Below are 72,089 nucleotides of genomic sequence, written 5' to 3' on the forward strand. Positions count from 1 at the left end.
AACTGAATTAGTTCTCGGCTCTCCCCGAAATGGAGTCTTAAACCAGTCAATGGGGAACTGCCTAGCCTGCCCTAGTGAGGTCCCCCGCCTGCCAGACCCCTGCCATCTGCTAAAGGAAAATAACTTTGCAATACCCAACCCTCTGTTTTGCTATAACTTCCTTGTCCCCACTCCCTTCTGCTTATAAGTCTTGGATTTTTGAAGAGCTCCTCAGAGCTCCTTTCTACCTGCTAGACTGGGTGCCGCCCCACTCGAATTCCCCTGTGCTCCGATGAACTGAATTTTTAAACATGCCTCCGTTTATCTTCTAACATACTCCTAGGTCATGGATGCTTGGGGCGGCCGTGACCCACTGGAAATTTATATGAGGAGCCAGATGGAATGAGGAAGGTGATACATTCGATTTGAGACGTGCAGACTCGGTACCCGCCCTGGATCCCTGCAACAAAGACAGCTGAGGGATGTTTGTAAATCCAGGCAGGTTACTGAGTCGGGCACAAGTCCCAGAGCATGAGACTGGGGGCCGTGAGCACCCAGGTTGCGGGAGATCCTAGGCAAATGGGATGAAATTACAACGTACAGAGAGGCATAAGAGGAGAAACTCACCTACTTTTTTAAGAATTTCTGGTATTTGCAGATAGGAAGAGGAAGAGACAAGGGCTGATGCCCAGGGCAGCCCCACGGCTGGAGGAGGACAGACAGGTGGCAGGGTCCGAAAGAGGCTCGCCAAGCACCAAGGGCAGGAGCTGGGGAGAATCCAGGAAGTGGGGAGTCCATTCAATTACCTACTGTGGCTGCGGGCCAGGTGGAAACAGCAAGGGAGCATATTCTCAAACTGGGGGAAAGCAGCCAATAAAGAGCAGGTGAAAGAAAGAAAAAAAGAAAAAAGAATATGGAAGAAAAACAGGATAAAGGAAGGAAGGGGAAGCCTGGAGGGAGGGAGGGAGGAGGCAGAGGGAGGGGCCTACCCTCGCGGGAGGTGGCGCTGACCCAGCACCTCCCCGGAACTTGCCCAAGGCGTCCTGGAAATTCCAGGCAAGGCAGCACCCGGCGCCCCGGTCTCCCTGCTGCGCCCTGCGGCTGCTCCCACGCACCCTCCCAAAAGCTTCCGCCCAGCGGTTTCCCGCACCAGCACCCCGGGCTTGGGCGACCCGCCTCTCCCTCCTGCGGGCAGATCGCAGCGCGGCGGCGTAAGTCGGCCGCGGCGTCACTCCCCCTCGGGAGACCCCCCACCCTCCCCCCCCCCCCACCCCTCCCCCCACCCCCACGCCCCCCCCCACCCCCCATCCCTCCCCCCACCCCCGCCCAGGGCGTGTCTGCGCTCCGGCCCTCGCTGCCACGGCCGGCCGCGCGCTCAGTCACCTGAGAGCCCCGCGCACAGCTGCCCCGCCGCCGTCCGGTCGGATCACCCCACCACCACCACCCTGCCCACAGCGCCTCGTCCTCTCCTTCTGCTCCGCACTCTGCATCCGCCTCCAGCCCGCCTCCCTCCCGCCCCGCGTCCCGCCGCGCTCCCGGCGGGGGACCTCCGCACGGGGAACCTGGGGACCCGCGCGCTTCCCGGCCCGGTACCTGGGAGATTCCGGCTGCGGCGGCGGCGGCTGCTCCTCCAGCTTGCTGCGAGCTTCCCGGCGGCTTTGATCCTGGGCGAGGCTTCCGGCGGTGACTCAGAGCCAACCGGATTGCCTGGCACCCAGCGCGTCCGCGGGAGGCGCCCGAGCGTCCCCCGCGGTGCTCTCGCCCGGCTCGCGTGCACGCGGCCTGGTGGGGGAGACTGGGCCGCGACCTCCGAGGGTGTCTGCCGAGTCCCTCCCCAAAGGGGACTGGTTGGTTTTCTCGGGTTAGTCCGCGCAGTGTTCGTGTTTGGTGCGTGTACGCAAGAGCAGTTTCAACATTGGGACTTCACTTTGGAAATTAACTAAAAGCGGGAGCAGAGTGTAAAGGTTCTTAAAGCCAGTGGCTTCCAAACTGTTTTGGTAGGACACCCATCAAGACAGGTTTTGAGCACGATCTCCGGTTTCAGTATTCATGTTTAGATGGGCTAATACGCTTAATACTACTATATGACAAACGCTATAAAGACATAAAAATTTCAAAGAATAAAAAAAATTATTAGAAATACATTTTTTTGCCCTCAAAAAATTATTTCAATATTTGATGAGGTCGCAGTGATTGAATAAGTGTTTATTTTAACCTTAATTTAACGCTTTGAAATACAATAATTTAAAGACCTGCTTTTAAACTCAATTTATTTCTAAACGTGAGTTGATAGCTGTCACAATGCTTCCCAGGAAATGGGTTGATTAAAGTAGAATAAAGTCGTCATTGGTTCTACTGACTAAACCTTGACACTTGATTTTCATTCATATACTAACTGTACAAAGATATCTGGTTGAGATCTAAATATTAAAAATCTATTTATCCTCTTGAAAATCATTGGCTTTTGCAAACCCAGATTTTTCAGCGTGTACTTTCAGTATTTGAACAGTTAGAAGCCCACTAAATCTTTTCTTTTTGGAAGGTTTTTGTGAAGTTTAGAAAATTATATTTGCAAGTTTTTAAGTGCCCATATTTGAGAGTTTTAACATCTTTTTCTAATAATGAGATCATACAAGGACGGAAAAACATGCCAGTGGATGTTCTCAAATGATCCCTTTACAATCCTTCAAAAGCGGTTCATTTCACATTCATAGATAAAACACACCTTTACCTGAAGGCAATCAGTCAACAGCATTTTTTTTTTTTTTTAATACTTGCTAGGGGTGCTACTGGTAACAGCCTTACCACTTAGCAGCACAGAAAAGGTCAGCACATTTGGAACACTAGACTTTTTAAAAAGAAAATAATAATTAACTAATAATAATTAACTACTGTTAATTGATTAACTAATATTAATTAACTGATACCTAACCTCCCACCAATGCCCTGTTTTGTGACCACCCCCCAGGAGCCCTTTCTAGTCCCCCAGGCTGCTCTGCTATGAGCAACAGACAGGAGATTGGAAACCGTCTGTGTGACTCTGGAGTTCACTGTTTTAAGCACTGTGCTACACTATGACCTCCCAAAAAGATAGTAGTGGTGGAGAGCACATTAAAGTTATCATTTTAAAGCATAAAATTCACAAGTATAAAAACTAACGGTTTCCAATGCTGGTAAGATCAGACAGGCATGACTTCTTATTCTCCATAAGCAATGCTGTAAATTGGGTGCCAATTACTTCCAGAATTGTGTTTAAAGAAAAAAAAAAGAAGAAGAAGAAATGAAATGAAAAGAAAAAAGAGAAGAAGCATGGGTGGAATAAGAAAGAAAAAGAAGAAATTGCTGTGAAAATATTTATACTTTCTGAATCAAAATTGCATTTCAAGGAATTTCACTGAAAGTAAAACGCACAAACATGGATTAAAATATTATGTGGAATGATGACCCCTTCATCCTTTTTTCGTGGGCACAGAAAATCAGCAAATGCCCAACAACAGAACAGATTGGATTCTATCACATCCGTGATAGGATATTAATGTAAAGATTAGGAGAACAAAACAATGTTGTCACAGGGAGCATGAGTTATTAAGTGTAAATTAGGAATAAAGCTACATATGAGCATAATCTGGATAGATTAGAAGGAAATAAATTCCATACGTGACGAGTTTTTGAGTGACAGGTAATTTTTATGTTATTTGTTTTTTCTGAGGTTTTGAAAACTTTTCCTTTCATGAGATTAATGTGCATACATTTAGCTGAAAAATCAAATAATGCTCAAGGAAATATTTGAAAAGACAAGAGGTTCCGGGGCGCCTGGGTGGCTCAGTGGGTTAAAGCCTCTGCCTTCAGCTCAGGTCATGATCCTAGGGTCCTGGGATCGAGCCCCACATAGGGCTCTCTGCTCAGCAGAGAACCTGCTTCCTCCTCTCTCTCTGCCTGCCTCTCTGCCTACTTGAGATCTCTGTCTGTCAAATAAATAAATAAAGTCTTAAAAAAAAAAGATAATTAAAAAAAAAAAAGAGAGAGAGAGAGACAAGAGGTTCCTATCCACTCCTCCCACCTCCCCCAGAAGCAGTCACTCTTTCTCCTCATACCTGCCTCCAGATTTGCAAATAATATGGCTATATTGCCATTTTTGACCTAACAATTTGAGACATTATCTATTGCCTTCCTAACTTAGGGGCTGAGTATTGGGTCTTCTTACACCACTCACACTATCTCACTTGCCCTAAGTGTTAACTTGATTACAACAAAATAGTACTTATTGTTGAGTTAAGGCGTATACTACAAATGCATTAGTCTTTTCTGATAATACCATTTTTCCTTATGTTCCTACTGCCTCCTTCCCCATTTCTTCAGTTTGCTGTGTACTGATGGCAAATGTGTCCCCAAATATTGTACAGATCAAGCAAACCTGGTCAATATTCTGCGTGCACTCTTCCATATGAGAAACTCATCAATCCCGTTTTTCTTCTCCTAGTCTGCCACCCTGCTGGTAAAGGCAAGGTTCTTTAAAGCTGTGGGATTTTCCCTCCCACAGGGTAATCTCACAGATAGGGTAAGACTTCCCCTACTGTTAAACCTTAGTTAGCAGGCAATTTATTGCTTGTCAGTTGAGTAAAAATAATTTTTTCTAGACCATTAAAGCACACTGCTTAAATAGTAAATAAATTATTTTTTTCTTAAATGTTTAGGCATTGATTACACAACATGTCAGATTTTTTAAAAGCTTTAAACACCTTAAAGCAAACTTACAAAGATCAGAAAACACTTTTGCAAACATTTGAACTTCCGTAAATCCAATAAATCAAGACTTACAAGTCTAGTGAACTAGACTCTCCTAAGACTCAAGCATGTAAAAAAAAAGAAAAAAAAAACACAAAATAGCACAATGATTGCAAGACTTACCCTACTAATCTCATTCCTACTCATCTGACGTTTCTAGTATCATCCTTCTTCCTTTCTTGTTTGTTTGAAAAATATGGTGTTTAATGCTGTCAGACTCTGAGAGTGTTACAACGATTTTCCTTTATAATATTTAAGGACTTATAATTTACCAGAACACAGACACAAAAGGATTTGTTTCACTGCTACTTAGTGTGAGATATTATGGATGGAGGCAAATGTTTCATAGAGATATGATAAAATGTTACATATAATTTCTTTCTTTGGAGCTAAAGCATAGCTATGACGAAAATTTCATATATATTACAATTCCCTATCTTCGCAGCTAAGGCATTGTTTTATCCTACAATACTGAGCCAAGATTTAATACAGAATACACATTTTCTGATATGAATTTATACACTGTTAATGTCAGATCTTGCCTTTCCTTTTGTTAGATGAATATCAAAAAAATAATCTAGAGTATATAATCAGTTTCTGAAATCAAAATAACAGGGGAACTTGGGTGGCTCAGGCAATTAAGCATCTACCTTTGGCTCAGGTCATAATCTCAGGGTTTTGTGATGGAGCCCAGTGTCCATAGTCTTGGAGCTCCCTGCTCAGTGGGGAATCTGCTTCTTTTGCCCCCTCCCACACTCGTGCTCACCCTCTTAAATAAATAAAAAAAATCTCTATTTAAAAAAGAAACTTGTTCTTTTACCTCATAAGATTTTTTTTTAAGATTTTTATTTATTTATTTGACAGAGATCACAAGCAGGCAGAAAGGCAGGCAGAGAGAGAGGGTGAAGCAGGCTCCCTGTTGAACAGAGAGCCAGATGCTGCCTCAATCCCAGGATGCTGAGATCATGACCTGAGCCGAAGGCAAAGGCTTAACCAACTGAGCCACCCAGGCGCCCCTACCTCATAAGATTTTTAAAGGCAGGGATGTTAATATGACTACACTTTTACACAATAATTATTTTTAATAAAATGTTTATTTTTGAATTTAGATTCACAAAAAAGTTGCAAAGATAATCCAGGGAATTCTGTATACTCCTAACACCTTTTCCCTGGTGCTAACATCTAACATAATCTTTCTACATTTGTTTAAACTAAAAATCCATATATCACCTTTATATAAAGATTTTTCTTCTCTCAATGAGGCATGTGAAATATAAGTAACAATGATAATACAATGACCAAGTAGTTCAAAAACTGTAAGGCATTCGATTGAATAACAGTACTCCTGAAATGTAAATAATAGTCACATTAAGACAAAATGTTAAGTGGTAAAAATAAAATTTGCCATTCTCTCTAGATTTATAAGTATGATAAAACCACTAGAATGCATTACTTCAAGGTTTATTTGCTAATATTCGAATGTGAAAAAGATACAAGCTGCAAACTGGTTTTTATTATAACTGTGTTTCTCCATCTTTATGTACACTTTTCACACCAAAAGTTGTTCTCGTTTAATGAGAGAGATACATTGTCTAGGGGGAGCAGAATCTCCCGTAAAAGAGAATGTTATCGGTTTTGTTGTGCCTGATAAAGAAGAGGAACGGGTGGTTTGCATTAAATTCAATGGAAGGGAGCCTAATTCGAGCGCTCACCACACTCCCAGTGCCAGCTGTAGCCTCTGTACCTTGTTCATTTATTTCTACAAAAGACTTGTGGAAAACATTGGACAGAAATAAGTTTCTCTCCATAGACATTCCTGAGAAATCAGCTCTGTTCTGGTTAAAGGCATCACTCATCCCCATACTGCTCAGGGTTGACTTGAGATTGTAAGTCTCTTCCAGCTTGAACTTGGGGAGCTGCAGCTGAACCTCGTACAACTCCATCATGTCTGCACTGGTCCATTCACTCAGCTTCTCATAGGTGGTGGCCTTTTCCAGCTGCAGGTGTGGAACAAGGAGGAGAGAGTCAGTAATTCCATAAAGAGTGGTTGAGTGAGACCTGGATACTACATAGATGAATTACCGTCCCTCCCATTAACCAGGATAATAAAGCACACACGTTTGGAAATTCTTTGTGTAATGAGATTCTTCACCCTGTTGACCTACAGAATCTTTGTTTTGTAACTGACTAGTTGCCGGGATACAGGAGAATTAGACCTTATTTCAAAATGGTATACTTCTATGCCAGCATGCAAGACATCAACTACACGCAGAAATGGGTCAACATAAATATGCCTTATGTGCTGTCTACACAAAAGTATAAATTTTAGAACAAGTTATGTGCCAGGGTACAAAAGGATATCTGTTATATTAACATGAGAGGCAGTTCTTTGAAAACAATATCTGAGATAAAATAAAATGTCTATATAAACACAACAATATGAAATTAATAACAATAAGCTATGCCCCAAAAAAGAGAAGGAAGAGTAAAGAAAGGAAAATCTCCAAATCTTAAAAATAATGCCTGTTTTTTAGTATAGTTTTTTAGAGTGTTTTTCTCCTCTTTATATTTTAAATTTTAAAATAATAAGTATATATGGATATACATACCCATATGTATATAGGAGAAAAAAGTGTTTTTTTTTTTTCAGATAACATGTTTGTTTCAAGATGCATGTTTTTGCTACTTTGAGAGTTTTCTAGACTCAAGCTGTCAGTGACATACTTGTAGATGGTACACATTAGTAATCTGACAACATATTCAGCTCAGGAGCCTGCACTTTTAGGAAGAAAGGGTTATCTTATAAAGGTGTGATGCTAATAGTTTACTGTACACCCTTGGTCTTACTTTTACCATTCTTTCCAGTTTCACAAATTGTATGATACCATTTGGAAATCTCTTCAAAATTCTAGCAGGGCTATGAAAACTTACAAGTATACAGAATCTGGAACACACAAAAAGTTATGCACAGTGCAAAGAAAGCCAGGCCACTCACTGCATGGGAAACTAGTGTTCAATTTAAACATACAAATTGCTCAGAAACATGGTCTGACCAAAGTTATATCAGGCTTCATAGAAATTTAGCTGATAAACAAATAATACTTGAAGGTAGTACTGATACTTAGTACAGATACAGCCTTTTCCTCCTGAAGACTTTATTTAATTAAAATGGTTTTTTTTTTTCAAGTTTTGGAAGTCAGAGTCTTGTTGAAAAATGTATATCTCAAGCTAGTTTAATGCAAATGATTAAAAAATTAACCTTTCATTAAGTAGGCCCTACCAGAGGGAGAAGAAAGACCTAGACTGAGGTCAGCTCTGTGACTGACAAAGAATATACGTATCTGTTGCTCCTGTGACTGTTCTTTTAGCTACCCGGTGCTAGCGCCTACAGATTACTTAAGCTTTCTGAGGAATAGTGTGACAACTTATAGAATTTTATAAAACTTAAATGATACTGTGAAGGTAAAGTCGTCAAGGCTCAAGGTATGTTGGTTGTCTTCCTCTACAGGAATCAAAGAAACAAACAGGGAGACCATGTCTTGTTTCTCCCCAGAGGGGTAAATGCCAGAACCACCTTCACAGCGGACGGACCGTACCTGATCCAGGCCATCGATATCTTCTGGCAGCAGTATGAGCAGGCTGAGGTCACGGTTTTCATAGTAGAGTTGTAGGCCCATAGCTTGTGGCTTTTCAATGTGAAAAACTTGGAGTTTTTCTTTCATGGACATCATTTGCACTGGTTTGCTTGTACTCTATGGAAAGGAAGTAGCAAAGTCATTGAGAAGGTGTTCCACCAAATCGTTAATTTTGTTTTATCATAATTGGTTTCCAGTAGTCTGAGACACTGGCAAAACTGGTGATTCTCTGCAAAATGCTGAATAAAGTTACACAGACCTTGTTTTCCGAAATAGGTGTTCTACTGGATAACATTATCGATAAGTGATGTGGAAATTGCCTTTTATAACACTATTGTGGCAACCTCTATAAGTCACAGCAAGCTGGATCCTACTGAACACTTAAAAAAGTATCTTATCTCATGCAAACTATGCCAATGTCAATGATTCAGAAATGGCATAAGGTGGATTTCACATGCAAACATTTGAGAAAGTATTTTAGTATCATAAACACTGACATTTACTAGGAGAATAAAAAGACAATAGGCTAGGATATCTGATAAAGAATCAGTATCAAAATTAAAGAACCTTTAAAAACTCAATGGTAATAAAAGAACCCAATTTTTAAAATAGGCAAAAGATATGAACAGATACCTCACTGAAGGAAGACTTACAGCGTATGAAAAGAGGCTCAAGCATACGCCATTAGGGAATTGCAAATTAGAACAATGAGATAGCACTACAGACCTTTTAGCATGGCTGAAAATCCAAAACACTGACGATATCAACTGCTGACAAGGATGTGGAGCAACGGGAACTATGATTCCCTGCCAGCGGGAATACAAAGTGGAAGCCACTTCCAGAGACAGTTTGGCAGGTTCTTACAAAGCTAAACATGGTATTACCGCATGACCCAGCAAGTGTGCTCCTGAGTATTTACCAGAAGAAGTTAAAAACTATGTCCACACAAAATCTTGCACACAGATTATGTATAGCAGCTTTATTCATAATTGCCCAAAATTGGAAACAACCAAGACGTCCTTCAATAGGTGAATTGCAAAACAAACTACAATATGTCCAGATAATGGAAAATTATTCAATAGTAAAGTGAAATGATCTATCAAGCCAGGGAGAGACAGGGAGAAAGCTTAAATCTATTGCCTATTGCTTAGTGGAAGAGGCCAGTCTAAAAAGTCTACATACTATACCATTCCAACTACATGGCCCTCCAGAAAAAGCAAAACTATAGAGACAGTAAAAAGATCAGTGGTTGCTGGGTATTTAGGAGGAGGGATGAATGGGTGGAGTACAGAGCATTTTTAGGACAGTTAAACTATTCCATATGAAAACAGAATGGCAGATACGTGACATTATGCATTAGTCAAAGCCCATAGAACTATACAAGACCAAAAGTGAACCCTAATGTTAACCACAGACTTGAATTAATGAAAATGTATGAATATTGGCTCATTAACTATAACAAAGGCACCACACTAATGCAAAATGTTAATAATAAGGGAAATTATGTGGCTGGTGATATATGGGAATTCTACTTTCCTCTCAATTTTGCTACAAACCTAAAAATGCTCTTTAAAAAAGTGTATTTATAGTAAGGCCAATAGTAATACAAAAACAAAACCCTGCAATTCAGATGTTGTAGACACTTTACTTATCCATTCTATAGGGAGCTGTTAATCACAAAGTCCCACCCGTCTGCTAATGTAGTGGTCATATGATTAGGGTTGTTCATTCAGGATACTTCATGATACAGTGATTTTTCAGGGATGAACACATGAATGGCATAAAACAGAGCCCTCCTTAAGGAAGGAGCATTCTGTTAGAGCTAGCAGAAGGACTATCTACCAGAGTTGTGAAGCTCAAAGTCTGACGATGGGGCAACCAAATTGTCTGGTCATATAGAGAAATTGTATCTTTAGTATTAGAGAATGAAGGTGATAACCAGAGGGAGTAAAGGTGATGGGAGTGAGGGAAGAGAGGGACAGAGAAGTGAGATTATGTCTTGAGACTCCCCGGACCTCTCAGTTCCCCTTAGTTATGTAAATAATGCTAATACAATTCCCATTTTCCTGAAGCTATTTTGGAATGTTATCTTATCACTTGCAACTGAAAATTCCTTGTGGATATACTAAGGCAGGTAACTATCCAGCTCATTTCTGCTTAGCCCATTCAATTACATGTTTGGTCCCTTCCCCATTTTATCCCACTGATTGTCTGAAAGCCACCTACTGCACATACCCGCATGCTTACTGTATTAGGTCCCTGGGAGCACTGGTTATGTGAGAAGACCCACCCCAGGACTAATCAGCTTTAACAAATGTTGGCTAATCAATTCCTTTCCTAGGAATTTAAAATGAGATCTATTAGACTGGTCTCTAAAATGGAGGCAATGTTGTGAGTAGCATGTTATGCCATCGTGGACTGGGAAGAAGAGAAAGTTAGACTTCAGCCTGAGGGAAGAATGATGGGAGAAAAACAGAGTTGCAAAGATAGAGACTGAATCTTGACTACATTTGAATCCTTGTTTCCACTCAAGTTCCAAGGCCCAGACGTATTCTAGCCCTTGGATTCTAGGGGATCTGTCGCCTTATATTAGTCTCCCTTCTTGAGGTAGTGAGTTCCTATCTATCACAAAAATGAGTGTGTTGTATACTAACACAAAGAGAAAACAATGGAAAGCATGAGATTTTAGATGTGTCTTTCTTTTTTTTTTTTAAGATTTTATTTATTTATTTGAGAGACAGATCACAACTAGGCAGAGAAGCAGGCAGAGAGAGAGGGAGAAGCAGGCTCCCTGCTGAGCAGAGACCCCGATGCGGGGCTCGATCCCAGGACTCTGGGATCATGACCTGAGCCAAAGGCAGAGGCTTTAACCCACTGACCCACCCAGGCGCCCCTAAATGTGTCTTTCTTTTACTTATGGCAAGATAAGGGTTTGGTAGAAGAGAGTATTGGTCTAATAGAACAAGAACAGAACTAATAGTGAAGAGTTGGGGGTTACGGTTCTGGTAGATTTTTAACTTAGGCATGGCTCCAGTCACTTTGACAGCTGGGAAATAAATATAATAACTATCTTACCTACTCCACCATAGTCAAAGCAAGAACTAAGTGATAAAATATGTGAATTGTCTCTCTTCAGAGAAGAAACAATGAAAAGAGGAATCCCCAGGCGGGATGGACCTGGCTTTTAGCTCAGGTATCCCTGCCCTGGTAATAGCCAGACTTTCCAGAAACATTTATTCAAAAAGAAGAGTGAATTTCAAATAGAATCTCCTTTAAAATATCATGTAAAAACCATGCTGATTATTAAAAGTTTTCTACCTTGTTTATTCTGAAAGGCTTTTCTGTGGTGTTTTGGACTAAGAACTGATGTTCCCAGATTCCTTTAAAGTAAAGGGCATTCACCAGAACCATTCTGGTTGCAGAATCCACTGCATCATCAGGTAGGAGATTCTGGATTTTTCCTATAAGAACAAAAGGATAGATTACAAATGGTATAGTTACATCCTGGCAATATGCCACACTTATAAAAATGATAATTATGAAATACTACTGACTGATATCTTATATCCACCAATGATCCAAACCAGGAAGTTAGCATTAACAGAATATTACTAACAGGTCCTATTTAAATTTCATCTGCTGTTCCAATAAAACTCTTCTTTTGGATCAGAAATCAATCCAAGATCTCAAGTTGTAGTTATGTCATTTTGTCTTAGCGTCTTTGAATCTGGAATAGTTCCTCATTCCTTCTTTGTCTTTCATGAATTTGACACTTTTGAAAAACTTTGGTAGTGTGTCCCTCAATTCTCAGTTCAGATTTGTCTGATGTTTCCTCAATTGTATCCCACCAGAAAGATATGTTAGGTCCTAAATACCAGTCCCTGTGAATGTGCTCTTATATGGAAATAGGGTCTCTGCAGACCTAATCAAGTTAAGATGGAGGTCATCCTGGATTAGAGTAGCTTTAACCTAATAATGATATCCTTACAAGAGGAGGAAAATTTGGACATAGACACACAGAGAGGACAAGACGATGTGAAAACACAGACACAGGACAGACTTAAAGAAGAAGATTTGTGCCAACAGAGGCAGAGATTGAAGAGTCCACAAGCCAAGGAATGTCAAGGATTGCCCCCAACCACCTGAAGTTGAGGGGAGGCATGGAACAGTGCCTTCCCTAGAGCATTTAAAGGAAGCGTGGCCCTGCTCACATCTTGATTTCAGATTTGAAGCCTCCAGAACTGTGGGAGAATACATTTCTGTTGTTTGAAACCATCCAGTTTGTGGTAATTGGTCATGGCAGCCCTAGGTCACAAACACAACCACAGAAACAATGTTATGTGCTTCTCAATGAATCATACCAGGAAACAGATTGTGTTCTTATTTCCCACTATGGGTGATGTTAACTTTGATGATTTGATTCCCACAGGTTTCTCACTGTAAAATTACGGCTTTTTCCCTTTCTAATTCATAAGTGTCATGTGGGGAGCTACTAGATGACCACATAAATTTCCTCTTTCTCATCAAACTTTTGCCCACCAATTTTAGCATTTGTTGATGATCTTGCCTGAAACAATGATGACTGTGGTGTTTTGCCAAATGGTGATTTTCGATTTCCACTATTCCTTCTACATTTATCAACTGGAATTCTACTATGAGGAAGAACTATCCCATCTCCTCCTTTTATTTAGGTATTCAATAATTTATATCAGTATAGACTCATGGATGTTTGTTTTACCCTATGGGTTATAATTTATTACTATCATTATCTATTTTGTTGCCCAAATTGTCCCACATTTGGCTGTTAGAAACCTCCTCAAGTTGGCTCCTATGTCCATTTGACATGTTCTCAGATATTTTGAGCATTTACCTATATTCTGGTACCACAGTATGTCCTGAAGTTTATCTGGTGCTTTCCATGTCCCAGCCCTAGAATTGGCATTTCTTCTAGGAGCCTTGGTTATGTTGTTTTTTGTTTCTTGTTTTTGTTTTTGTATTTGAAGGATGGGTTTTAGAAATCAAGATGTGGATGTGTGCTATGTTCATTATTCCTGGGGTATCATTGCTCAGCAGAGAAAGCTAGAAAATACATGTATTATACACACATCTGTAAATATTTCCATATCTATCTAATTCTCTGCTTATGTATTATAGTTGAGGAATTCATATTGATATCTCCTATTTCAATCCAGCACCATGGGGTTCACACTCATCTTTGCTTTTCCTTATTTACAATTCCTTTCCCTGTCAGTGAAACACCTGAGCCTTATTATTTCCAATATATTTATTCATTTGCTCAGTCCTAGAATATACATAAAATAGTTTCAGAATGGCTAACCCATTCTCCTATGAAAAGCAAATTTGATAACTAAGGTACAAGATCTGTGTACAGTTCTCTTTTTAAAGCCTTAGAGTACATAGCCAAACTATATTTTTCTAGAACAAATATTTGTTGAAAAGAATAATTCTGAAACAGGAATGCAAACTCAGAAAAGATGCTATTGAAAGACATTTTGAAGAGAAAATACAGATGGAGTAGGTGAAACCACAGCGAGTGCACGCGCGCGCACGCACACACACACACACACACACACCAGAGGACTGCTGAGCAAGGCCAAATGTTATCCAGGAAACTGGAACCTCCAAGGCCATGAGCAGTGGAGCTCAATGGGAAAGGGGGAGTGTTAATAGAATTGAGGGCATTATCCTATTCACAATAATTATTCTTAGCCTTGATTGTCAATTAGAATCACCTGAGGATTTAGACAATACTGATGCCTGAGCCTCCCTCCTAGAGATCTCAATTAATTCATCTGGGGTTGGACTTAGGAATTAGTAAACTTAGTTTCATGTGTCATGAGAACTGAGAGCCACTGGTTTGGAGCCATTTGGTCTAATGGTCTTTAATACCTCCCTGTGTGCCAGTAATGGGTAGCAAATATGTCCGCCTGCAGCTTATTACAATGAGCAAGGACATCCATACCACAGTGAAGTCAGGACTAGTGGGGTTGCTGACCTGCCTTTTTTTGTTTGTTTTTTTTTAATAAGGACTATATATAACCCATGTGCTAAAACTTTCAAAAATAATTAAGAACAACTAAAATTAGGTCTATTTAACTTCTCGATTTCCCTTTATTGTTACAAACAAAAAGTAGGAGGTGCCTGGGTGGCTCAGTGGATTAAAGCCTCCGCCTTCCGCTTAGGTCATGATCCCAGGGTCTTGGGATAGAGCCCCTAATCGGGCTCTCTGCTCAGCAGCTCTCTGCCTGCCTGTCTGCCTACTCGTGATCTCTGTCAAATAAATAAAATCTTAAAAAAAAAAAAGTAGGTATGGAAAACAAGAGGTCAGTGAAATATAATAAAATATAAAATAAAATATAATATAATATAATATAATGAAATCCAGAGCTTGTCTTTCCATTTCCAGTGGTTTGCTGGTAAACTGTCTCTAGGTAGGGGTGGGGGAGAAGGAAACTCTTGATTTGTAGCCCATTTCTGGGGTGTAAATATTCTCGCCATATTGATTTTGAGCTACCAACATGGAAGTCTGGGAAAGCAGGGTTGGGAAGACATGTGCACACGCAACAAATGGGCTCCAAGAGCCTGACTGCGCGTGCGCACACCCCGCCTGCAGAAGTCCTCATCCGACACACATGAGAAGCCCCTGTGCAGCTTTTGAAAAAAGTTTTGGGGTCAGTAACACTTCTAGAGATTCCAGTTGATCTGAGGTATGACTTGGATGTGTCTATTCAGGACAGCCGTCCCTCACCAATGAAACAGACATTTTGGTTTAACAATGAACAATTAAATGATGTCAGAACATTCTAAGTCATTTTAGTATCACCTATCTTATTAAAGACAGTGTATTAAACTTAATTTACAGTTTCTTTGATGATTCACCATGGGGAGGCCGTGTACATCATTTCTTTAATCTTTATTTTTGCACAGAAGTTTTATTTTTTAAAAGCTGTGTTATTTTTAATCAAGTATTCTATCACTCGATAGAGTTGTAGGTGCAAATAGAAAACATATCGAGGACTGAGTTTTGCACAGACTTATCTCAGGTTGGTTGAGATCGAGATGATTTAAGTTGTGCCGCATTATTCTATGGACTCATATGCTTTCAGAGAAACTAACCTCTTGAACCCGCAGCTGTTTTAGGGTATGTAAAATATAATTATTGAAAAAAGGATGTATAAAGTGTAGTCAAATACAACTTAAAAGTAACTGAGCCAAATTTGACCATGATTTTGCAGTACTCTTTAGAGCTAAAGTGCCACCTACTGGCTGGTTCATTGCACACACCCCTGGTAGTTCGAGGTAATGAATGGGAAGGACAATCTTCCAAGATATTCAGGGTAAGTCCTGCTGAGCACAGTTATTAATGTGACACTAGAGTGCCCAGTGTGCCAAGCACATGAGAGATTTTGAGATGACAAACATGTAGACAATAACCTTCTCCAACACCCACTTTCAAGTAGTTTATAGACTATAAAGGAGACAAACCAGAAAAAAAAAATTGCAACATGTAACTGACACTATCAAGACTTTGACTCTGAATGCCGTGTGTGTCCCAGTGGTCCATATGGCTACTTGAAAGAAGCTCTATTTGAAAGCTTAAGGAAAGAAGTGTCTTTCAAGTGTTTCAGATGGAACGTAGTCATGCTGAAGAGTTTCTAGCAACTTTTTCTTAAAGGGTGTGCAGAATTCTGCCTTGATGAAGTCAAAATTCCTTATTTGGTTTTGAATAGCCCTCAAATAACCAATTTGTATTCAGTACATAAAGAGAAAATACAGAAAGATTACAGCTCTCTGTCTCTTTGGAAGATACCACTCTACGAAGTAGAGCCAGCCTTGCCAGCTGGAACAATGAGGTCATAGGATGCAGGAAACAGGGGCTCAATAAAAGATTCTGACCATGCCCTTGGTTAGCTTATTTTGGAGGTCTCTCGTTTTAGAAGTCGTGTGACAACAGAGGATTTTTCAAAGCGTGTCTATCCTATATCTCGACCCTATAATAACTATAATCTGAAGTCTACTTGTTCCTCCATAATTTAAGAAGAGTTATTCAGTTCTTCCTCAAAATCAAAACTTCTGCACTGTCAAATATGGTATCCATGGCTGCTTAAACTTAAATTACTTAAACTGAATTGAAGTAAAAAATTCAGTTCATCAGTAACAGTAGCCACATTTGAACTCATCTATAGTTACGTGTGGATAGAACACGTGACCCTAGCACACTGGGTAGGGCAGACTTATGGCACATTTCTGTCAACACAGGACGATCTCCCAGGAGGCTGTGTGACCTAGACAGTTGGGTCTGGTCATGTTCCTTAAGGGAGGCAGTCTATGCTGGGGAAGCAGGGCAAGGATGGGAAGAAGCCAGCTTCCGCAACACGAGACCATGGTTCTCCTCTCGGCTCTGAAAAGCTTTGCTCTTGTGTAAAGATGGCAGATTAACTGCTCTTAGCCTTCCTATCTGTAGAGCTCCCCTTCTTTTCCAGAAAACATGACAGACACTGGGTTAAGAATCTGAGACCTCAGGGTTAGTTCAGCCCCAGATTATTCTTACAGTCACATCTGCCATGTTGAATTTGTGTTGGATGTTACAGGCTTTTGCCTGTGCAGTCCCATTTGGTCGGCCTGTCGACTGAATCCATACAAGTGCTCAGTAAATGCGAGCTGGTCTATCATTCTAAAAACAGGCTTGCTTTTGAATGAACCCAAGTGAGGTATAAGTTAAGTACAATGGTCACTCTTGCCTCACCATGGCTTTTGAGTCACTATTCAATGAAAAAGAAACTGAGAATTAAGGGCTGCCAACTTCCTCAGGGCATTTCAGTAAATGTTAATGTTCTGAACAATGACAGTTAGCAGGCCTGCTGTGTGTTAGTGATTCGAAGCTGAAACTCACATCAAGCAGCATCATTGTACTTGGGCCCTTGAGTCTAGCAGGGGAGGCTTCAGTGGTTAACTTCAATAATAGTGCGGTACCTGTCAAAGTGAGCTTTCACACCGAGTGCTGTGTAAGCAAAGAGGGAGACATAAACGAACTATTGGGACTTCATCAAGATAAGAAGCTTCTGCACCATGAAGGAAACAATCAACAACTAAAAGGCAGCCTATGGAATGGGAGAAGATATTTGCAAATAACATATCTGATAAAGTGACATATCTGATAAAGGGTCAGTATCCAAAATAAATAAAACCTTATAAAGCTCAACATCCCAAAAATGAATAATCCAGTTAAGAAATGGGCAGAAGCCATGAATAGACATTTTTCCAAAGAAGGCATCCAGAAGGCCAACAGACACATGAGAAGATGCTCCACATCACAGATCATCAGGGAAATAGAAATCAAAACTACCATGAGGTATGGCCTCACAGCTATCTGAATGGCTAAAATCAACAACACAAGAAACAACAGATGTTGTTGAGGATGTGGAGAAAGGAGAATGTGTGAGAAAGGGGAATCCTCTTGTATTGTTGGTGGGAATGCAAGCTGGTGCAGCCACTCTGGAAAATAGTTTGGAGTTTCCTCAAAAATTTAAAAGTAGAGCTACCCTACCACCCACCAATTTGTGCCACTAGATATTTACCCAAAGGTACAAAAATACAAATTCAAAGGGAGACATGCACCCCCATGTTTATAGCGGCATGATCAACAATAGCCAAGCTATGGAAACAGCCTAAGTGTCCATTGACTGATAAAGGGATAAAAAGGATAGACACATAGACACACACAATGGACTATTACTCCATCATAAAAAAATAATGAAATCTTGCCATTTGCAATGATGTGATGGAACTAGAGAGTATAATGCTAAGTGAAGTAAGTCAGTCAGAAAAAGACAAATAGCATATAATTTCACTCATGTGGAATTTAAGAACAAAACAAATGATCATAGGGAGAAAAGAGAGAAGAGAGAGGCAAGCCAAGAAACAGACTCTTAACTACAGAGAACGAAGTCAGGGTTACCAGAGGGGAGGTGGATGGGGACTGGGATTAAAGGGGTCATTTGTGATGATCACTAAATTTTAGTGTTGAATCACTAAATTTTCACCGGAAACTAATATTACATTATATGTTACCTGGAATTTAAATAAAAAATTTGAAAATTAAAATTAAAATATTAAAAAAGAAATAGAACACCCAACTTTTAAGTGCATGTGTAGCTACCCAGCTACAAACTACATCTTAAAGATGGTTACTACAGCAAGTCTAGGTGACCAACTATCCTGGTTTGCCCGGGACTGAGAGGTCTTCAGGTGTTAAATCCAGGAAAGTCCCAAGAAAATCAGGACAGGTGGGTCCCCAGAGCCTAAACGGGGGACCATGTAAAACTCAGCCATGTAGCTGAGTTTAAGATACAGGTGCAACTGATGTATGAAACCTTTGGGTTTGTATTCAAATAATCCTCCTTAAAAGCAAAGAGGATTTCTTTTCACCATTTCCTGGTGACTTTACCATGACAAATGCAAGAATCATCTTAGACTGAAATACGAAAGCCATGTTTTGAGGATGGTGGAGCTAACCCACCAGTCTGGGTCTCTGCATTGCCTCTGCAAAGAGAATGCTTATCTGCCTTTTGACTATTATATAAAAGAAAAATAAATGTCTGCCTTATCATGAAGCCACTGTATTCCAGGTCTCTCCGCTACAGCAGCTTAGCCCCCTACAGTAATACATGACCTCATTTTGAAAATTACTTAAGATTATATAACACATTTAATGCCACAATTTCATTATTAATTGCTAGCTATTTTTCCTCAGAAATCACAAATGTTGCAGTATTTTGACTTTCCTCTTTGCACTTTTCTGCTTTTTTGCCCCTGGGCTCCTGTTTGGAATTATTGGGATACAAGAATTTTCTTGTCCTCTTAGTAAAGTGGGTATCTTGACTTAGATGTTTTAGATAAGACTTGCTGGGAAAGCTAGGAATCTGAAAATCATGGGCATGGATAGAAAGAAATGTTCTGCATATTTAGAATGTATCCACTGTTCTCGTCCAGAAATACACATACTTACAAAGCAAATCCAAAAAAATACAAAAATGCTTGGAGAAGATACTCTGCCAAACATCTTGGTGAAAACTTACCTTCAGTCTGACTTTCAACCCAAGAGTTGATCTCCTTTCGAATTTGTCCAGAAGCTCCCACAAAATTAACAGACTGTGGTTCTGCACCAAAGTATGTTTTCATGTCTTTTAGATATCTCTGGAAGATAGAAGTAAAATCTTCTTTTGCAGAGTTTGTCTAAAACCGAGACATCAAGGCTATCAATGGATCATTGCAAACCCCCACCCCATTGCCCCCTCTGTCTTTCCATACTTCCATTTTGGTCGAAAACTAAACACTCCCCTCTTTAAAGTTAGCTGGGCACAGACTAGCCATGCAGAAGTCCAGGTGTGGAGGAAGGTCTGCCTCCCAGTTCTGGGGCTCCCACAACCTCCTTATTTTTTTTTTTTAAAGTAGGCTCTACACCCAGCGTGGAGCCCACCATGGGACTTGAACTCACAACCCTCAGACCAAGACTCGGATGCTTAACGGACTGAGTGACCCAAGCACCTCTACCCTCTCCTGTGTTTATCCATGCCTGTGAAATGAGGCTGGTATGAAAAGGGAGAGAACTCCAGGAACCCCAGGATTGTCTCCAGTGATGAAGACCCGTTGCAGTTGCACTTTGCTTTCTCTAGCAGAGCCAGAACCAAAGTGAAGCATGTGGGTCCGGCAGCCCCCTGCTATGAACACTAAGCACCAGAAACCTGTGGAGGGCCCCCGAGGAGAGCTATACGCTGCTCTGAAAATGGATTGCAAAGTGTGGCCAAAGGTTCAGCAGGCTGTCTGAGAGAAGAAAGCTGGCTTAGTCCTCTGGACCTTTGATGTCCCCCCTGGTGGCAGTCATCGGAAGTGGGCTTATGAGGGCACCTGCCATCCTCAGGAGCCCTGTCATACTCCTTCAGTGTATTACTTGGTAGAGGAATTGTGTTCAGCAAAAAATGCTGAGGTAATTCAGCCTCCAGGCAGTGGTTTGAAGATTAGGAAGTCTAAACTATGTAGAAATTATGATCCAGTAAAAAAGGAAGGCTTAAAGTGTCACAAGGCACCATTCTCTGGGTTGACTCATAGGTTCTACTCAACCTCTCTGAGCACATCCAGGGCTTGTGGACATTATAAAAGATGTCTCATTTTGTATATCTGTGTCCTTCTCATCTCTAAGTGCCCACCCCATTCAGATACCTCCTACTTCCGGACCAAAGCAGAATGCACAGGACTACCAATACCAGAAGTGTCTCTAAGGCCTAGTTTGGATGCTTTTCTGCCTTTAGTCATAACCAAGCCCAAGTGCTGACCTCCCTGAATTCACTGGCTATGCGCAGGGACAGCCCTGCTTGATATCACAAGATAGCTTTAATTTTCTATTGCTGTCCCTCTACCCTACCCAAGTTCCTTGCCCTTTGCCCACTGGGCACCTGGGTCCTCCTACTCTCTTATGTGTTGAGATGTGATGCTCTAATGGGAAATTCATTGCTTGGCTTGGTTCAGGGTGGCTCACTGTGGGAAGCCCTTGAATCTGAATTGAGGACGAAAGCATGGTCTGCACTGTGGGGTCTCAACCACCTGAGAAGGGGAGAAAGTGATATTATTCCATGTCGAGAGTCTTTCCTAAAGTCTCTAAAGTCATGCTGTGAAATGACCCATCTGATCCCCGAGTCAGCTTTGCTCAACTACAAGCTCCTAGTCCAGCCATGCTCCCAGGACCAGCTCTGCCCTCTGCTCCTGCACATCGGCCCTACTGGGTTACCCTGCATCTCCTGCCCCATTCTCCATGAAACAAATGCTAACCCGGAGATGACACAAACCACATCTCTTACCCATTCACCGGCTGAGGTGGACCCCTTTATTCTGAGCATATAGTCTGGCTTGAGACCCACTGTTGATTTCCTTTACACCTAGACACTTATTGGTGCTCTAAATGATTGTTTCACAGAAGTGCTGACCCCATACATGAACATCGTCCCTGGGATCTCTAAAGAAATGTACGAAAAGTTTCCTGATTGGTCTCACATACCTCTTTCTTTCCCATCAGCTTTAAAAGACACATTTGCACTTACAGTTTGAAATGGGTAGGTTTTCTCTCCATATAGCCTGTTGGCTGTTTTAAGTATGTAAGCCTTGCTGGGATTGCTGATTTCTGAGATAAGGGTCTGGAAGTGAGAGTGTATATCTTCAACCTTGCCCAAACCGAATTCCTTTAAAAGAAAAGGGATTAGTCAAACAGTCAAATAAAAACACTGAACAAGAATTAGGTCTATATGAACAACCTCTATCTCAATGAAATGAGTTGGTGTCCTGCAAACAAAAACTCAGATCAGTTGCATGGTAGACAAAAAACATTTTCTTTAATGTTAGCAGTGCAAGAATTTACAAGTTGTTAGGGTATTGTTTTCTTCACATTTAGTTTATAAAGGCAAGAACAAGTTTGAAGGCGGGGCAGCTTTGAAGTGGAAGGAAAAGATGGAAAGAGAGAGAGGGAAAGAATACGACCCTTCCAAAAAGTGTACACGTTTCTGTATTTTTCTATAGTTTGATGATATTTTTCTAAAAGAAGTTCCTTTTAATTATCAAATGCATGTTAAAAATAAGACATACCATTTTTCTTTTCTTCTCACTTTCAGGACAAGTTTTGATGTCCTGATTTCTGCTAAACTGAAGAACCTGTCATTTCAATAAAAAGGAAATAGGTGAACACAATTTGTGAAGATGTAATCATCTGAAATTCTCCTCAGCAAATACAAGTCAGTCATTCCCATCACCACAGAACATATAATTAATTACCGGGGGGGGGCTCTGATTTCACTTAAATAATGTGTTACTAGATGGATGGGGAAGTCAACAGCAGCTTTTAAATAAATTTTTAAGCTGCTGTTAAGTAGCTACTCTCTTTATTCTTATACTCTTTATAGGACATTTGAGATGATGTTGGGAAATCGTTAGAGGTAAAAATCTCTTGTATTCCATGTTTTGTTTTGTTTTTATATACGGTTGTTTTGAAAACTAGGTGTTCATTTGAAAGCATCATTTAGACGATTTAAGCATAAGCCACTATTGCTTCAATTATCTAGAAAATTCAGGGATTTTAGTTGCTTATTCTAGTTAAGTGTTTCAGGTCTCATTGTCTGCCTCACCTGACAGTTATAGACACATTCTTTGTGCTCAGCCCAGCATTTCATTTGGAAGTTAACAAAAAGGAAGTGGACATGCTTGCTTCCCCCTGAACTGTGCAACAGTAGAAAACAAGGTGATAATTCCATCTCCCATAGCCTGAACCCAGCTCACAATGAGGAATAAAATCTAGTTTACCAAAGCTTGTGCTGATTGACACCCAGTGACAAACAGGGATACACGAGCCACTCAGTCTCAGTCGCAAACCATTGCCATTGATACGTCAGTAGCATTTAAATAAAGCAAGGACAAGAAACACACAGAAATATATTCACATGAAATGGACCCCAGTTGGAATCCATCTAAGATTGTCGATCACATTAACTGTTAAGCCTTTTAATATTTAACCAGTTATTATCCAGGGTTAAGCCAGGATTTTGTTTTCATTTTTGAAACACACAATATCTTGTGAACTAAAAGAATAAGGGGGATATCCTAGGCCCAAGCTGACAGAAGATAAATTCTGCCTATTTCATCTAGAATTACTGTCTGTGCTGTTTTCTGTATTTGACTCAAAGGGCACCACCTGGAGTGGAAATTCTGTCACTTAACCTTTTGATTATTGCAAGATTTAGGGCTGGATTTCCTCTTTTCTATTTCTATCTTAAAACACACACACATATATTTGTACATTTGCACACAAGCACACATATACACATGACTTTTTAAACTATAATTTTGCTATCTATGGCTCTATTTGTGAAATGCATGCGTGTGTCTATACATGCAGACACAATGCTTTGAAGATGTTTACAGCAAATCAATAATTGCTTAAACAATACTATTGCTTTGTTATTTTAATGCTCTCAGTGGGTTCTTTACATTCATGCAGCCAACCAGGGATTGGACATGGAAACAACCAAACAAAGCACAAAGAACTGGATTCATTTGATTTTTCTATCTGCGTCTTCAAGAAAATCCTTCTGAGATTGGAAAGACAATGACTATGATACCACTCATATGTGGAATTTAAGAAGCAAAACAAGTGAACAAAGACAAAAGAGACAAAGGAAAAGCCAGACTTGACTAGAGAGAACAAAGAGAGGGTTTCCAGAGGGGAAGTGGTATGGGGATGAGGGAAATAGATGAAGGGGATTAAGAGCTCGCTTGTCCTGATGAGCACTGAGTAAAGTACAGAACTGGTGAATCACTATAGTGTACACCTGAAACTAACATAATATCGTATGTTAACCTCACTGAAATTAAAATTTAAAAAGAAAATAAAGTATGGGCCATTACTTCCTGAAATATATCGATAATCAAAATAAAATTGGTTTTGGTGCTGAACCAAACTTGATAACCTTATTGTCTCTCCGCTTGATCTTGCTAGGGAACATGGGCTCTTACGTGGTTTTTTAAGCAGCAATTTTCTTTCTCTTTTTTTTTTTAAGATTTTATTTATTTATTTGACAGACAGAGATCACAAGCAGGCAGAGAGGCAGGCAGAGAGAGAAAGGGGGAAGCAGGCTCCCTGCTGAGCAGAGAGCCCAATGCAGGGCTCCATCCCAGGATGCTAAGATCATGAACTGAGCCAAAGGCAGAGGCTTAACCCACTAAGCCACCCAGGTGCCCCTTAAGCAGCAATTTTCTAGTTGGTTCTCTTCCCCAGAATTCTTTTTATGGCCTAAAACAATGTTGAAGTGTATCTTTTGTCTTGTAGGATATGGCTGTAAAATGTAAGCTATGTGGACTTTAGAAAGCAAATGATGGTAACAGTTAAAAAGAAGGCTCTGTTTTAAGGCTGCAGAGGATGCTTGACCTCTCCTGCTTACCTGAGCCATCTGTGCTGCCGTGGTACCTCCAGTGCCCAAATACACCATGGCCAACGAGGTCGAGATGCCCCAGGGAGAAAAGAAAATATTTTTGCCCTCAGCCAATTCAGCCAGCTTTTTGCTGAAGTCTAGGGCGAATTGGTTGATTGATTTGGTTAGAGAGTCCATTGGGAAAACCTAAGAAAAATAAAGCAGAGATGGAAAACCTGTTAATAATCCTTTCCACTTATTTCACTTTTGGCTGACACAACTATCTTCTTTAATCACCCCTTCTTGAAGTGACAAAAATATATATTATCTAATCCAAATTTATATCATATATGTAGTGTATACATTTCCATCCATTTTATATGCATCTATTTCCATTCATCCTTATATGTGTACCTATTCATAACAGCCGAAAGGACTGTGGAAAATCCCTTACGAATATTAGTAGTTTACATATTAGAAAACTGAAGTCTAGAGAGTTTGAGGGAATGCTCAAGTTGTAGTGCTAAGGTGCAGCAGAGGACAATTGGGTGCTGGTCAGTTGGCAGCTCCCTGTCGAGAAAACCATAATAAAAACGGTGCCATCAGCCCTGTGCTGCTTCTCAATGCACCACATGACTGCTGAATTTACACAGTAAATAAGAAATTGCTAGTCATTTTTTTCAAGAAACTTTATGGTTTTTCTCACTTATCACCAATATTTTTATACTTTTTAACCTTATCTGTTCATTCTTTTTTAAGATTTTATTTATTTATTTATTTGACAGAGAGCGAGACAGAGAGAGAGAGGGTACACAAGCAGGGGGAGTGGGAGAGGGAGAAGCAGGCTTCCCGCTGAGCAGGGAGTCTGATGTGGACCTCGACCCCAGGACCCCAGGATCTTGACCTGAGCCGAAGGCAGCCACTTAACGACTGAGCCACCAGGCGCCCTTATCTGTTCATTCTTGCCTTTATCTATGATATTCTTCATTCCTAGAATTTTTTTTTTCCTAGAATATTTTGATCCTTCTTTACTTTATTGAAATCCAGTTCTGTTCCAGTTTCTTTCTTTCTTAAGAAACTTTTCCTGATCTCTCGTGTGCAGAGGAGTTAAGTCCCACAACATCACTTTTGCCCCTTATTGATATTTATCCCACTGATAGCTCTGTCTTCATACGCTTGTAGCTTTCCAACTCCAGGGTAAGTTCCTTAAGAGTAAAATTTTCTGTATCTCCAACAACACCTCGCTCAGGACTTTACACAAAATGGATGTTTATAAATATTTATTACTTCTTTACAATGTTCATTATTTGGGCTCCAGCCACCATTGTCTATTCACTTAAACCTGAAACCATACACAGTTTAGCGGGAAATGCTCATAGAGAAGTAGGGAAGTCATGGCTCTTTGCCCTTATTCTCCCTCACTTGGGACCCTCTGAAAATGATCTTCATGAACAAAAAGAACTCAGTTTTACTCATTAAAAAAAATTATATTCAACCTCTAAATTTCACCCCTAATTACCCAACATTTCCAGTCTTTTAAGACTTGGGTTCTATCAAAGAAACAACTACTTCAATCTGATGTCATTTTCTAGCCAAATAATCTCTCAAACTGGTTAAGTGATTAAAAATAAGTCAACTTCCTAGACCTAGAATTTCCCATTAGTGCCAATGTTGTGTAGAACTTCAACTTATACTGGCATCACCTGGCCCTCAGGACCTTAGAAGGGTCAAGAGTCTCTGAATCAAGGGAGAGGCATAGGTAGGCCAAGTTTTGGTTTCATCATAAACTGGATTAACAGTGATCCTGCTGAAATCCCTCCTAACCATAAGCTTACACTTAGTCAAAGAAATTCCCCCTATAAGTCCTGCTTCAGTTCTAGCCCATGTCTATTGCTGAAGGTGATGAAAATTCTAGGCTAATATCACTTGACTAAAGAAAAACAACTCTAGTTTTGTAATAAGTCTACACCTCACAAAATGTTCAAAACTTACCATTATGTAGTTTTTCTTGATAGATCCAGGGCCATCTTGGAAATAACCTCCTTAATCTCTTTACAGCTGTATTCATTCAAATGATGCTTTGTTTACCACATATATATTAAGCTAATCTCTTTAGAATTCATGAAATACATTCATATGGAAAACGTTTGTCTCCTTAAAACTATACTAACCATGAAGGGAGGAGAAAATAATATCTTAGGGCCTGAGATTTTTATCTTTCTACCTAAAGTTTATGGTTATTCTAGAGTTTGACTACTTGTAACAAATTCCTGAAAACAATAATTTTATTTAATGAAAGAGTTAATTATTTGTGGAAGTTAATATCCAGTTATCTTCAGCTTCATTAATTCTCTTGTTAATATCATAATTAATACATGAGGTATTGCCCAAAACATAAAAAAACAATTCCTGCCTTTTTTTTTTTTTTTTACAAAAAATTTATAGAAGTGTTAAGCCATTGGTAAAATTTAACCCAAGAGTGAAAAGTGCTCTCTGAAGGATGCAGAATTTTAGGATGATGTTTTACAGGAAATAATTTATCCATACAAAGGTTAGACAATGATTTTTTTCAGAGAAGATTAAAAATGTCTAGATCGGAAGACTACTATGCCATTTTCAGAATAAATTATTCTTTGCAGTTTACAGAAGTTTTAGATGTGTCAGTTTAGATCTTTATCTATATATATAAAAATATATACATGGTTTAATATATACAAATATATACACGTAAAATATGTACAAAGCCCTCTCAAGGGCTTAGGGGAAAAACTGAAGAACTATGAAAGTAATAAAAGGATAGTGTCATTCATCAAAATGTTGAATCATAGATACCCATAGTCCCAAGGAAACTTGGAGTCCCCTCTAGTACAATTGTCTTGTTTTATCTACTAGGAAACTAAGGTCCAGAGAATTTAAATGTGCTGTCCAATGTGCACAGACAGCTAAGAGTGAAGTTATCACTGTAATCCCATTCTCTGGACTCTGAATACAATCTCCTTTGTCATTGTATCTCATTGCCTTCAAGATTTTAATAGAAAAAAGGAGGGATTGGGGGAGGAAGAAAGGTGAACAGGAGGAGGAAGAAAGGAGGGAAGATGGTACAGAGGATGAGGAAGCAGGAAAGATCCTCACTTCATTTTATACAAAAGGATACCCAAAGCTCCTTGACTTTTGATGATACTAATGATAGTGCCTACTTCTTGGAGCTATGCTTACCAGAGGATGACATCTCCCCTCAGCACTTCTATCTCTACCCAAAGCCATATTCTGAGGGAAGCAATAGTTTGGGATGTTTTACAATGAGCATATAGTAGAAGGTTGAGGCTTAGGCTATTCCATGGAAGAGAAGAAAGCTAACAGCCCATGGAGTGGTGGCCTGGATGGGATGTTAGGTGGAGATAGGGAAAGAGAGCCAAACCATTAATTCCATGCATAAATGATGTGGATCAAATTCATATCACCAAGCTCGCTCTTCCAAAGGGTTAGAAGGGGTTGGCCTCAATTATTCTGAGAATGCTCTATTTCTCTTTGCCTATGTTGACCGATACAGAGGTGGTCAATCTAGAGAAGTGACTGGAGGAGATTCCATTCACGGTTTCAAAGTTTCTGGTAAAACCATTTCTCTAACTCCTTTTAAATAAATGCTGTCTCTCCCTCTTTGCCCTCTTTCCCACACAAGCTTTGAATGAGCTCAGGGTTAAATCTGTCTGATTTGTACAGAATTCTTGGGGAGATGAAGCTTTACCTATTATTTCTGTTTTTGAGAGCTCTTGATCATTTGTTACTCTGCTAGACATTTCAATATAGAAAGAAAACATAAATAAACATTTTTTAAAAATATTTATTTGACAGAGAGATCACAAGTAGGCAGAGAGGCAGGCAGAGAGGCAGGCAGAGAGAGAGGGGAAAGCGGGCTTCTCGCTGAGCAGAGAGCCCGATGTGGGGCTCGATCCCAGGACCCTGAGATCATAACCCTGGCCGAAGGCAGAGGCTTAACCCACTGAGCCACCCAGGTGCCCCATAAATAAACATTTTTAAATAAAGAAATGTTTACAATACCTTGTTTTCTTCTGCTGGAGCAGAATTGGCAACTGGTTCCTTTAATAAGAGATTGTGGTGAGTTAAGTAACTTTTAACTGTAGAAATCATCTTTAAAAATTCTAGCACCTCCCTTTTCTTGGCCCCACCCTCTGATTCACTTTTACAAGCCCATACACTTTTCCTTTCAAGTTTATCTTGGCTGAGAGCTCAAATAAAAAGACTGAGATCCACAATGAATGTTTTGCCTGGATGACTGACTTACCTACACTTGCCATGTCTGTCTGCAGGTAGAAACCTGAGCTCTGACAAATTGTAACTCACCCTTTCCTTGTTTACTCTCTTCTCTAGTCTGCCAACTGGCAGCAATTCTAGTAGTTTTCCCAGTAGTCTTTCTTTAAAAAAGAAAGAAAGAAAGAAAGAAAGCTCTTAATTAGCAGAATAATAATGGGTAGTAAAATGGAAAATATTGAGGGTGAAATATTTGCCACTTTTAAGGTGCCGTGTACTAGAGGCATCCAACAAATGTTGGTCCTCTTCTCCCTTGATGGGTTGATGTGGAACCCAAGGAACAACTCCATCCAGTCCCATGTCCATTTTCCCACCTCCGGGGACAAGGGGTCTGGACCAATGTTTTAGACACAGTTGCTGAGTTAGATGTTGGTTCATCACTTTTTAGTTTTATTTCTTCCTGTGAATATTCCCTCCCTCTTCCAGATATCTTCTATAGGAAAAACCATAGTTACTGTTTTATTTTCTACTGCTGAATACCTGTGCTTGGTGGGGTGCTGATATATATATATGTTGATGAAATCATCTTTGTGCATTATTATGATGCCTGTTTGGGGGTGGACAGGGAAAGAAAAAGAGGTAATAGTATCCTAAATTAACAACATAATATTATCAACACAGTTTTGTTTGTTGCTATCATTTATGGCCTGCCCTATGTATATGTATATGTATATGTATATGTATATGTATATGTATAATATGTACAAATTACTAATAGAGCTATAGGGATAGGAACTATATGAATGGGGAAGAGGGGTGGGAGGGATAGATTTTGCTCTGGCCTTTTTATGAATTCATTAGGTATTCCAAAATTTTTCTCTAGAGAGAACTCTAGATGCATCAATATTATTATAATAAGAATCCAGAAGAAGAGCATAAATTGAGTGGGCAGAGACTATGAGTAGATAATGGTAACCCTATTCCATTTGGGTTGCTGTAAGAGAATACCAAAAACTGGATGATTTAAACAACGAACTGTTTTTTTGTTGTTGTTTTTTTTCCCAGTCTTAGAGGCTAGAAATCTGAGATCAGGGTGCCAGACTGGTTGGGTTTGGGGTGAGGACTCACTCTGTTCTTGGTTCACAGTAGGCTGCCTACTCTCTTGTCCTCATATGGAAGAGAGAGGAAGCTCTGATCCCTTCATCTCCTCCTAAGGGCACGAATTATATCATGAAGACTCCACCCTCATGACTTAATCTAACCCTAACCATTTCCCAAAAGCCCCATTTCCAAATACCATCCCATTAGAAATTAGGGCTTTCACATATGTACGGGGGAGAGGAGACACAAACATTCAGTCCATAGCAATGGCTGAGAGTTCCCAAAACTGAAGCAAAGATACAAGTTTCCAGATGGAAAAAAATCTGCCGATGAGCAAGACAAAATTTAAGAACAATTTTTAAAAATAGGGGCACCTGGGTGGCTCAGTGGGTTAAAGCCTCTGCCTTCAGCTCAGGTTATGATCTCAGGGTCCTGGGATCAAGCCCCACGTCGGGCTCTCTGCTCAGTGGGGAGCCTGCTTCCCTTCCTCTCTCTCTCTGCCTGCCTCTCTGCCTATTTGTGATCTTTGTCCGTCAAATAAATAAATAAAATCTTTTAAAAAAAAGAACAATTTTAAAAAATAGTCTCAATGCAAGGAAATATCAAGAACATCATTAAGAACACAAAGAAAATTATGAAAACTACAAGGAGAAAGAATTATCTTGACATCAACTTTCCCATCAGCAATTTTGGTGCTGGAAGACCATAAAATCTTACCCCTGGAGTGTTGAAGAGTGCTTTGAACCTTGAATTCCATTCCCATCCAAACTCAAAATTGAATTCCATGCCCATCCAAACTCAAACTTGAATTCCATGCCCATCTAACTCAAAAATGAGAGTGAGAAATATGGATATCTAAAGAATCACAATGATTCCGAATGCTGCTACTTATCGAATTGCTGAATAACTGAAGTTCATAGAAAAATGAATCTAAACATAAGAGAAGCAAGAAGCAAGAATTCTTAATTTTCAAAAATGTCTGGTGTCGAGGGAACAAACCACAATTCAAGCCTTACACACTTATTTTTTTTATAATTTTTTGGGATTCTACATTTGACCAGCTGACAGTTTTATTTCTGACAGAGATAATCAACATCAGCACTAATACTTATTAAACTCTGTATATGCTCAACATTCTTTGAATTGCTTGTGATGTATGAATTCATTTAACCATCATGGCAACCTTATGAGAAAAACATTACTTTTTCTAGGTTGAAAACCAAAACATAAAGAAGCACCATTCTGGCTATGGTTAGAGGACTCATAAGGGCTAAAACTGAGATGTAGGGGCTGACAGTCAAGGGCCTGAGGTTACCCATTTAGCTGCCATGTTCCAGTGGGTCATCCATCCCTGCCTTCCGTCACGGGAAGCCTGCTGCTGGGAGACATTCTCAGAGTCTGGCCACACTCCTGCAGACAGACTCTGTAGCCAGCTCGGACTCCCCAAACCAGACCCGCCTCAGTTCTCAGGACTTAGTCATGTTCTGCTCTGTCTCTGATCCACTCAAGGCATTCAGCACTATTTGAAGCAAACACCCCCGAAAGAAGGCATTTGTGTTTCCTCTCTCACTCTTACACCCAAGGCCATCTTCCCCTCTCTGAACCCTCAGCTCAATGACCTTGGCCTTGTCTGAACCACTGCACATAGTGTTTATTCTTGATATCCTTGAGGTTTAACCAAGAGGATGCCCAAAGGTCTTTGACTCAAGCTTTTCCAAATTCCTATGCCCTTTGCTGCTAGGAGACCACAGCTCTAAACCATTTTCCATACAACCCCATTCCAGTCCCAACACTGGGGCTCCCTGAAGAGGCAGTTATCCTCTTATCTCCTTTATTCTGTTTTTTCTCGGTCCCCACAAAATGAAGCACGATGCCTGATCCTTAGGAATCAAGGTATGACAAATCTTACGAGCTAATGCAAGGACCACCTTGCATTATGACCCAATGGAATGACAACAAACAAATGTCTGTGTGGAAACGTGTTTATTTTTTTTCATATACTTGCAATTTTACATAAGTCGTAGACACATCTATGTGATACATAATACTAGAAATGTACGTAACATATATTTTCCTGTTGTTCAATACTTTCTTCTAGTTATTTATTATAAGAGGGCATGGAAAGGACAACCACTCATCCCTCATTATACAAACAAGTAAATGCATTTTTTAGATAGAAAAATTACTGACTACCTGCTTCTGCAACTATCAGCTGCATAAAACTGACAGTGAACAATAATTAAAACCATTATATAAAATAATAAATAATATAGTAAAAGTTAATGTTATACAATTAACCAATAGTAAAGAAGACCTAAGTGGGGCATCATCCCACTTAGGAGACCAAACGATTAATAGGTTTGCAATGTTATGGTGGACAGCTGTCTACTATTGCTGTACTTATCATTAGTGTCTAGTAGGAGTTGTTCAGAAAAAAGCAGAAATGTGTAGGAAAAGTCTCTAAATTCTTGGCACTTAACGCAATTTGGAGGCTTACAGCTCATACTATGAAATCCTATGTAGAAACAGAACTTTTCAATTTTCAGGTGAAACAAACCTGCCAAAAAAGAGGATGTTCTTGGTGACTTTGTGCATAATAAAGAAGAGGAAAGGGTGGTCCGCCACAAACTGTGGGCCTCCGTGGCCAGTTCTTCCTGACACAACGGCCCCGGTGCCAGCAGCTGCTTCCGTGCCCTCTTCGTTCACATCCACGGTAGCTTGATGGAACACTTGGGACAGAAACAGGTCATCGTTGTCAGACATTCCTGAGAAGTTGGCCCGGCTCTGGCTGAAGGCTTGCTCCATGCCCATGCTCTGGAGAATGGATCTGAGTTCATAGCGTTCTTCTAATTTGAACCGAGGGAGGTATACCTCCACATCATCTTCGGCCAGCTTGTCTTTGCTGGTCCAGTTGATGAATTTATCGTAGGTTATTTCATCTTCCAGCTACAAATCCAAACATTAAAGAAAAAACCCCTTAAGTGCTCAGAAGTCAAATAACTTACAAGTCTCATGTTAACAATCAATGACTTTAACTTTACCACATTGTGGGTGATAGAAAAATGTAATACACTGGTGAAATATTTGCAAGAAAGTAGCATGTATGACATATTTTTATGCTCTGAATGAAAGTTTGAGACATGAACATTTATAATCAACCAATTCACATGTTTCTGCGAGGAGCTACACACCATTTTCTACACCTATAGATATGCTTCTCATGAAAAGTGAGTTTAGCTCCAGAGGTTTCAAACAATACAAGCTGGAATGGCTTACCAACTCCAAGCCAGTGGACACATCACTGATTTTGTCTGGAAGCAACAGGAACATGCTGATATCTCCAGCATATGGGAGTTCTAGAATCTGAGTCTTTAGGTCACTTATGTAGCCAATGTTTAGTTCTTTACGCAAGTACATCATCTGTACAGGTTTGCGCTGATTCTAAAATGATTAAAAAGTAAAATATGAAAGTTGATATTGAGTCACAAGATTTATAATTAGACATGAAGAAATCGATTCTGCTGTAGTGTCAAAGAAATATGTTCTTAAAAATCAACAAAATAAATTATTTATACCCTTAGAGTTGCTCTTGTTAGCTTTATCATGATTACATCTATTATTAAGATGGACAACATTAATAATTATAATAATACTAAAATATTTGTTCAGCTCCTGCCTTAGGCCAAGAACTCTGTGCAATCTCACTGAATCCTGACAATAGCCAAGTTTTACTGATTAAAAAATGGAATTCCCAGAAGATAAATAAGGTCATAGATGGTTACTAGTAGAACCTTAGTGGTAGAACCTACAACTGCACCCAGAATTATGTAATTATAAAGCCCATGGTCCTCACCATTATGCATATGGTCTCTCAGAAAATTACTGAGTGATACTCAGTAGCTGGAAAAAGCCCAACTGTCCAATGTGCATAATTTATTACTAACAAGTCATACAGGAGCATGAGTGGTCTCTAACTTTTCTTTCTCTATCTTGGCCAAGATCCTAAAATACATGCTAGGAAAATCCATCTTGTCTCATACCGCATTCACACGGAAAGGATAAAGCCCATTCAATTTCTTCTCAAATGGAGTTTTCCACTTTCCTTTGAAGTAGACAGCATTCACCAGGACCATCTTGGTATCCCCATCTACAGAACCTTCAGGTAACAAGTCTGGGATTTTGCCTACAGAAAACAACATATGCTTAGGGTTCATGACCAAGAACTGTGATGATGCTATGATTTGAATCTCTTGAGTCACCATCAAACTCAGCATCTACATTTGTCAGATTCTACAGAGGTGATTATCTCAAGCTCAGGTTTTTCTCCCAATTTATTTAAAGCATAAATAAATCAGACCACCGTTCAGAAGGTTTGCAAAGTCCAAGAGAAAATGAAGGAGTTATGCATTTAAAATTTAGAATGACTATCAAACATGGAAAGATTTTCACCTCCTTTTATGTTGTTTTCTCAAGTTTCTCAAAGTTTAGCACTCCTTCTAGATCAGATCCAGACAATCTATGGGTTTGACCCACTGATTCATTCAAAAACTGTCTTATTTTTTTTTTTTGAAGTTGTGCTAGATCTATAGTAGGAGTTGGGGACATACAAGAGGGGAAAAAGGAAGAATTGCCCTGGAGGGGTTGAGAATATTAGAAGAGGCATTCAGAACCAGCAGTGAGACAATGCGTCAGAAATCCTGCAACAGAATGCAAAGTACTAAGGCTGTGCACAGAAGGGGGTACATGAATAAGCCAGGGAAGAAAGGGTCTCAGAAATTGTAACACCCAACTGTGGTAGTTAAGAACAACAACAACAACACGGCTTGAGAAACAGCCCACTTACACTTAATACCTGCCCTATAATTTTTCAATGGCTCAAACACATTATTTTACTTAATCCTGATGGCTATTCTATTGGGATATTACTAGTGTCATTTTACACAAAAAGATCCTCCACTGAGAAAGGTTAGCAACCTCCTCAAGGTCACAAACTGGGAAAGTGGTCAGGATTCTGTGTCCACCTCTACCACCTCCCGATCCTACTGACAGATGCAGGACTCACATAAAGGTCAATGGAATCTGACCAGCTTCCCTTTATCCATTCGATATATACCCCAGGCAATGAAAACTCTTGGTTACTATTGAAAAATGCTACAGCTTTACTTAACTTTGTGATGTAAATGACAGAATTCATGTGATCATAATAAATAAAACAGACAGTTCCCTCAAATTATTACAAAATTTGGTGAAGCAGTCAGCCCAAAGGATGAGGCATTTGGACAACACAACTGCTTGAGTCACGGCCGCTGGAGACAATGCTTAGAAAGAAAGCGAATTCGTGCTGATCTCAGAAAAGCAGAACTCATACGTGTCTCTTGAATTCTGCAGTCGGTTTTTACTTTCGCTTCTGCTAATCCTCCCTTTCCCTTTTTCCTCTGTGTCAGCGGTTTGTCAGTATTTTAGAACAGTAATTTCAAAATCCGTTATAGAAATGAAGAACAAAGGGAGAACAACTATTTTCAGAGCAACGAAAATATTTTATAAGTTCTACAGAACCTGTGCTTTTTCCCAGTATGGAGGCCAAGAAACCAAGACTGCAAACCATTGCTTGCAACCATGTTTTAAACATAGGAGTTACAGGAGCATTTTCTTTTTACCTACCTTATAAAGCAAACTTTTTAAACACCCAAATAAAGAATTCAGAATTAGACTAAGGATCAAAGACAAAGAACCCCCAGTTTCATCATTAACTGGTAGTGGAATCTTGAAAGAGTCAGTTAACCCCTCTGAGACCAAAAGTCCACCACCATGAAGGGGCAAATTTGGATAAATTATCTCCAAGGACTTTTCCAGTCCTGAGAGCTCATAAATCTATGAAATGCCCTGAACAAATCTAATAATTTCTGTGTTTTTCTTCCTAGAAATCCATCTATATATTGCTAGTCAGCAATTATTTATTTATGACCTATAATCCAACCTGGAGATTTAGAAGAACGAAGGATTTTCATTATCAGCCAAAGACTGTGCTAATTTTTGTGGAGACACAGGAGAAGAGTGACATATTGGCCTACCCTCAAATAATTATGGTCTGTATGGGACGGCAAAGCAAACAAAATAAAATCAGGTCAGCTACAGTTGAAGGCTGTATAAGGCGAACGTTAACAGGACTCATGAAGCTAACAAAAGAGCAAGGGGGTAGAGAAGAGGGGAGAGGCTGGGAGGTACCTCTAGAAAGGCTAGGGCTTTGGCTTGCCACTTAAATTAAACTCTGGCATTAAGGAATGCGTAAGAAGTAAGTATGGAAGGCAGCAACCGAGAGCTCAGGGGCCAGCAGTCATCAAGTATGGTCTGTTGGATAATTAAGAATTCGAAAGTCAAGGTGAAGAGTAAGATCTTCTGCAGAGGCCAGCTGGAGGGCAGCGACGCTGCTTCTGTGTGGGGACGGCATGACAAGTGTGTGAGGTCAGTCCCCTCTGCAGTCTCCTCCCCTCCCCTGTACTCTACACTGGAGGCCAGCCAGTCTCCACTCCTTGCCTCAGAGGGCCAAGCTCTCTCACCTCAGCGTCTTGGCACATCTATACACTGTGTCTAGAATCCTCTCCCCATGCCCTTGGCCTGGCCAGCTGCAGCCCATCCTCCTAGTCACGACATAAGTACTTCTCATTCCAGGAAGACCCCTCCTGTCATAACATTGGAGGCAAGCGCCTTCCTCACGCGCTCCCATGCGGTGTCCTGTATGTCCCCATCAAAACACTTATGGTCACTTTACAGCCATCACCGACTGAACTGAATGCCTCCCCTAGATTGTAAGTTTAGAGTGGCGGCGTCTGAGTTCTCTTTCTTTTACAGAACATGTACAGTGCCTGGCACGTCATACGCGGTGGATTCAATAACAATACAATAACAACGAATGGATGATTTAATCAAGTGTGAGTCCTGGTAAAGAACAGAAGAGAAGCAGGAACCCATGAAAGAATTAGGGACATAAGCTCCAATAGTAGAAGTGATTCAGCAGGGACCAAAAGAGCCTCACAGCAGGTAGACTTGGAATGGTGAAAAACAGGTAAAATTATTTTCTGATCCCTTCTCCTTTGTTGCCAGTGGTCCCACACCAGTTACTCAGCGGAGAGTCACACCTTTTTTCTTTGTTTTTGTCCCAGCAGAGAGAGAGCACGATTATTTCAATACTGGTATTTCCTACATTGGAAGATGTGTCTGTCTGTTCTCATCTTCCATCCTAATATCCAAAATCGGATTATTGAAGTACTGAACACATGTCTTCCTTTAGTAGACCTCAACTATTTTTTTTTCACTTAATGCACCACTTGGCTAAATGAGAATTGGGTTATGTTAACCAAAATAATTAAGGTGAAGGGAATTTTAAGGGAGTTAGGGCTAGGCACAGGAGTGACTTTTTGAAAAAAATAGATCAACGGTTTCTAACTGAAAAGAACAACAGGAAATATGGCTTTGGTTTTACCTTTGGTCTGAGTCTTGACCCAAGAATTAATCTTTTTTCTGGTTTCTTCAGCACGTTCTAGGAAGTCGACCGCCTGGGGTTCTGTCGAGTAGTATTTCTTGGAGAGTTGCATATATTCCTTTAAAGCAAGAAACCAGCCAAAGGTGACCCAGAATATACACTGAACAAGACTTGATGTAATTGTAAATCATGGGCTTACTGTCAAGAGTTGCAGGGGGCGGGGGGTAAGGGGCTGAGGTAAGGGAAGGGGTGGAGGGTGGCCCTGGGGGGCTGGGAGGCTGAAAGAGGAAATGGTGTGGGTTGTAAATGCTCCGTTGACCCCCTTGCCCATACTCATTTGCCCTCCTGAACTGTGCATTACAGACACTGAGTCCGAGGGGAAGGCTGGGCATGTGGGGAATGGTCCTGGAAATCACTGTTCCCCAGCTGTGGCAGTCACTCTGCAACGTGGGGCCTTTGTATTCATTGTGGGCGGGAACACTTGACCTCAGGAGCATGCAAACAGCTGCTGTGACCCTGGGTGTTTGGAGCCTCAGGGCGCTCATGTGGAATTCTGACTCTCTGTGGGCATCACAGACAGCAGCCTCGAAAGTGACCCCATTGCACACGGCGGGGCCTGACATTTCAGCTGCAGGCTCCACTTACTTCCTTGAACCTCGCTGACTGCTCTCCAAACAGCATATTGACGCTCTCCAATAAATACTCCCCTGTGGACGCATTGATCGCCGAGCTGAGAGAGCTGAACGAGTTGTGGACTGCCGCTCCAGCTTGTGCCTGAAACAGAAAGGAGGGGTCTCTTTAGGTAACACAGGGTGGCTAAGCGAGGTATTTCTTAAGCAAACGTGTTCTTTCAGTGCAACAATAAAATGCCGTATAATGGATACTTGGCATTTTCTGACACTTAGAGGAATCTCTGAGGAAATACTTCTGATACAGCGTGCTAAAACCCAGAAAGCAACGTTTCACTCGTTTCAAATTTTGCTGCACCTATAGATTACATTTCACCTTGAAGTAACCGATGTCCTAGAAGGAAGTGAGGCTTCTTTTATAATTTCCTGAATTCAAGGTCTCTAAGGGATTTTATTATACTAAAATATTACCTAAGAAATGTTCTAGAAAAATTTAATGTATGTCCAAAAGTACCCATTTTATAATTATAGGGGAGTCTGTACAGTGGGAAATCTGGGTTCTAGAAAGCCCATGAAAATATAGGTGAATTCTAATATTCAACCCGGAGTTTGTAAGCATGACGACAGACATAGGACTCAGTCACAGTCGCAGCAGGCAAAGCAAGGGACAGAGCCCTGCAGATGGGCTGCCAGGTGTCCCAGGAGACTGGCTGGATTTCCATCTTGATGGGGCCCTCTTCCCCTCCTCTAGCCCATAATTCCCTGGGCAATGGGGGGAATGGAGCAGCATTGCAAGAAGGAAGTTATGGACGATATCCCCTTACCAAACCCATAGTATATTAGGGGAGTTGTTTATCAATAGGAGTCCATCTATGCCCAGCAAGTTAGCCGGAGAGCTGGTGTTTAAGGAAATAAAGTATTGAGAAAAGATATTAACTGAGATAGATGAGAAAAGATACTAACTGAGATAGATGATGAATAGATACATACATACATACATACACAGACAGATGATAAACAGGTAGGGAGGTTGAGAGGGATATCCAAGGGTTGGTGGTCTCTCATGAAGTCATGGGGCCTGACCTACCCCATTGCTCAATTGTTTGTCACTCTACCTTCTTCCACCTGGAAACCTGCATCCATGCATGTGTATTCTAGGAGCTGCTACCACGATTTCAGAATAAATTACACATGCCCACCTAATGGCAGAGTGATGTGATTAAATCCAGAAACAGTGTTTGACCTGAAAGCCCTGAAGTCTAGATTCTACTCTGGCCCTGCCCATATTTATCATGTGCCCATAGGATATTTCTTTAAGGGCTCTGAGTCTTGGTTTTCTTTCTATGAATGGAAGAAGTTGTACTAAGTTCCTTCCCTGTCTACCACTGTGACTTTAAGAAGATTCTAGAAATAAAATGCAAAAGGAATTATGAACCAGTGAGTCAGATACCTGCAAAATGGCCTCAGGATAAGTGCCCCTCTGGATCTGTTGCATGAGTTCACAACCGGTGAGGTTCACTGGGGTCACTGGGGTCTTCTGAGCTCCAACCTTGTCAAACTGAAACACCTACATTTGGAATTAGAGACAATGTATTTATGAGTATATTCTCCTGCTAGATTACGTCACCTTGAAACCAGTGGTGCTCAGGTACCTCTTGGAAGTCCTATCTACTTTCCTGCCTTTGTGTCTCAGAAATAAGCACATACACTTTACACATAACATATAGGTGTCTGCAACTGAAATTTCTCTCACAAGATACAGCTTGAGTTATTTTACACCAATCCATATATATACTGGCCATTTTGACAACAATTTGTTCTTATGAGATGATTTGTAACCTTTTCACTAAAGTATCTAAATTACCATCCAAGCCATAAACGGACTTGATAACAAATGCCAGTATTTTGAAGAAAAAAATAAGGTTAATTCACTACCTTGTAGGTCTCTGTCTTTTCAAAGGCCTTATCTATTATCCACTTCTAATCTGTCAAAAACTACAAGCCCAAGTTAGTTTAGGCATAAATACACTTACTATTAACAGGGATCCCATAAAATATTTGCACACACTGTATTACACAGAGAAACCAGCATCCATGTGGAGGACAGGTGACCGGGGTCAGATGACCTCTGAATCTCTTTATATCGTAACTGGCAGATCCAGAAAACCCAGTGAAGCTGGAGGGTGGAAAGCTGGTCCTACGAAGCTGTCTCGGGCTCCTTCCCAGCACAACAGCTTTCCAGCCTGGCCTCTCGGGTCTCAGCACCCCCAGCCTGGCCCTGCACCCAGGTCTTCCCCCAATCTCCCACACCCCTTGGGTCCCATTGGGCCCGCATCGCATCCCTTGTGGGGCCTGCGGTGAGGAGGACTTCTCTGGTGAGTGGATTGATGGTAGGGACTCTGCTGACAAAGGAAAGGCAAGCTTGTCCAGCCAGGTGGTGTTTCTGGGTTGGCAGGACAGGTGTTAGGGGCTATGGGATCTTTCTCTGCTCTTCCGATTATATGTCATAAGTCCCATCTAACCCTCTGAAAAGAAGTGGCCCTACTCTTGCTCCTACAGAAGGGAAGAATATTTCCCAGAACAGCTTTTCTGGTTTTCGTCCTTTCTGAGGAAGTTGACACTTAAATCGGGAGTCTCCTGGCTAGCCCTAAAGCCTTCCTGAATCACAGCAAAAGCCCCCACAGAAATGGGGGATGGGAGGGGACCCTGGGCCATGCAGAGGCCGTGGGGTAAATAGAGGCACTGCCCAGCCAGGCAGTGGAGCCTGAGGGGAGCCTGGGGCTTCATTCTGAACATAAGAGCCTTCCACATCCTCCTTTCTTTCCACTGCCACCATGACCTTTACCAGGCGCACCAAGTCCCAGCCGTGGGACCTCTTCCTGGCCCCGCTTCCTGGTCTATAGAAAGAACACGGTAATCACAGCCTCAGCTCCTAGTGGCACTCAGCATGTGGGCAAACTCATGAAAGGCTTTTAGACGCCTGGCTGAGGCCCTGAGGTTCACTAGCTGTTAACACAGATGCAGCTCCCAGACGCTCTGCGGTTGACTCTAGCCTTCACACCTGTCCTCCAGCGGGTCCGCTCTCATGCTCTTTGTGTAGATGAGAAAGCAGAGGCTCAGAGAGTCTCCATGCCTTCCTTCACACACCTAGTAGAGAGCGGCAGAGCCACCACTCCACACAGCCGGGCCTGTCCCCAAAGTCCACCCTCCTTCCTCCAAGCCAAAGAGCCTCTCTTCTTTTTTTTAGTAGGTAATGAACCACATTTTCCTTTGAATTATAAAACCAGTAGAGCAGCAGAGTTATAAAAAAACAACAGAACATCTTTGCCTACACCCACATGCTTGAAGCACTTTATAGATACAGAAAAGCTATCTGTGCTCAGAGAGACAGATAACGTTCATTCGCCTCTGGTGTCAAAATCTTTTTTTTTTTTTTTAATTTTAACAACCTAGAGTACTTCATTTCTCACTTTCCCTCACAATATATTGCTTCTGCTCCCTTTATAGTGAAAAAACTAAGACCCTGATGTTTTCTGAAGTTTGACATGAAGTTCAAGCTTTCCAGCCTCCTCCAAGGGGAAGAGAATAAAGGGGAAGGTGTGTTGCCAAATACCGTCGGTATCAGGGTTGAGCAACTGAGTTTTGTTGTAAGCCTAGATATTTAAACTGCCACATTCACCGGGAGGGATATCTTTTACTTCCCTGTCTTGTGCAGTGAGATTGGCTAACACTCCCTGTGAACAGCCTCAAACCAGGCCCACGGTAAATGGGTCACTGTGCACCAGCAAAGGACAGCCGTAGTCTCAGGCACGGTTCTCGTGGGAAACCCAAAAGTGGCCGGGGGCATTTTGGTGTGACTGAGAGCACGGCATGTGCTTGTGAGAAATCAGGGCCTGTACCTCAAGCACTCAATGTCAACATTTGTGGCTATGTGAGTCTGAAAGACTCTTAATTATATGATGACCTTATCCGGCTCACTGACCTCAGACATAACAGGAGCAGGTTGAAGTCATCCCAGGGGAGTCCTGTGGCATGTGGTAGATTTCCAAGGCCCAAGACTCAATGAAGGAGTCCCCTGACTGAGCTGGTGTCCCTTCACCAAGCACTGAAGCCAGTGGACTTAGCAGAAAGGCCTTACAATGTTCATGCACACCCTGTCCACCCTGATTTTGAAAACTGGCCATCAGGCCAGATGCCATTTTGTTGATGTGACCTCACGGGGTTGATAACGTGGCCGAGGCCCTCTGAAGTCACACCTTGTATCTCCAGCAGTGTGGTGGCCAGAGCTTTTCAGGACACTCTCCGTTATCTACAGTTGAAAGTTTTCATGGTTTAGCTGCTTTGGAGATTCGAATCTAGGGAACTTGTGTGGTGATGGCACGTGACAACTGACCTCGGTAAAGTCAAGCTACCTGAAGCATACAATCTCAATTCTACAATTCCATTCAGGAGAGACCCAGTCCTAGTTTGGAGCTTTAACAGACACTTACCTTGGCCATCTGGTCTGCAGTGTTGCCTCTGGCACCCAGGTAGACCATGGCCATGGTAGATGAGATGCTCCACGGAGAGAAGAAGAGATTCGGGGTGGCACTAGTATTTGCCAGATGCTTGAAGAAATTGAGGGCAAAGATTGTGTTGGCCACATAAAGGTCTTCCATTGTTTCAATCTGGAAGGAAAGTGAGGAAGAAAGAAACAGGTCTGAAAGGTGACTCAACATTTTGGGTGATATTGGCCCAGTAGTACATGGTGTTCCCTGCACAGGAAAGGGGTTCCCTCTCTGCTCTTCCTTCATGGCACAGCATGAACTAGAGCCCAGATGTCGTCATGGTCATGCGACATGAGCAACCTCACAGGGCTCCAGGCTTCATGCGATGTTCTGCTGTTACCAACTTAAAATCCTTAATAATTTTGAACAAAGGCTCTGCATTTTCCTTTTACACTGGATCCTGCAAATTATGTAGCTGATCTTGAGATGCAGGGAGCAGTTACATGAGTAGGGACGTTTCATATAATAATCATAATAAGAGCAATGACAATGAATAGCATTTATTAGATTTTTACTATACAACAGATGCCGTTCTAAACATTCTACCAACCGTTTAATTCTTACCAAAACCTTATCAGAAAGGCATTGCTATTTGCATTTTACGAAGGAAGAAACAACAGCACAGAGAATCAGGAAAGTGACCAGTGTGACCCAACTATAAAGGGCAGGACCAGGTGTCGGAGCCAGGTGGGGGGCCTCCAGGGTCACACTTTCAACCTCAAGGCTCCATCCACAAATATCCAGCACACACATGGGCAAATACACGCAGAGTCAAACACGTATTCCTGTTGGCCCCAGCTGAGATCACCAGTCTTCCTTCAGACTCTCTGTTTCTAGAAGTGGCTTGGATTCATCAGTTGAGGTTGGTGTTTTTACCCACTTTCTACCTCCTGTATGCCCCACCCCTCCACACCTACATCCACAACCTGCAATAAAACAGCTTCCCATGCTAAGGAGTTCAGTATGGGGGTGCTGGAATGGTCGCCGGCTTCTCCTGCACCCCCGCCCCCCCCCCCAGCAGGCAAATCCATTGCAGGCAACACTGCATGCAATGAACATGTAACAGACACACACACACCCTATCACCACCTGAAGATAAAGGACGGACGCACCTTCTGTGACCCATGTGAAGCGGAAAGCATGGACACACCCGAGGTGTGTATGGTATCTGTTGGTACTGGCCAGTGATCATTTTTCTGGCTCTGTGTTATGCTTTCACAGTGGCTTAAAACACACCCTATAATTACCAAAATATATAAATATACCAAATGACGCTGACACTCATCCCACAGGAACCTTTGTGACAGTGGCTTCCCAGAGCTGAGGAGGGGCTGATGGAGGCTCCGAGGTGAGGGACGTCCCCATCTGTAGGCTTGGCTCACTCAGCAGGCTTCCCAGCAAGGGCCAGGACTCACTTCCCTCCCCAGTCCTGGGGTTGTCTTAGGGGAACACTTGGTTCATGAACACTCTTCTTTAAGAAAATCATTACAATCTGAATCAAAATGTCTCATTTGAAATACCACCCAAGTGTATTTTATTGAGACAAAATTGTAAATTAAGCAAAATTTGTCCCTGAAACCATTTCTTCTCATTCAATCCTCGCAGGATCTGAAGAGGTTACATACTGTTATCTTCATTTTTTAGGTTGCCTCCTGATGCTCAGAGAGCTTAAGTAACTCGCAGAAGGTCACAGAGCTTCTATGCAATGGTTCAGGGATTTAAGCCTAGGTCTGCTTCAGGAACCCACTCGGTCCACACTGCCTCACAGTGCCTCTCTTTGTTGGTGGTGAATTTCACTATTATGTGTAAGAGTTTAGGCAAGTTACTAGCTTGAGAAATGCTAGAAAGAGGAAATAAAAATAGGAAGGTAGCAAGTCTGTAATGCTCCTAGAAGGCGTATTAAGTAGGAAAAACAAACAAACAAACAAACTCCACTATTGTTTTGTGTTTTTTTTCTTGCTTCATCACTGAGATTGGATTAACTGGGTGACTCAGACATTTGTTTCCTCTTCCCTCTACTGATTGAAAATTGTCTTGAAACTAATTAGTCTTACTGGGCAGATCATTTTTGTGAACTGCCTCATAACATTTTGGAAACAAACTGATAATTAATATCATAAATAAAATATATCTCTATCCTCATGTGAAGAAAATAAGGATAAACTCAGAGCCAGAAAAGTAACCGCAGGCTTCTCCCAGACGGAATTCATTATACTAGCCTGCGTAGCCAGTCACTCTGACACTAACAAAAGGTAAGTGCTACTATCAGAGAGGCTTTTGATAGATGTCTGGTGGCTTTATGAAGGAAAAAAGTAAATAAGGACAGAATTAAATTCTCCCAGGTGCATTTGCTTCTTTTAAAAATAGTTTGGCTTTTATTCCTTGAATAAGGGGCAATTAATGGCATTTAACATAAAAAAAAAAAATCTCATGTCTATATTGCAGTTACCAAATTCCTTCAGCAGCATTGTTTTTGTTTAATTTGTGTCAATACCTGCCCAGGAAACCCTAGTAATTTCTTGATACAAAAATACGGAGATGTACATCTCACGGCTAGTTAGCTTCAGAGCCCAGACAATCTCAGCCTTCTGGTGCTTTTCACATGAGGTTTGAGAAGTTTGCAGTCTTGGAAATCTATGAAGGCACACATACACCATTTTTCCTCTCAGGCAACTCCACACCTTACCTTTAGGTGGGACTCTGCCTGAGACAGTGCACAACTGAAGTCACAGAATGATGTCAAATGACATCATCGCCCGAAACAGGTGACACCTGTTGTGTGTTTCTTATCATTAAAATTTTTAAAAATTGTTTAATTTCTGAATATCATCCCACTAATTAAGGTTTAATATCATCACGGGGAAGAATAAATGGAGAATACACGTGGGGCTGGGCTCCATGATATTTGTGTCACTTCCTGCCCCACAAGTTGACAAACGTGCCCTAAAGCTGGGCACACATCATCAAGCTGGGAGGTGTCCTGAGGCACCACCAAGGGCCTCTTCTCATTGGTGCTGGATGCTAGATTTGAGTTTGCTGTGGCATTTAAAACAATCTATTTTACGACAACATAGTGCAAATATTTAGAAATTGACCACAAAAGGCAATGAAGACAAAGAGAAAATAGTACCTTCAAGGAAATGTCCCATCCAAACTTAGTACCTTCTCCCCCCCAACAAAATTAAAAGCAGTTCCTGTTATTTGATGACTTTCATAATGAATGAATGTCTGTTTATGGATATTAAATGATTTATTGAACTATTACTTCAGTCAATCCAACAACTGTTTGAAAAATTTTTCTCTTCCACCAAATTGACCAATTATTGAACTCAATTCAATAAGTACAAGGGGGGATTGAACAGACCCAACTCAGACTGCTGCTGAATTTCTGTAATTTCTGGTAGTTTTAGATAAAGACTGTCATCTTTCTTGTTTTTATTATATTTATATACAATTTATAGGTTTACTTTCATTGCTTAAATTACTATATTTTAACTGATCTACGATTTCCATCCAATTCTGTGTCAAAACCCTAGTTAGTAAAGAATATACGTATTCTAACCTGTTCAGTAAAATCCCCGTCTCAACTTGACTGGGCACCATAGTTCAGCTAATGTTACACACACATCTGCAGCCTTCTGAGATTCAAAATTAAGTCTTACTACAAATTTAATTCAAATCTTGACCCAAAATATTTTCACTTAAGAGAAACCTAAACAAGAAAACACCATGACATTTTTACTCATTTTCTAAAGACACCCCACGCTTTAATTTTCATTATTAGTAATACAAGTAAGAAGGAAGACGGAGAAAAATGAAAACCTGTTTCCCCGGCCATGGAAATCACTGAAAAATACCTGGTTATTCCCGGAGGTGCTGCTGACAAGAAAACGTCCTCAGAGAGCTGTCATAGTGCACACACGGAGTGGACTGGTTTTATACAGCTCTGCCCCTCCCACGGAGCATTTTTTTTCCCTCACTCTCTTTCTAATCTGTATCCTTTGAGTGATTCAACATTTTACTCAGAAAGACATCACTATTATAAAAATGCTTGTTTGCTAAGGCTCCATTTAAGAAATTTGTTCGGAGGATGACGTCATCCAGAAACTTAAAAATTTGGCAATACCTACACATGCCTGTTAAAATTAGCTAACGTTTGTCAGCCTGTTTCAAGCACCCTCTCTGTACCTGCACCCAAGGACAGTGCCGAACTCTACAATTACCCTTTTATCATTGCACAGGGATGGCTCGTGGACCCTTTGCATTATTTAAAGACAATAGAATCCTTTCTTTCTGAGTCTAGACAGCCCCCAAGTGACCCTTTGGGCATGGAAAGGAAAAGAGAAACACTATTTTTATTTCTTGGAGATTCTCTATTTTAAACTGTCTTAAATTTCTCAAAGTGGAATCTTCTAAATAATTCTGGGTTCCACCCAAATCTCCTGTCAGCAGCCACACCCAAATAACTTTCTATTTGCCCAGTGTTTCCAACACAGATCTTATCTTTTATTATACAAAGAAAATCCACTCTGTACTTAACATTGACTTTTAACTCTAGGATCATGACGTTGAAAACTTGATTGAAAAAAATCACTAGGTGGGGGTGCCTGGGTGGCTCAGTTGGTTAAGCATCTGACTCTTGATTTCTGCTCAGGTGGTGATCTCAGGCTTGTGAGATGGAGCCCCAGTATATCAGGCTCCGCACTGAGCAGGGAGTCTGCTTAAGATTTTCTCTCTCTCCCTCTCCATCTGCCCCTCCCCGCCCCTGTCACAAACGTCCATGATTTCTCTCTTAAAAAAAAAAAAAAATTAATAAAAAAAAAAGCAAAGTTTAGGGAAAAAAATGTCACTAGGTGTTTAGATACAGGAAAGGAATTAAAGGACAAAAACAGATAAAAAATAGGCATGATGAGTGATAATTTGAGTCTAAACATGGTTATATTGTTTGATCTAATTGACAAGGGCAAAACACTAAAGGTGGCTTTTCATCTATTTGCTCTACTTTCATGTATAGGAAATCCTCAAATGGAAGAGATGGTTAGAAGTAAAAGCACTGTGTTTCTTCTCAGCTGCTGTGGCAAGCTCCTGTCATGCTTGGAGAGCTGGGTTAACAACCTGAATGTCAGTGACACCAAGTCTGTGGTTTGAGCCCTCTATGGGCTTCTTAGCTCACCTGTGGTTCACAGAGCTAGATCTACCCATACCTCATCTTGCTTTTGTGAGTCTCCCATCCAAAGGAGTGGGGGTGACTTAGCCCAAACCCCTCATTATTATCAGAGGGACAATGGGATAAGTGTATTCTTCAGAATCTGTGTCTAGCAGCCAAAAGCCAAGTTATGTGATTTTCTTAATCACTGGAAGACCCAGGTCACATCAAGAAAAAGCAGGAATCCCACCCTCGACAATGATCTTTCAACTCCTAAGTTCCTCCATGACACCAAAGGGAACTCATAGGCAGCCACTGACCTTTTTACAAGTTTTAACATTCCCCAGTGCTCAGCCAGATCTCTGTCTCAGCGAGTGATCAGTAGATGCCATTGTTGGTCCAGGGGTCCCCCTTTCCACACTCAGTCTCCTGGGGGGCCCCTCTGGCAGTGTCCACAGGACCAATCTGTTCAACTGTTCTTGAACCACACATTGGCAGCTCAACAATCTATTGGGCCAATAGCGGATGTAGCTAGAAACCTAGCCACCCTTTGCTTTGCTCACTTTTCAGGCTCTACTGTTTCCATCTGATTGTTTTCATTCAATTATCCTTCTCAACAAGAATGCTATCCTCCCTTCTCCCCACTGACCCAAATCTGTGAGGTTCTGCTCATACTCCACAGCTTCCATGAATCCAGTCTGATTTCTATAAATCTCAGTGAAGTCATGCTATGTAGAACTGCACCTCTTAGAGCTATAACATACAAGCGTATTATTAATTCATTAATTAATCATATGTATTCTAGATATTTCATTTGAATGGGCTTCTATTCTCAAATAGGTTCTACACTTACTGCCCCTTCAGCAGCAAGAACAGTGCTGAGGATCAAGCTGGTACTTAACAAAATACCTTTTGACTGAGAGAAATGCTAAGACTTTCTAGAAAGGCTCTTTAGTATGGTGAGCAAAGATATGGATCCTGGGAGACTCAGAAAGGTCGAATTTGAATTTTCTTTCTGCCACTTACTAGTTATATAATCTTGCACAAATTTCTTCCTCAACTTCTCTGAGCTTAAGTCTCTTAATGATGCTGCTACTGTCCGTTGCCTCTGCGAAAGCAATCAAATTTCTGCCCTTTTTCTTCCTGATCTTGTTCAGGTATCAAGAGATTCCTTGCCTTGAGGAAGGAAGGCCTCATTGTTGGTTGGTGGGTAGCTATATAACCCAACCTTGGTCAGTGAGGTTTGGGAGAAGTCTGTTGGGGAATGTCTGGGGAAATTTTTCCTCCCTAATAGGATAGAGACATACAAAGAGAAACTCCCTGTCATACGCCACCCTCTTCTACCCAGCTTTGAGCCTGGCTGCGTGAGGATGAGATGCCAGGAGACATTCCCACCGTTCATCAATCCAAGAGGAAGGCCAAGAGCTTTGCAGAGATGTCAAACCAGAACCCTGACTTCAGAGCACTTCCAAGTCAATGCTGGAAACTACCTACCTCTAATTTTTGTTCTTCTTATTATTGTTACCTGAAATGATAAATAGTAAGCCTACATTACCTAAGCATTCCTGAACAACACAGATTTTGTGAAGAGCAGATGAGATCATGACGGCCAAGTGCTTAGCATATTATCTTTCATAGAGTGAGTGTTCCACAGGGTTTGCGAGCAAAATGGAGTGACTGTGGGGGGGCAGATATGGAAGCTATCTTCCCACTTAGATTAGAGAAATGTTATCAGATCAGTGTAAAAAGAAAAGAAGGTCATGCCTCAAACTATTAGAGGAAGCATAAAGGGCAATATATGGTAAGAAGCCCATGAGTGGCACCAGGGGTGGGCAGTGTCACAGGAAAGAGGGGAAGGATAGATATATGTGTGTTAGAGGCCTCCAGGAGAGAATAAAGATAAATGAGAAAGTGGCAATGGAAAGGGAAAGAACTAAAATTACAGGCATGGGAAGCAAAGACCGTTGTGTGGCTGTCTAGGATCTGCCTCCTGCAGTCGGTGTGGTAGGGGAGGGAGAGAGAGGAGAGCTGACAGCACCTCACAGAGAGGACTTAACCCCAGAACCAGCTGAGACCTAATCTCAAGACATCCCACGTGAACTCCAGACAAGAGAAGCTGCTTGTGAAAACTGTAAAGGGGAAGAAAAATCTGTAAAATGTAGCAGAGGAAGAACGCAGCTGGTAGGACCTCTAGGAGGAGACCACTGCGAGAGCCCCATCGGTAGGCGGATGAGCAGAGCAGAGTGACCACATAGTAAGGCTCACGTTGTGAGGTAAATAAGATCACGTCTCTCAGTAAACCCAAAACTGGGCTTGCAGCAGCTGTAGGTCAGATCTCTTTGGCAGCAACTGGGGATAATGAACTGGCAAGTCTCTCAACGGCTTGTCTTTTTCTAGGAAAATGGGTGAGACAATCCTAAGTGGTAAAGAGTGGTAAAAAAAAATCATAAACCAATCATAAGTAAGGAAAATTATAATACCACTTAGCATAAGGGGTGAGAAACATTATTTATATATATATGTATATATATAAATATTTATGTTATATATGCAATATGACCCCAACCATATAAGTAAAATATGTGCAGAAATACAACTTGAAGGAAACGTGTCAAAATGTAAACAGTGATTGTGGTAACTTCATAGATGTTTGTCAACTGTTTTTTTTTTTTTTTATTTTATAAAAACTCCCCACATCTTTCACAGTAGGCATGTTTATTTCTTTTAAAAGACCAGAAATACATGATCAAAGTATCTATATTGAGGCATTTATTTTCTTCCCACTAGCACTACAATGAAACATGTCTAAAGGAGAAAGAAGGTCAAAAATAAGAAAACTTTGTGAATAAAGTTCTAATATTCTAATCGGGAGATTATATGCACTGCGTTTTTTTCTGTGACACACCTGTCCAGCTGTGAAGGAGCAGACTGTAAGTGGGTTAACCATCACGTGTTAGTCTCCTTGTACACAGTAAGCACCATGAGCTCCATAAGCCCCAAGTCTTCCCCAGGGACGGAGATGGGCACTCAGCTCAAATTAAGGTGCTCACTGAGTGTTTGCTGAATGACTTGTTCATGCTCAGCACGTGGCAGTGTTATGCTTTTCTCTTCTCCACTTTAAGTGAACAACCACTGGTACTTTCCTAATTCCCTCTCCATGGGAATTGCTTGTAGATGGGAAATACACACATGTATCATCTCTCATGTCACCACTGAAATTATCCAAAGTGCAGTACAATTGTAGGTCAAAAAGGAAGTCCCATTTTGACATAAAATGCCATCTCATGATCTTATTTTACTATTGACTTTCCATTAAATATATCAAAACCCTGTTTTTTGGGTTTTTTTTTAAAGATTTTATTTATTGGACAGAGAGAGATCACAAGTGGGCAGAGAGGCAAGCAGAGAGAGAGAGAGAGGAGGAAACAGGCTCCCTGCAGAGCAGAGAGCCCGATGTGGGACTCGATTCCAGGACCCTGAGATCTGAGCTGAAGGCAGAGGCTTAACCCACTAAGCCACCCAGGTGCCCCCAAACCCTGTTTTTATAACAAAGATCATTCATGTGAATTAGCCTTAGTGTTACAGTAGCATGGTTCACCCTAGACATTTAAGTAGCTGTCACTGTGAGCAAGAAACAACGGATATGAAAGTGGCCACTTCTGTGGTGTGAATTTGGGGTCCCCTAGGCTAAGGCATCACGTGGCATATGCTTCTTGAAATATCTTTACCAGAGAATAAACCTTCTCTTTCTATAATTAGCAATAAAAGTCACCGTGTTAATGGATCTGGGAGAAATAATACAGGTTTCTAAATTCCTACAGAAAGGATTTTGACAGAGTAGGGAGACGTGGTCAGGGAAGGAGTTTTGGGGTGGCTGAAGAGGATAAGCCAAAGGACGAGAAGGCTCTGGATGAGAGTGAGCCCAGGTCATAGAAAGAGAAAATACCAGATTCCAGGGCAACGAAAACCAAAGCTTGCCTATTTTAAGATACCGCCCTGGGCCAGCCAGGAGTCTGAGAAAGTTTGCACATGAAACAAGCTCTGTTCGGGAGGATAACTTTGCAGTCAGAGTGTTTATCTTGTTGCCAAGTGATAACACCAACATAGATGCCATGGTTGGTAGGCTGGGGGAACATGTGTCCGGTGTTCTGTGATTCAGCTACATGAGAAAACCAATAACCTTCCTAAAACCTGTCATGCCCAAAGCATCCAAGGAGAGATCACATTTGCAGAGCAGCCTCAGGACACATCATGAATCACAAATTCACTCATCCTATATACCCGGTGAAACTCTGCGCTTAGAGTGATGCATTTCCTTCGAGGGTCTAATGATACAACACTGGATTCACGAAACCACAATTGCATGCCCCACTTGCTTCCTGTTATCCTAGCGGATTATTTTTGGATAAGTGGATTATTTATATTCCTTAACGAACAAGTGTAAATTTAGTCTCTCTTTTATCTAGCATGTTCCTAGTACATCTCGGCCAATACCTAATAAAAGTAACACATTTCAGTGATAACTTTCATCAAACATACTTAGAAGGTTAAAAAAAAATAAGACATAATCATAGAATGTATTCCCAATCCAGATGTCAATTACTTTTGTTTATCCTCTTTATGAATTTCTGTATCTTTTCTTCATTAAGAGTAGATAAGAGACCAGAGACCAGTTGCCACTTACTACTAAAACACATTAATGATTCACACACGGATTTCAGATTTGGTCCCATCCAAAATGACTAGGGAAATCCCTGGTTTCTAGGAAGGAACTGTCAAAAGAAAAGAGGATGAACGGGGGGACAGTGAGGCGTCTTATCACAGGGTGGGACTAGAACACCTACGTCATCTCCAAGGTTAAGACAGCCTTATTTAGACTTAGGTCAAAGCGAGAGGGATGAGGAAATGATTGCTCAGTTCTCACTCTGTTAATCAGTCATATCCACGGACCACGTGGACAGGAATATGGGAATGCAAATGGGATGCGTGGGTGACAAGAGCAGGAGGAGAGGAAAGCAGACAACAAAGAAAAGGCTCCTGTGACACTGTCTCTAACCTCGACCTCTCCCTAGATCATGAGATGGCCAAATGCAGCCTCCTAGCAGACACCTGCCCTTGACCTACCATGACCCACCATTCTCCACCTGTTTCTCTTTATCTGTTTCCCATTCATCTACCAATCATCCAAACCAAAATTGAAGCAACCTCCTTGATTCTTTTCTTTATACCCACTTTCACATCTATGATTTCACAAATCCCACTAGTTTTAGTTCTGAAATATTTTTTGAGTTGATGTGCTTATCTTTTTCTCTAAAACTATTTCTCTTTGGTCTCCATCATTTCCGGCCTGATCTCCCTGTCTCTAGTGTCTTGTACCTTCAGCTATAAGCCTGATGTATTCACAATGTGATCTGACCTAGCTATGTCTCTTCTCAAAATATTTCAATGAGTCCCCAGTAAATAAAAAATAAAAATCCAAACTGGATTCCATGGATCCAGGACCATCTGTGATCTCTCCCCTGACTTCTTCTCAAAAAACATTAATTTAAATATTATAAAGTAAGTCTTTAATATCTGGTACATAATAGGTACTCAAATTTGTTAACATTAGTGATCAGCTCTATAACTGCACTTAGAAAACTGTACTAAGTTCTATTTTTACATATTTATTTCCCTGGTAAAGCTCTTGAGAACAGAAGCTGTGTATCTCAGTTTTTATACCCACAACTTTTTGTATATTGTATGTTCCCTGGGAATGTCTCCTTAATGTTTTTTTAACTAAACTGGAAACAAACTTTTGTATCCTAATTTTGATCCTCCCTAGCACTACTGAGATAGCCTCCAAGTGTGGCCTTCCTTCTCTCCCTCCTTTGCTATGAAGACAGAAAACTTTATCTTCTGGGACAGGGAGTAGTTAAGGGTGAGTCTCATGAACTAATACGAGATAAATGTCAAGATCCTGGGTATGAGTGCTGAGAAATTCAGGGGCGGGTGCTGAGATAGGACTCCATAAGCAAAGGAACAGAGACCTTGATCTTGGCTAGCTAGCTGTGTAGGCACAGAGGGGTCAGGCCTATAGCAGGGGAAATACCTCCTCTACTCCAGGGTTTGGGTGAAGGCATCATAGGAGTTTGGGCTCCAGGAGCTATAAGCAGCAAACAAGTATCAGGCATTAAGAAAGGAGGCTAAGAGCTAAGAGAAGATGGGGGTGGGGGGCCGGCACAGTTAAGAACACAAGAAAAGAAGTCTACTTTACTTGTCTCAATTTTCTAACTTTTTATATTGGACACTTGCCTACAAACAAAAATACATAAATTTCAATGAAAAAAAAATTGAAGAATCAGCTAAACACCATGCTGCTAAAAGGGTTGCAAGAATTGGCTCCAGGGAAAGAAATAATTTAAATGATTTATGTATTTGACACTGAAGTGAACAGGCTAGTGAGATCATACAAAGATCAGAACATCTCAGATTTCCATCAGGTTAGGACTTGTGGTTTTCTGTGTGTGTGTGACATTTCATTCTAGATACTTAATCTGTCCCTCTGGAATGCTTGTTTATCTGAAGTCTGGGTTGAAGGAATGAAAATCTCCAAAAGTATATTATTTTTTAGCGATCTTAGCTCTTACCACCTTTCCCACACTATTTCCATCATATTTCTTGGTCATTTCAATATTTGTACCCAATGCTTGTTGTCTTAATATGAACATGCTACTATCTCACATCATACCCAGGCAGGGTGTAGTACAGAGTACAAAAATTTAACTTTTCTACAGTAGTGACTTCTTAGAGTTCAGTGGCTCTTTGATTCACAAGAACTGGCTATGTACTGTATTAGTCTTATGTTTCATTGGGTTATGCTAAGAAACCCAAATATGTGGAGGGATTAAGAATAAAGCCATACTATTTACTCAAGGAAAGTTCTAGACTTTTCCACAGCACTCAGGTATGTATATCTTTGTGACCTAGGGTTACAAATGTTTAACAACTCTTACTCCATAGCAAGTTCCTGTTTGCCTGAACATGAGCACATAAAGCTCATTTCAAAATTTTTTTTTGAAAACTTCACCATCAAGGAGGAAACTTTGGTCATCACACTTTTTAAATGAAGAGTCGTGACCCCTTAGCCTGACTCATACTGAAAATATGTTGCATGATTTTCTAATACAGCATCATAATCTTGAATTATAAGATCCTCTTTCTTCTTTAATGTAGAAAGTTAAGCACATATCCTGCTTTTCCAAAATTTCTGATACAGTGATGTAAAACACAATAATGCTCATGAATTCCATCAGCTTTGCATAATATTATAAAGAGAGATAATAAAAAGAGCCACATATTCTATATGCAAGACTAAAATATTATTATAAATGAAATAATGTAGATAAAGTATAAGGCAGAATGTATAATAATAATTGATATTATTATTATTATTATTTTTACTATTGAAGTCTTGTTGGTAATTATCTCCACTCAAGTGTTATACTGACATCTGATAATAACTGCGATCTTGGGTCGGTTATTTCATTTCTTTGGGCCTCCCTTCCTTTACATTATAGTGGCCTCATACAACTTTATGTCAATGCACATTATCTTATTTAATATTCTCAGTGATTGTTTAAGTAGGATAAATCATTGTTTTACATCTGAGAAAACAGTAGTCAAGTGATTTGTCTTGTGGTTAATACACGGTAAGGATTCATTTAAACCCAAATGTTTTAGGTCAATGCTTTTTCCATTCACAGACAATAACTTCCATGCTCTTTCCAGTTTCAAAATGTATAATTCTAGTTTTCTGGGATTGTTTAAGGTGCTCTTAGGAACTCAAGGACAGAAACAATGTCATATTCACTCTTGACTTGCCCAGTGCCTAGCGATGTAATTAGCAAAAGCAAAGTCTTCAGTCAATGTGCTAAACTGGATCCTCCCTTGTCCACACTGACGACAATAAGGCATCATCCAACGTTCCACCTTAGTAACGGATGGCGTTGGCTCCATGCTGGATGCCATCAGAAAAGGGAGGAAGTGTAAATCCTTGATGGGTATCTCAATAAATCTTATTTATAGGGAGGATAAAACTGTAAATGGTAAGGAAATAGCAATCAATCATTCTTGGGTGAGAGACAGGGGTGTTTGTTACTTTATGGGTGACATAGTGACCTTGCTTTTGTCCATACTTGAATGAAATTCTGAAAGGCGCCATTTTGTCTCATTTTTTATGGTCTCAGAGTAACTTGTCTGATGTTGGTATTCTGTGACAAGGTTTATGTCTAGCAGGCGGCCAACATGAACCTGGCTATGACAGACTAGTTTCTGAGTGTTAGAGGCTGCCTTTTTTTTTTTTTTTCCTTTCCTTTCTGACTGCCAAACAACACTCATTTCTGGAGGAACAGTTTCATGTGAATGGAAAGATTGTGTAATGTGCTGAAGATATTGCAAAAAAATAGCATCTCCTCCTTGTGGGTTCAACCTGACTTGTTTAATTCATTTCTTTTAAGGGAAAGGCCAATTCCCGATATTGCCATATTATCTAGGTTGGTTGATTAAACTGGGAAAGGATGATTGTATTTAATACAACAGAGTTTGGTCTGTGGTGTCATTTTTGTAACTTATCTTTAAAATTTTAATTTAAACTGTGCAGGCACAGAATTTTTCTTCTCAGATTTCTCACTCCTTTAAAGGAATTAGTTTTCACTCCTTTAGCTAATTTTTCTGGCATTTTCCTTCATGTCTGTCCTAAAACTGTTGAAGAAATAGCGATGGATGTGTGGCCTTTACAGCCACAAATGTGCGCATTTCCCATCCTGCCATATTCTAATAGAGCAATGTCAAAATTTTAGTTAGACCGATATTCTCTGTTTTCATTATTATGACTGTGTACATGGAATTCATCCTAACTGGGCCGTATTCTATAATTTACTTTTTGCAGATTTTGTTTTCCTAATATTCTGAATTATCTTGTTTTTTTTTTAAATGTGTTTAGTTTCATATATATTTATGACTAGCTCAACCACAAACCCCTCCTTGCTAGATAAATCTTATTTTAATACATTTAAAATACATGAGAAAAAAAAAAAGCAGAAAGTATCACATTCCCAATTTCAAGCTATACTGTAAAGCTGTAGTTATCAAAACTAACATAAAAACAAATGAAGAGATAGATGGAACAGAGCCAAGAGCCCATAAATAAACCCAACAATATATGGTCAACCAATATTTGACAAGGAAGCCAAGAATACTCAATGGAGAAAAGACAGCCCCTTCAATAAATGGCACTAGAATAATTGGATATTCACAGGTAAAGGAATGAAATGATCCATAGCTTACACCACTCACAAAAATTAACTGGAAATGGATTAAAACCTTAAATGGAAGGCCTAAAACCACGACACTCCTAGAAAGAAAACATAGGAACAAAACTCCTTGACAAGGGTCTTGGTGATGATTTTTTGGGATATGACACCTATGAGCATAAGCAACAAAATAAACAAATTGGACTACATCAAACTAAAAAGCTTCTCTACAGCAAAAGAAACCATCAACAAAGTGGAAAGACAACCTATAGAATGGGAAAAAGAATTTTCAAACCATATATCTGATAAGGTTTAATATCCAAAATATATAAAGAACTAATGAAACTCAGTAGCAGAAAAACAAATAACCCAATTTAAAAATGGGCAAAAGGATCTGAATAGACATTTCTCCAAAGAAGGATGTATGAAAGATGTACAGAAGGCAGGTCTGAAAGATGCTCAACAGCACTGGTCCTTAGGGAGGTGCATGTTAAAACTTCAGTGTGATTCCATCTCAGGCCTGCTACATGGCCACTAAAAGACAAGAGGTAACAAATGTTGGTGAGGGTGTGGAAAAGAGGGAGCCCTTGTACACTATTGGTGGGACTGTAAATTGGTATAGCCACTATGGATAACAGTATAGAGTTCCACAAAAAATGAAAAATAAAATAACCATATGATCCAGCAATTCCACTTCTGGGACTATATCTAAAGGTAATGAAAACACTAACTCGAAAAGACAGCTGCACCCTCTTGTTCATAGCAGCATTATTTGCAATAGCGAAGTCATGGAAACAACCTAAATGCCCACTGATGGATGAATGGATAAAGAAGTTGTGGTGTGTATATACAATGGACTATTTAGTTAGCCATAAAAAGTGAGGAATGACAAGACCATTGCAATATGGAAGGACCGCAGGGCATTATGCCATGTGAAATAAGTCAGATAGAAAAAGAGAAATACCATCTCATCTCACTTATACATGGAATCTTAAAAAAAGAGAGAACTTGTAAGAAAGGATATCAGACTTGGGTTTACCAGAGGTGAGGGGTGGAAAGAAGAGGAGTTGGAAGAAGGTGGTCAAAAGGCATCAACTTCCAGTTACAACAAATGAGTACTACTGGATGTAATGTACAACATGATGACCAGAGCTAACACAGCCATTAAATAAAAAAGTTGGTTAGAGAGTGAAGCCAAAGAGTTCTACCACCCTAAAGAGAATTTTTTTCCTTTTTTCTGTTCTTTTTATTGTATCTATATGAGAAGATGGATGTTAGCTGCTCTTGTTGTAATGACTTCACAATATTGTATATTAAACCATCATACCATACACCTTAAACTTATAGAAATGTGTGTCAATTATTTCTCAGTAAAACTGGAAAAAAACAAATTCAAATTCTTGAGGTATCTAATCAATTTCACTTTTCTTAAAATAGTGACCCTCAGACCCTCTGATCTGGTACAGACCAAACAGCTGCTCTCAAGGCTCCTGAAAGTCTGTCATCCTTTTGCGATGACCTAGAATCTGCGGATTTTTTTCCCCATTTCTCTCCTGGATTAGATTCTCATTTCCTACATCCTTCATCATCCTCTTCTTGGTTCACTAGCTCAATTTTGTGTAGCAATTGCTCCATGAACAACTTGAGAAAAGAGACAATAGAGTAAAGCTTTTTAGATCTTGAACATCTGAAAATGCCTTTTCTCTCCCCTCTAATAAATTACTAATTTAGTAATGTATAGGATTCCAGGCTAAAAAACATTTTCTCCAAAAATATTCTTGTAACCAGCCTTGCTATCAAAAACTCAAAGGTTGTTCTAACTTCTGATCTTCTGTATATGACCTTAACTTTGGTCTCAGGAAGCTTTCAGAATTTCTGTGTCTCTAATGTCCTGAAATTTCATAATGGTGTGCTTTGGGATGGGTTTACTTTTACTCAATTTTACGGGTACTCAGGCTCTTTTAATCTGGAAGATTATGTTGCTCAGTCCTAAGAAATTTTCTGGAATTATTTATTTTTGTTATATTTCTAATATTTAATTCATAGAAGGGAGTAGTGCCAGTAACTTCCATTTACTATGGATTTCCCCCAATTCCATTTTCTACCTTCTGATACCTACCTGAACTAAACAGTATTCTGAATTTTTATTCATCATTCCTTAGTTTTGTTTGTATGTCCTTATCACGAAATCTGAGAAAATAATAGGTTGTTTATTTTTGCTTGCATATGAGCTTTATTAAAATTTGGCACCATCTTGCACATACTCTAGAGTGTGGTGGGAGGGTAGCAAAATGTTTGGTAAAGGGCCAGACAGTAAATATTTTAGTCTTTGGGGGCCATATGGTCTCTATTACCATTACTCTGTTATTGTGGTGGGAAAACAGACATGAACAAATGGGTGTGGCTGTATTCAAATACAATTTTACTTGCAAAAGCATATGGTGGGCCATATGCCGTAGTATGCAGACTCCAGCCCTAGGGAAAGTCTGCATATGTACACAGACAATGCAAGAGTTTCTCCAGAGCATATACAAAACAGTGCCAAATTGTTTATAAAAATCCTACATATTCTATAGTCTTCTGCATCTTGGTTGTTCCATCCTACATTAGATTTCTCAAAGTCGGGTGGTTTCTAGGTATAGTTCATTTTTTCATTGTGAGTCTATTGAATAGCAATGAACCCAATGAACTAGAGTACCAGGAACTATGTATCCATTATCCTATCAGTATATACTGGACTTGGTTCTAGTTTTTGTCTCCTGATGTGGTTTTCTAATACCTGTTCTCATCAGAACAATACAAAATCATCCTTAATACGTACCTCTCCAGCACTTGATACTGTCAAATTTCTTGACTCCTGACTATTCAGCATAGATAAAATGATGTGTCATAATTTGCACTTCCCTGATTGCCAAAGAAACTGAACATCCTTTCATAACACTACGATGATATGGATTTCCTCTTCTGTGAATTCCTTATTTGAAATTTATTTTGGTCAGGGAAAGTTTGAGGAAGATTTTTTCTTTTTTCCTACTAACTTATTAGAGTTCTTTCTATATACTGTTGGTTATATATGATGCAAAAATACTCTGATTTGGCGTCTTACAAATTTTAAGATGTCTTGATGCTGTTAAATATATCTTTATTTTCTTATATGCTTAGCATTTTGTGTCATTTTAAGGAATTTTTTCTATCTCAGAGTCAGAAAAATACTCTCTTATAATAACTTCTAAAACTTTTGTTGCTATAGAAGATGGGCTCCTTGAAAAAATAATTGATTCTAGGCCTGGGGGAGGAAATATACAGGATGAGTCTGAACATCTTGTTATGCCAGAAAGCAAAGAGGCCATTAAAGACCACCAGGGTCATATCAAAAGGACCCAGAAGCCAACACGAAAAAGCTCCCACTGACCAAAAATAAGGCAATTTGAACATGAAAAAAAATGTTAATGGCAATGAATTTAAACATTTCAAATATATTAAAATTCATGAATTAAAATTCATGAAAATTCATTTCAAATATATTAAAATTCATAAGTTATACCTACTTAAAGGGAAAAACACCAAAGAATACACTAATAAAACTGGAATTTCGTGGGAATATATTTAGGACAAATTACTAATTTTCTTCAAAAATTATAATTCAAGGATAAAAAGAGAAATTTTGATTGAAAGAGATTATATATATATGACTTGTATATCAGATGATATGTATATATAACATGTATATCAGAAAATGAAATTTGTGGACTTATTTGAATTCTGATTTGAATTAATCAACCACAAAAGGAGAAAATTAGGGATCAAGTAGAGAAATGTAAAGAATGGGCTTTTTGATTATATAAAGAAATTATCAAATGTTTTAGTTATGATAAAAGATACTGTGTTATGATTTTAGAGTCCTGACCTTCAGTGAATGTGTGGAAATGTTTGTGGATAACAGGGGATGATGCTTAGAATTTGCTTCAAAGTCATCAAAGTTACTGGAAAAAGAACATAGAGGAATAGGTGTGCCAGGAGACCTTGGGTGATCATAACTAAAGCTAGCTGGCGAGTCTATGGAGGCTCATGAAGCTGGTGTCTCTACTTTTGTATATAGTTGAAATTTTCTGTAATAAAAGTAAAATAAAAATCAATACCTTAATGCAATAAAAGACTACTTTCAATGCCTCCATGGTCCCATGTGAGTCAGCAGGTACAAAGTGAACAGTCTGCTCGTTGTGGTCATGTTGTGTTATCTAGCCAAAGGACCTAAGGCAAAGCCTGCTTGCTAACGGTCATGATCAGGTGCCATTCCAGGATATCAGGAGGAAGAGAGAAGGCAAGTGAGACACAGAAAGAAGGATAGCTATTACCCAGTTGGCCAGAGCTTGAAAACCCAGTCAGTGGCTCATGCATACAGCTCAGTCATCTCAGAGAAGCTGTATGGAAATATAACACATCAGAACCTTTGAAGTGAAACAGAGAAGAATTCCTTTGTGGGCTTATTCTATTCTCTTGTCTCTCTGGTCCAGTTTGTTCCGTGGAACATTAACTCTTTTAGCTTCTGGGCTGTTTCCCAGCCCCTCGGGACAGCCGCTGGGAGAAGCATCTCTAACATGGAAAATGCTCTGGGGTTGTTCTTTCATTTTGGATGTCTTTCTTAAATGCTTGTGGATACTTGTCAGTCTACTGTATTTTCGAATGGGGCATCTAAAAGCTAACTGAGAACTCTGCTTAGAAGGGAACCAGGGAGGAAGGGAGAAAAGTGTGGAAAGTAGGATGATCTAGCTGGGCAGTTTCTTTGGGAGATCCCCAGTATTATTATCTTTGGATGCCCAAAGAAGACGGTTTTGCTCTCCTAGCTGCAAGATAATGGAGCCCAGCATGGCCTGTACAATTCAGAATTTAAACTTAAACTTATGCCTCTTTTTTCATTATGGCAGCCCTGATCTTAGCTGTGTCTGGTGTACTACTATCTGAAGGCTACCATCTGTTTCACTGTCTGTGGAGAATCAACCTCCAGTCACCTGCCTTCGTTCCTGGAGGGGTGGCGGCAGCATGCTGGATCGAAGGTCAAACTGCATCTTCCACAGACGACCAATAGCCCCATTGGTCTGTTTCTGGCTCAAACTTCGTTTCTCATGCTGCTAAGTCTTCAGCCTTTAGAGACATTCTGTGGATACAGGAAATGGATTATCAGCCTTCCCCCATGCTCAGTTTCTAGAACTCAATTTTCTTGGTTCTACCAAGCCAATTACCACCCATAGTAACCAACCTACTTTTTTAGCCTCTGACAAGTTATTGTTGTTATATTCTCTTCAATTCCCTTTATCTTCCTAGCTTAATGACTGAAAGCAACCAGCCAAAATAACAAAACCACAATTTTCTCATGTGATTTTAGAAATGTTCTGAGGTTAAATGAGTGTATGCAATCTGCGTCTTTAACCAGATGTCCCCCAAATATGGTGGCAAGCAGCCCTCCAGAGATAACAACCCTCTTCAGATGGTGTGAGTGGACTGACTGCATCATGACTCTGAAGGTAGGAATTTTCAGTGTTGCAGAAGAAACATTTTTGTACTATTGGGGGCCTTCTGGTGACCAACATATCTTACCTCAGAGGTTTCTTCTCATGCGTGAGCTGTGTCCTGACTCCTTACTGACACATATCTGAGTCAAGTGATTTACCTGCTGCGACTTTTCAATCTGCCTTTCAAGTCTAGATTGTGGGGTTAGCTCTATATCTTGCCTTATTTTATACTTTGCTTTTCTATGTCAGCACCCAAATCCTTCCTCCTGATCATCTCCCCGCTTCCCTGCATGTCTGGCATGATAGGACTCAGGGAAGCAAAGCAGGCACTGTCTTGCTCTCAGCTGGGAATGCATTATCTTGCCCCTGGTTTTAGCTGCTGGGCCAGAGGACCTTTGGACTAAGAATTTTCTAGGCCCACCATATTGCAGCTCTGATCATGATGCTTATTTCTGTCAATTAAGGAGGTCAGTAAATCATTTTTTCTAACACTCTAGAGTCAAGTTTCTTGGAAGACAATATGCATACCTATCTCCCGGAGATCTTCTTAATATTCAGATTCTGATTAACTGGGTCTTCAATGAGGCCTGAGATTCCACCATTCTAACAAGCTTCCTGTTGACAGATCTCCATTAGACAAGATGCTGCTCTCTGAGACTACACTTGGTAACAAAGTTCTGGGTGCTCTTTTTTTCTTTATGTCCTGTCTATACCCTCTCCCACTGGTGGGCATAATAGACACTGTTGGTGCCTGGTCTACCTGCTCATCCCCAGCTTCTGTCTACTTGCTGCTAATGGCTTGCATCTGGAACATTCAGAAAATGTCCAGTGGATGCCAAAGCTATGTCTCCAGTAATGAGATCTGGAAGTACTTGTGAGTTTTATAACTCCCATAAAAGGCCCATAGCCAGTCTCTGACAGATGTGGGAATACAAAAGCCCAACTCCTGTGTGCTGAGCATTATGTTCCAGAACTCCCCATGGGATCAAGCCAAGTCTAGGACTTGCCCTGAAATTCCACCCATGTTTGGCTTCTTCTCCTCTCTCATCCGGCCTCTTTTGAACCTTTCCTGGTTTCCCTTGGAGGGAAATCACTTCTCCAGGAATCCTAGGCTTATGGTCATCTTCTGAGAAAACACAAACCAAAACAGGTGGCCTCCTCCAAGAGAGAGATTAATCACTGAAGAACTCCACATGAAGAGATTGGGTGCTGCTGGGTCCCCACACCCAGCATAGCACTCTGCTACCATAGTAAGTGCTTCATCAATTTTAGTTTGATGAAGTTAATTTATATATCGGCCCCACAAAATGGAGGCCCTACCACTGGCCTGGCCCACATCACAAATCTAAACCAGACTCAGCCTGCACTAACAGGAAATGCCTATCAAGGAAATCGAACACAGGCCGATCACAACGCTGTCACTCAGCTTTAGCTAGCTCACCTTACCCTCGAAAACAAAACCCACTGGCCTTCTAAGAAAATCCCCAGCCTCCTAGCCGACCCCGCCCTGTTTCCGCATCTCTTCTCATGTTCCATAAAACTCGGTTTGTCCCTCACTCCAGAATGGTACTCCACTGCTTCTGATTCGTGCTCTGCTTGCCTTGAATAAAGGGCATCAAAGTCTTTACTCAATTTTTCTTGTATGGTTGAATCAAATTTCTCAATCACATTTTTCAATAAAGTTGATGTAAAACCTTATCTGATTTTTGGATCACGTGGTCATGGCAACACCTGAGCCCCTCCTCCTACAAAAATAACTGCCAAGGCAGAGTAGGCCCAATTACCCCCACACCCTTAAACCTCCCCGCTAGTACTGGGATCCCCAGAGGTATAGAAGGTTCCAGCAACAAACGACCCCGGATCCCACTCTTTCCCCATAGATCTGGACTGAAGACCTCGGTTGCTGGCATGGCTGCCTGTGTCCCTCTTGCTCCACCCTTCCCCCCCCCGCCACCCCCGCTCCAGGAAAGAACACTCGGATATCTAGTAAATTGCCACATCAACACAGGGCTGCTGACTCAGCACTCCTCCCTGATAATGCAGCTTTCTAATCACGAGGAAAGACAGGAAGATCACTCCATACGCAAACCCATTTCCTGCATATTTGTAATGGCAGCACATCACACAGCTGCTGGCTGGTGGGGCAACCCCGCCATGCACGTATTCTTGCAACACGTTTGGAATGCAGGCCCAGCACATACGCACACGCAATCAAGCACCGTCATTCGGGATTTACATGGAGCATTCTGAAGAAAATGCTCACAAAACCTTATTTTTCATGATACCTTCCAACTGTGGCATAGCATTATAAGAAATAAAACAGAAAGTCAAAGTGTATCACGGCCCATAAGGACAGAATGGGAAATAAGAGAATTACCGATGAGCTGACCATAGAAACACCCGAACATAAAAAGATAAAACCAATGTTTTGCTCAAATAACAATTTCCAACTCTGAGGAGAAGTTTGCAGTGTCTCATTCTGGCTTCCAAAGGAGTGACATCAGGGACAGAGGAGGTTTGTCTCACACATTCTCCCATCTACCAGGGTGAAAGGGAGTCTCTTGGCTTACAGTTTGCCTTGCTATTTGCTCCCGCTGGTTCTTCAGACGGTTTTCTCTCGTTTAATGCTTTTCTGGAGCCTTGGCCCACTTAGTTCATTCCTAATTATGCCTTCATGGTTTTACAAGAGACTGAAACCTCATTGGTGTGGAAACAAAACCTGACACTTTTCCTTGCTTCCAGTGGGCTTATACAGCTCACATACGAGGAGAAACAGATTGCATCCCAAGATCATTAATAAATCACCAGATCTGCTGATGGTCTTTCACAAAATAAAACCCTGAATAAACCTGGACCCCTTAAGAGAAACGAGTGTCCTTCTGAACTTCGCCGTATTGACATCTGAAGCCATGCCACGACCCTTGCGAAAAGGACAGAGGCGTAGGAAGGTTATCTCCTCACCATGAATGGATTCACTTAAATTCAGAAACCGTGGTAATTTTGCACGTTATTTCCTTACGGAGCCTAAAGCTAACTTTTTCTCTCCCTTTCTGAATGTTTGTGTCTCTGGGTCTTCCTCTGATGCCCATTCCCCGAGGTTCTGCCCAGATAAAGCCCATCTAAGTTTAACACTTACCACCAGAAACATGAGGCCCCCAGGGCCCCCTGTCCTGACAGGGCAGCGACCAGAAATCATCAAGCAATTGCCCCCTTTGCTTTCATTTCCTGGGAGACCATTAAAGGGTTTCCAGCTGGGAACCCAGAGCACCTCCTGCTAATTCCCCTTGCCATTCTCTTCCCAGCCCCACCTTCATACAGCCCAAGGTCCCCCTCTGCTATCAATCATTCATCCAGAACCCCTCGCTGGACAAGTCATTAGCCTCTCTCCTCACCTCCTTTTTATCGGCCCTAAAGGACTATATTGGTTCACTTACCCTCTGGCCTCTTTTCATTTCCTCTTTGTTAGATGCATGACTCAGCCTCTCCTGCCTGGAAGCGAAGCCATGAAGCAGGAAATCTCCCCACCTAACAGAAGCAGGGAAAATAGAGGGAAGCAGGGGTGGGGGGAGTTGTGAAGACTTCTTCATTAACAATTTACTATTTTAATTATTTATTATTAACTTAATATTCTATTTATTATTTAATGTATGCATTTAAGTCAATAAATCGTTAAACATTTTTAATTCAATTTAAAATGAGGATTTACAATATTTTAATTGCAGAGTGTTTTATTACTGTTGTAAAACTCATCTGTGGGCCCAAACAGGTGTGCAGAGTGATTGCCACTCCCTGGTCCCCACCGCACCCCACCCCACCCAGCTGCTCCTGACGTGTATGAAAATGTATATTCCTTCCTGGCTCCCAGTTTCTTTTTTTTTTCTTTTTTTTTTTAAGATTGTATTTATTTGACAGACAGAGATCACAAGTAGGCTGAGAGGCAGGTGGGGGGTGGGTGGGAAGTAGGCTCCCCGCTGAGCAGAAAGCCCGATGCGGGGCTCGATGCCAGGACCCCGAGACCATGACCTGAGCCCAAGGCAGAGGCCTAACCCACTGAGCCACCCAGGCACCCCTGACTCCCAGTTTCTTGTTCCATATTCCAATTTTCATAATTGATTTGGCCTCCTTGGGCTTTGGCAATTCTTAAATTTTTCTTTTTGCTTTTTTTGGGGTGGGGGCGGTAAAAAGTTCCACATCTGACTTTTTGTCCTTCTTGTTCCTTTTTCTTGATACAACCATTTCGTGGGTTGTGAACTTCCCCTAACCTCTCACCACGCACCTGCTTCCTTCCCCCCAAATTCAAACAGGTAGTGGTTTTACTTGTCTGTAAAGTACTGTACAAAGTATGTAAAAAAAGTCTGTAAAGTATGTACAAAAGTACATACTCTTGGCTATGATTTTACAGGGTATCATTTGATCCTTGCTTCAAGTAAAGCAAGCGTTCAGTGCGTATTGAGTGAATTTAATTCCACTGAACCCTTTCTTGCGGGGCTCAGTCAGGCTCCCCAGCAAACCCATCCTCCCCTTCTTTGCCATCCCCATTCCAGCCCCTTCTCTGTGAGCCTTCCAGGAAGCCCTCCTCTCCCTCCATCCCCCTCGGCCCACAGCCCTCTCTTCCATAGATGCCGATGCAGGGCTGTCATAACCACCTTCTTCGTGCTTCCCCCCATTTTCATACTTATATACAGATGTATTTTTTTCCAATGAGAAGGGAACAAGCTTTGATTTAATTCCTAACAATAACAATACCTCAGCAATAAATAACTGCTGTATAATAGTGGTGGTTGAGTAGTAACCAGGTGTATCCACAGCACGAAGCAATTTACATGTAATCTGATTTAATTTATACAGTACATGTGATCTGATTTAATTTATACAGTACCCAATGCATTAGTACTACTGTTACTCCAGTTCAGAGGAGAAAACCGAAGTTTAGAAAACATTAAAGCTGCGCAGATAGTCGGGGTCAGAGCTGAACTCTAATTCTCCCTGGGCACAGAGTTAAAGACGTTCAGATGCCTGGATGTGGGCTTTGAGGTAGTGGGTGTTAGAAGACACCCCAGCTGGAGGGGTAGAGCCCAAGATCGGCAGGCAAGGCGCCTCCAGGCCCAAGAGAGCAAGCCTGCTGCTTGCCACCCTCTCTGGTGTCCCGCCTCTCTCCTCCCGGGACTCCACCACCTTTAGTTAAGTCTCATGACACAGTTTCAGCCTTGTCCTGCTGAGTTTCAGTGTATTAAAAGGTAGATGATGCTTGGCAACCAGGAATGATCTCATATCACCCCACATTTATTGTTTTTATTAAAAACGAAGGGTATTTCCATACTTAATCCTCTCAGAGTTCTTCTCGGTTTTCTGGACTGGATTATCTGGTTATATTCCCTCCCTTAAAGCCTTAAAATATTCTATTATTTTCTCCTGTGGCATTCATTATATTGTTCTTAGCATTAGACTTGGGTTCTCCCCCACCATTGGATTACTCGATGTGCTAACAGGGACCACATCCTCCTCCTCTTTAATTTTCTGCAGCCACTCATTTCTTCAACTGATGTCGATAAAACAATGTTTGCATAAGGTGGGACTTCCCAAACTTGGCACTACTGACATTTGGGGCTGGATAATTCTTTGTTGTGGGGGCGGTCCTGAATTCTAAGATGTTTAGCCGCATTTCTGGCTTCCGCTCACCAGAAAGCCTCCCCCCGTACCCCAAAGAGACAAAAATGTCTCCAGATGTCGCTAAATATTACATGAGAGACAAAGCCACTCCTGGCTGAGAACCACAGATAAAGAAGATCACAGCACTCGAGTGCTTTTATATAGAAGACAGCTGTAAAACATTGAAAGAAAAGAGTGATCAATAAAATCTGGCTTAAGTTAGTGGAATCATGTAATTTTCAAATTTGTATTTTGGCAATTTATTTCTTATGACTATGTAGAGACTCTAGGACTTCACCCTCCCTATTTTGGCAATTTGAAAAAAGTTCTCTAGCACTTATGTAGTAAACCTACTGAACATTAGGCATTTAACTTACAGTGACTAATGTCCCACAAAATGCAGCAGAATAAGTTAATAACAGGACTTAGGGAAGGTCCTGTTTTTGTAAATGTTCTCCACTGAAAACCTACCAGCAATGTAGTAATAAAAAAACAGCATAATACTTAAACCTGTGGGCTATAGAGGTAGAGAGTGGATTCCAAGACTGGTTTTGCCCCTGACTAGCTGTGTGACCAGTTACTTAAACTAAGTGCAAGTTTCTTAAACTCGTTGAGCTTCAATCTACTCACCTGTGAAGAAGTTTAATTATATATCTCCTTATAGGGTTTTGTGAAGATTAAATGAAACAATGCATACAAAGTGCTTAGAATATTACCAAACCTTAGTACCCAGTAGATACAGCATCTAAAAATAAAAGTATTAATTTTACATAAAAAGAAGCACATCAATTGCAAGTTCATTAATTGTAAGATGTATCTAATTTCGAGACATTAAAACACACATTTATCATTTCTCTGAGAACTATCGAGGTTCAGTATCTTTTCATGTGTTTATTGGGCTCTTACATATTTTCTTTTGTGATATATCTGTTATTTTTTAAAAATCGAGTGTTTGTTTTGAGCATATTATTATTTTGATATTATTTTATTATTTTATTGCCATATTATTTATCTGATATATGCATGCAAATTTTTTCACCATCTGTGACTTGCCTTTTTGATTTCATAATGGCTTCTTTCAAAGAGCAAATATCTTTAACTCTGATAAAGTCCAACTCTCTTTCTTAATTTATTACCTGTTCACTTGGTATTCTAAGAAAATGCTATCTACCCTAAGGTCACAACATTTTTCTCTCATCTTTTCCTCTAGAAGTTTTAATGTTCACATTAAGAACTAGGATCCACCTTAAGTTGAACAAGATGTATTCTTTCCATACAATAGAATGTTACTCAGCAATAGAATGGAATGAATGACTGATCCACACAACTTTAGATGAATCTGAAAATCATTAGGTTGAGTATAAGAAGCCAGACACAAAAGATTGGGTGCTGTATCATTCCACTTATAAAGAAGTCTAGAAAATGCAGATGGATCTAGAGCAATGGAAAGCAGATTAGTAGTTGTCTAAAAATGGGGATAGAGACAGGATGGATTGCAAAAAGACATGAGGAAATATTAGGGGTTGATGGAAACATTTGGTATCTTGATTATGCTAAAGTATACACAGTATATAAACTAATCAAATGGTTCCTTGTAAATATGTGCAGCTTATTTTTCTTTTTTCCTTTTTTAAAGTTTTTAATTTAATTCCAGTTAGTTAACATACAGTGTAATATTAGTTTCAGGTATACAATATAGTGATTCAACACTTCCATATAACACACAGTATTTATCACAAGTATTTCTTAACAGGATTATTCATTTTAGGGATGTTGAGTTTTATAATTTCTTTATAGATTTTGGATACTATTATCAGGTATGTCATTTGCAAATATCTTCTCCCATCTCATAGGCTGCCTTTTAGTTTTGTTGATCATTTCCTTCACTGTGCAGAAGCTTTTTATTTTGATGATGTCCCAACAGTTTATTTTGGCTTTTGTTTCCCTTACTTCAGGAGACATACCTAGAAAGTTTCTGTGACCAACATCAAAGAGGTCACTGCTTGTGTTCCTCTCTAGGATTTTTATGGTTTCATGATTCCCATTTAGATCTGTAATCTATTTTGAATGTACTCTTGTGTATTGTGTAAGGAAGTGGTCCAGTTTCATTCTTCTGCATATTGCTGCCCAGTTTTCCCAATACCATTTGTTGAAGAGACTGTCCTTTTCCCATTGGATATTCTTTCTGGCTTTGTTGAAGATTTATTGACCACATAATTGTGGGTTCACTTCTGGGTTTTCTATTCTGTTCCATTGATGTGTCTATTTTTGTGACAGTATCATACTATTTTCATCACTATAGCTTTGTAATATAACTTGAAGTTCAGAACTGTGATACCTCCAGCTTTACTTTTCTTTTTCAAGGTTGCTTTGGCTACTTAGAGTCTTTTGTGGCTCCATACAAATTTTAGGATTGTTTGTTCTAGCTCTTTGGAAAATGCTGTTGGTATTTTGATAGACATTGTGTTAAATACATAGATCACTTTGGGTAATATAGACATTTTAAGAATAGTTGTTCTTCCAATCCATGAGTATGGAATGTCTAAAGGAGTTCATGACCACTAAACCAGCCCTGCAAGAAATAGTAAAGGGGACACTTTGAAAGGAAAGGAAAGATGAAAAGTGACAAAGACAAGAAAGGATCAGAGACAATGACAAAACAAGAAATAAAATGGCAATAAATATATATCTATCAATAATTACTCTGAATGTAAATGGACCAAATGCTCCACTAAAAGGACATATGGTGTCAGAATGGATTAAAAAAAAAAAACAACAACAAACAAGACCCATCTATACTCTGCCTACAAGAGATTCTTTTTATACCAAAGACACCTGCAGATTGAAAGTGAGGGGATAGAGAAACATTCATCATGCAAATGGATGTCAAAAGAAAGCCAGAATAGTGATACATACATCAGAAAAACTACACTTTAAAACAAAGACTATAATGAGATAAAGAAAGGAACTATATCATTATAAAGGGACAATCCAACAAGAAGATCTAACAATTGTAAATATCTATACACCCAACAAGGGAGCACCCAAATATGTAAAACACTAACAAACATAAAAGAACTAAGTGATAATAATATGATAATAGTAGGGGACTTCAACACCCCACTAATAGCAATGGACAGATCATCTAAACAGAAAATAAACAAAGAAACAATAGCTCTGAATGACACACTGGACCAGATGGACTGAATGTATATATTCAGAACATTCCATCCTAAAACGGCCTAGAATACATATTGTTTTCAAGAGCACATAGGACAGTCTCCAGAATAGATCACATATTAGGACACAAATCAGGCCTCAACAAAGACAAAAAGATTGAAATTATACCATGCATCTTTTCTGACCATAACTTTATAAAACTTAAAGTGAAGAAAAAATTTGGAGAAAGCACAAAAATAAGGAGGTTAAACAATATGCTATTGAACATGAATGGGTCAACCAAGAAGTCAAAGAAGAAATTTTAAAAATATTTGGAAAAAAATGAAAATGAAAACACAATAGTCTAAAACGTTTGGGATGTAGCAAAAGCAGTCCGAAGAGGGAAGTACACAGTAATGCAGACCTACCTTTAAAAGCAAGAAAAATCTCAAATAAAAAAACTAACCTTACACCTGAAGGAGCTAGAAAAGAAACAACAAATAAAGCCTAAAACCAGCAGAAGGAAGGAAATAATAAAGATCAGAGCATAAATAAAAGATATGGAATCTAATAAAACAACAGAACACATCAATGAAACCAGAAGCTGGTTCTTTGAAAAAAATCATAAAATTGATAAACTTCTAGCCAGACTTATTAAGAAGAAGAGAGATAGGTCCTAAAAAAATACAATCGCAAGTGAGAGAGGGGAAACAACAACCAACACCACAGAGATACAAAAAATTATGAGAACGTATGGAAAACTATATGTCAACAAACTGAACAACCTGGAAGAAATGGATAAATTCCTAGATAGATATAAACTACCAAAACTGAAACAGGAAGAAATAGAAAACTTGAACACACCCCTAACCAGCAAAGACACGGAAGCAGTAACCAAAACACTCCTAACAAACAAGAGTCCAGTGCCAGCTGGCTTCA

At 40.4% G+C, this 72,089-nt stretch overlaps 3 protein-coding genes across 3 annotated transcripts in view; all 3 read right to left on the bottom strand.

Moving 5' to 3' along the window:
* The window catches only part of LOC111154241 (serpin B8-like), a 15,730-nt gene extending 14,131 nt beyond the window's left edge, over positions 1 to 1,599 (bottom strand). The window contains exon 1 of the mRNA XM_022513733.1: positions 1,573 to 1,599. The gene's annotated coding sequence lies outside the window, so the exon portion shown is untranslated. The remainder of the gene's footprint in view (positions 1 to 1,572) is intronic.
* A 4,243-nt stretch (positions 1,600 to 5,842) lies between these two features.
* On the bottom strand, positions 5,843 to 28,522 carry LOC111154268 (serpin family B member 10). The gene is made up of 8 exons (XM_022513777.1): positions 28,427 to 28,522; positions 24,398 to 24,574; positions 22,053 to 22,118; positions 21,515 to 21,652; positions 19,499 to 19,616; positions 11,718 to 11,860; positions 8,361 to 8,516; positions 5,843 to 6,761 (listed from the first exon to the last, which is right to left on the bottom strand). The coding sequence occupies exons 1-8, from the start codon at positions 28,514 to 28,516 to the stop codon at positions 6,357 to 6,359; spliced, it is 1,293 nt and encodes a 430-aa protein (XP_022369485.1). The 5' UTR covers positions 28,517 to 28,522; the 3' UTR covers positions 5,843 to 6,356.
* A 3,183-nt stretch (positions 28,523 to 31,705) lies between these two features.
* Positions 31,706 to 46,380, bottom strand: LOC111154270 (serpin family B member 2). Its single transcript, XM_022513778.1, has 8 exons — positions 46,251 to 46,380; positions 42,337 to 42,513; positions 39,297 to 39,413; positions 37,863 to 37,991; positions 37,218 to 37,335; positions 33,778 to 33,920; positions 33,014 to 33,178; positions 31,706 to 32,683 (listed from the first exon to the last, which is right to left on the bottom strand). Exons 2-8 carry the CDS (start codon positions 42,502 to 42,504, stop codon positions 32,273 to 32,275), a joined length of 1,251 nt encoding a protein of 416 aa, XP_022369486.1. The 5' UTR covers positions 42,505 to 42,513; positions 46,251 to 46,380; the 3' UTR covers positions 31,706 to 32,272.
* Positions 46,381 to 72,089: the final 25,709 nt, after the last annotated feature.

This window comes from Enhydra lutris, unplaced genomic scaffold (assembly GCF_002288905.1).
Source record: "Enhydra lutris kenyoni isolate GAN:26980312 unplaced genomic scaffold, ASM228890v2 scaffoldscaffold36, whole genome shotgun sequence".
NCBI lineage: Eukaryota > Metazoa > Chordata > Mammalia > Carnivora > Mustelidae > Enhydra > Enhydra lutris.

Excerpts from the sequence above, each read along its gene's own strand:
- LOC111154268 (XM_022513777.1), bottom strand. The coding sequence starts at position 28,516 with ATGATTTCTACAGTTAAAAGTTACTTAACTCACCACAATCTCTTATTA. Across the intron at positions 19,617-21,514 it reads AAACCTACCCATTTCAAACT|AGATATCTAAAAGACATGAA; the intron begins GTAAGTGCAAAT and ends TCTATCTTCCAG. Across the intron at positions 8,517-11,717 it reads AGCCTTTCAGAATAAACAAG|AGTACAAGCAAACCAGTGCA; the intron begins GTAGAAAACTTT and ends TCCTTTCCATAG.
- LOC111154270 (XM_022513778.1), bottom strand. The coding sequence starts at position 42,504 with ATGGAAGACCTTTATGTGGCCAACACAATCTTTGCCCTCAATTTCTTC. Across the intron at positions 33,921-37,217 it reads GGTCAAGACTCAGACCAAAG|GCAAAATCCCAGACTTGTTA; the intron begins GTAAAACCAAAG and ends TGTTTTCTGTAG. Across the intron at positions 32,684-33,013 it reads TGTCCACTGGCTTGGAGTTG|CTGGAAGATGAAATAACCTA; the intron begins GTAAGCCATTCC and ends TTGGATTTGTAG.